At 33.8% G+C, this 71,549-nt stretch overlaps 8 protein-coding genes, 1 non-coding gene and 2 pseudogenes across 10 annotated transcripts; 5 read left to right on the forward strand and 6 right to left on the reverse strand.

The window, feature by feature from the left end:
• Positions 1-6,310: 6,310 nt before the first annotated feature.
• LOC120131611 (probable phospholipid-transporting ATPase 4) lies at positions 6,311-11,339 on the forward strand. Its single transcript, XM_039148566.1, is given in 15 exon segments — positions 6,311-6,572; positions 6,574-6,754; positions 6,757-6,858; positions 6,861-7,785; positions 7,787-8,200; positions 8,293-8,403; positions 8,539-8,727; positions 8,729-8,813; positions 8,896-8,984; positions 9,110-9,182; positions 9,275-9,484; positions 9,592-9,717; positions 9,926-10,024; positions 10,121-10,312; positions 10,394-11,339. Coding segments are annotated over 15 exon segments (3,609 nt in total). The 5' UTR covers positions 6,311-6,419; the 3' UTR covers positions 11,054-11,339.
• Positions 11,340-11,974: 635 nt separating this feature from the next.
• LOC120131869 lies at positions 11,975-12,283 on the reverse strand. Its single transcript, XM_039148749.1, has one exon. It carries the CDS (start codon positions 12,281-12,283, stop codon positions 11,975-11,977), a length of 309 nt encoding a protein of 102 aa, XP_039004680.1.
• Positions 12,284-15,423: 3,140 nt separating this feature from the next.
• Positions 15,424-18,887, reverse strand: LOC120131615 (eukaryotic initiation factor 4A-2-like). Its single transcript, XM_039148569.1, has 5 exons — positions 18,636-18,887; positions 17,113-17,182; positions 16,877-16,983; positions 16,351-16,781; positions 15,424-16,239 (listed from the first exon to the last, which is right to left on the reverse strand). The coding sequence occupies exons 2-5, from the start codon at positions 17,178-17,180 to the stop codon at positions 15,604-15,606; spliced, it is 1,242 nt and encodes a 413-aa protein (XP_039004500.1). The 5' UTR covers positions 17,181-17,182; positions 18,636-18,887; the 3' UTR covers positions 15,424-15,603.
• LOC120131909 lies at positions 17,417-17,518 on the reverse strand. Its single transcript, XR_005516962.1, has one exon. It is a non-coding gene; the product is annotated as a small nucleolar RNA snoR98 (small nucleolar RNA).
• Positions 18,888-21,854: 2,967 nt separating the features above from the next.
• LOC120131617 (telomere repeat-binding factor 4-like) lies at positions 21,855-25,011 on the reverse strand. Its single transcript, XM_039148571.1, has 6 exons — positions 24,713-25,011; positions 23,748-23,953; positions 23,140-23,224; positions 22,828-22,911; positions 22,104-22,377; positions 21,855-22,004 (listed from the first exon to the last, which is right to left on the reverse strand). The coding sequence occupies exons 1-6, from the start codon at positions 24,860-24,862 to the stop codon at positions 21,973-21,975; spliced, it is 831 nt and encodes a 276-aa protein (XP_039004502.1). The 5' UTR covers positions 24,863-25,011; the 3' UTR covers positions 21,855-21,972.
• Positions 25,012-25,885: 874 nt separating this feature from the next.
• Positions 25,886-31,257, forward strand: LOC120131612 (dihydrolipoyllysine-residue acetyltransferase component 2 of pyruvate dehydrogenase complex, mitochondrial-like). 2 transcript variants are annotated; one of them, XM_039148567.1, is made up of 20 exons: positions 25,888-25,994; positions 26,077-26,141; positions 26,357-26,450; positions 26,718-26,791; positions 26,951-27,045; positions 27,137-27,177; positions 27,871-27,926; positions 28,007-28,081; positions 28,199-28,291; positions 28,506-28,739; positions 28,865-28,937; positions 29,130-29,230; positions 29,516-29,601; positions 29,681-29,756; positions 30,177-30,244; positions 30,337-30,403; positions 30,487-30,582; positions 30,662-30,764; positions 30,848-30,943; positions 31,028-31,257. In XM_039148567.1, the coding sequence occupies exons 2-20, from the start codon at positions 26,103-26,105 to the stop codon at positions 31,096-31,098; spliced, it is 1,638 nt and encodes a 545-aa protein (XP_039004498.1). In that variant the 5' UTR covers positions 25,888-25,994; positions 26,077-26,102; the 3' UTR covers positions 31,099-31,257. The 2 variants fall into 2 exon arrangements, with proteins under 2 accessions (XP_039004499.1, XP_039004498.1); XM_039148568.1 differs by having other exon boundaries at positions 25,886-26,141; positions 26,748-26,791.
• Positions 31,258-32,804: 1,547 nt separating this feature from the next.
• LOC120131616 lies at positions 32,805-33,547 on the reverse strand (annotated as a pseudogene).
• Positions 33,548-38,262: 4,715 nt separating this feature from the next.
• Positions 38,263-41,005, forward strand: LOC120131614 (annotated as a pseudogene).
• Positions 41,006-45,385: 4,380 nt separating this feature from the next.
• Positions 45,386-46,586, forward strand: LOC120131387 (solute carrier family 25 member 44-like; the record flags this gene model as incomplete). The annotated part of the gene is made up of 1 exon (XM_039148392.1): positions 45,386-46,586. A coding segment is annotated over one exon (1,065 nt), but the record flags the coding sequence as incomplete, so codon positions are not given.
• Positions 46,587-49,279: 2,693 nt separating this feature from the next.
• On the reverse strand, positions 49,280-50,868 carry LOC120131870 (nuclear transcription factor Y subunit A-6-like). Its single transcript, XM_039148751.1, has 3 exons — positions 50,851-50,868; positions 49,820-49,999; positions 49,280-49,735 (listed from the first exon to the last, which is right to left on the reverse strand). Exons 1-3 carry the CDS (start codon positions 50,866-50,868, stop codon positions 49,280-49,282), a joined length of 654 nt encoding a protein of 217 aa, XP_039004682.1.
• Positions 50,869-57,737: 6,869 nt separating this feature from the next.
• Positions 57,738-59,276, forward strand: LOC120131588 (protein BIG GRAIN 1-like A). Its single transcript, XM_039148543.1, has one exon. The coding sequence runs from the start codon at positions 57,994-57,996 to the stop codon at positions 59,203-59,205; it is 1,212 nt and encodes a 403-aa protein (XP_039004474.1). The 5' UTR covers positions 57,738-57,993; the 3' UTR covers positions 59,206-59,276.
• Positions 59,277-71,549: the final 12,273 nt, after the last annotated feature.

Below are 71,549 nucleotides of genomic sequence, written 5' to 3' on the forward strand. Positions count from 1 at the left end.
TTTCTTTAAATTATATCTAATGTTACATTCTGATTTTATTTTGATAACTTTTCATTAAAAATCAATGATAATATTGGTATGTTATTTTTTAAATTATTTTTAATATTGACATGACATTATCTTATAGCGACAAATCAGTATCATCGTTATTTTTTTAAATTCGAGTAACCAAAATGTAATATTAAATATTATTGTATAAAATATAATAATTAAGTGATCGAAACAAAAATAAAGTAATATGTTGGTGAGTAAATAGATAGTTTGCCCAATGATTCATTTATTTATACATGATAGCATATATTTTTCTCAAGCAGGCTGTAGCCTGCATTTAAGACGACTGATTAAGAAAACGAATCATCGAGGGGATCTTGTTGCGGCGTCCCACGTCGTACCCTCTCCCCATCTCTCTTCAAAAATTATTAGATGAATTTTACCCATCCTGTTATTTATAATTTTAATTAATAATATTTATTTAATTATATATAATTAACAAGTAAATAGTTATTTTAAAATAATTTTAAAATTTGTAAAGGACTATAAACACTATGATGAATCAAATCCATCAAATAATTTATTCTATGTTGTATATAAATTCTCCTACTCAACAGTCGTGCCTTCACCAATCACAGCCGTCTGACTTGTGAATTATTGGTGGAAGGGATTTTCAAAATTCAATTTAATATTATTTTCCCAATGTTTCACATTTGACCGGTCACTAAATAAATATTTCTATTATCTATTTTGTCTTAAGGAAACAGATTGCAAACACGCTTATGATTTGTCCATCTACCAAAATTAGACCCCAATTATATTAGATATCACTACACCGTGTTGTACTACATTTTTTAAATCTTTTATTTTATCGTGATTTACTTATTTATTTATCATGATTGTTTTATTAAAATATTTATTTTATTTTATTTTGTAATAAAATAATTATAATTTCTTTTTCATTAAAAATAGTTTATTCCGACTAACAAAACTTAATGATTTAATTTTCATCCGGTAACGAAAAATATATTAATAGAATAATTAATAAATTAAATGATATATACTAAATATTTGAATATTTTATAACTACTACCAAATAATTATATTTTCTTACCAGTAATTTATGATGTCTTAACACACTATACAACAAAATTTGAAGGGTGTGGTTAACAAAAATTACGGTAATTTAACCACTTCAAGCGTCCGAAGTATAGTTTTAACAAACTGCTAAAAATCAAACATTGGTTTCATTTAAAAATTAACTTATTTTTTTAATTAAACTAAGGTGATTTCAATTTACAAATTAGTATTTGTTACAAATATTATCAACCTTTATCACTGATGCTTAAGCCCGTGACCTCTAAGAATAACAACGATTCCTTTATTTTCGTACAAAAATTAACTTAATTTTTGAGCAATACACTTAATTATTTAATGTTGAGCTCCTAGTAATTATGAAGTCAAGGTAAATCTGCTAATTGCCTAAAATCTTACTTACGAAGTTCAATTCAAATTTTATTTTATGTTTACTCAAATCAATCAAATTAGATAGCACAAAAATTATTAAATAATAAAAATTAAAATAAATAAATAAATATTAAATTAATCATAATACTTTTTAGAATTAAAATTTAGAAATTGTTAAATTGTTAAAAAATAATTTAGATTATCAAATTATTACAAAATAATAATTAAATTTATCAAATTATTGCAAAAAAAATCTTTAATATTAAAATTTATTATTATTTTATAAAATGAAATGATCATTTTATATCAATCTAATAAATTTAATTATAATTTTATAATATATAAAATTCCAGTGACTAAAAAATAAATTTTATTCAGTTCTCAACCGTGAGCAAAATGCGTGGATCTGAACAATTCAGAGCCCCGACATCCTCCTCACAATCCGATTTCAGGCTCAAATTCGAGATTTTCTCTTCGGACTTCTCGATCACGGTTTCGGTTATGGGATCGAGTGCAGCGGGAGTTGCCACATTACGCAAATCCTCACCGGTTTTAAGGATGGAGTCATCGTTTTTGAAAGTGGAATTCTCAGTTTGAGTGAAGAGTTTGGTTAACGCCGGAGCTGATTCCAGCCATGGATCTGGGGGTTGATAAGTGATGGCAATAACCGTAAATATCAGCACCAAAAACACACAAACTGAGAAACACAGATTGCTTATCGGTTTAATCAGATTCTGTTGGATTGACTCAGTGCTTAACTCCGATTCCTTCATGGGTTTTCACTAATCTTTGAAAACCCAACAGATTTCTCAATTTTCCCTTTCGGATTATAAAGATGTTAAACCAATAAAAGGAGGATCTTCATTTTGGTCTCTCATGGAACATCGTGGAGATGTGGAATTGGAGCGTCGGTTTTCACTGCCTTTGATTGAACTGAAAAAACAAAAAGGAAAATGGATAAAGATGGCAGGGGGCAGAGATTGGGGTACGGTGAAAATAGAAAAAGAGGGTGACAGGGAAAGGGAAGGGGTTTCGCAGTGGAGGTGGGTGAAAATAGGTATTTTAGGGATATTGTTTATTTTATTTTTTATCTGATTTTTATTTATTTAAATAAAAAATAAAAACTATAAAATAATATGATGTGTTTTGATTGATAATTAATTTTTAACGAAATTGACACGTAAATGTCATAAAAATTTATAATTAAAGGGTAAAACGTTTCAAAAATACTTTAAATGATATTTGATACAAATGGTATAATTTAAGGACCAACGAAACATTTAAGTCATATAAAAATGTACAGAGCACTGCCATGTCATTACTTGGAAAAAAAAAACCAAAGAAGTTTAAAAGCAAAAAAAAAGTGTTTTAATAGTATTTATTTATTTAAAGAAACGATGTTTTTACCAAAATATCACCATTTAGATCTAATAATTACTTATTAGTTATCATCCCTAATATTACCGATCTAACATCCTTTCTGATAAGGTGGTAATAAAGCGTGAAACATCAGTCACGCCTTCACAGGGTTCTGTCCGAGCTGTCGACACGTAAGGAAAGACGTGGATCGCTATCCACGCCTTCGCTAAACCTCTGACACGATCCGCGCCTTCCATTATGCATGTTGAATTATTGGTACTTCATTATTACCCGAGCTTGAAAACTCAAGTTTTAAATGTTTCCCCTCCCCTATAAATAACAACCCCTATAAATGCAAACATCACCACACCAAAATTACATGCTTATTCTCACCACAATGATCAAGTGATTCGCGATCGATTCTAATTCTATCAGCTTTTTTGTATTTACCCACAGTGCATTAATGATGTGAAATACTGTAAGCTCGTGGTCTAAATTGATGGGACATTCTTATATGGAAAATACAAACAAATTGTTGACAATTGTCCAGATGATAATCGCAACATTCTTCCAGTTGATTTTGCCCTTGTTAAAGGAGAAGATACATATTCTTGAGTTTTTTTTCCTCATAAACTTACGCTTACATGTTGTCATAAGAGGAAAAATCTATGTAATTTCAGATCGCGGAGCTAGGATTAAAGCAACAATGGATTATTTGGGTCCAATGTGACAACCACCCTATGTCCAACATCGGTATTGTATCTGACACATTGATACCAATTGTCATGGAAAGTTCAAGAAGAATGATAAGCGCCAATTACTTGTGTGCATGAGTATGTCAAAATACCTAATTTTATTTCTCAATCATTTTTATTTTTTATGGAAATATAACAGTAAGTTCTACATTTGACGCTAAGGTTACAAACTATTACCTAAAACGTTTGAGTCAATGCTTCAAGATTTACGAGGAAAGAACAAACAATTACAATTCATTAGTCTCATCAACAAAGAAATGTGGACAATGCATATGATGATATATTGATATGGACACATGACAACCAATTTGGCTGAGACTATTAATTTGACCTTAAAGGGTGCACACAATTTACCAGTAACGACTTTGGTTAAAACGACTATTTTGTTTCGGAGCGCTTTTTGCCAAGCTCTATGGACAAGCTCATACTTAGATGTAAACGATTATTTCTATCACTCAAGATAGTTGCAGGTCTACAAAAAAATATTACATCAAATAAATATTTGTAACAATATTATCTAGAACCCATGAATTACTTCGTGTCACAAATATATTACAACCTTTTAAAGAGATTCAAGCTCTAAAGTATTGATGCTTCCATGTCATAGCAACTTGCTCTCATACCCGTCAAGACTATAACCGCTTTGTGGATCCCATATATCGACTTTAAAAATATTTAAGGTATATGAATTCGAGTTCCCCCTAATTCAGAGCAATATGACCAGATTATGGGTTTTTCAAGCTCTAAAGTATTGATGCTTCCATGTCATAGCAACTTGCTCATACCCGTCAAGACTATAACCGCTTTGTGGATCCCATATACCGACTTTAAAAAATATTTAAGGTATATGAATTTGAGTTCCCCCATATGTAATGAGAATACCTTGATGAGGTTCAGATTTGGTTTCCGATTGTACCAGATTTGTCCTTATTAAGGGAGTTCAGTCATCCAAATCCACTCGAATTCATTGTGATGAATATTCAGGAGACGTTCAAAGAAAAAAAAATGTGTGTGCATTGTAAAAACCTATGACACAATAGAAAAAAAATGTTCATCTCTTTCTCATTAAGTAATAGTGCAGTTTCCACACGAAGATGAAATGAATGTCTCTGGTATCCTCTCTCAACCAGTGCAGAAATAAGGTCGGTGTCAATGTTACAATGCCCTTCATATTTACTACGTAACTAAATCCAGCCTCGACTAAATACGATCAGACACAAGTAGATATCTCTAACTTAACGTTACGATGAATAGATTTAATACGGTCTCTCTCCTAATTTAATAAATAATATACAAACTAAAATATAAAATACTAAAAATTAAATAATAAAATATTCACAATAATTAAAATAACAACACAATTTAAAGATGTTAATGCATCAATAAAATGTCTTAAGATATGATTTTCATCTAAGCGTAACAACTCATCTTCTATTTTTATAACTTAAAAAAGTAATATAATTAAATAATTATAATAATAAAAAATTTTACTTTCTTAATAAATATCGATAATAGGAAGAATGAGATAATTTAGATTTGTGTATGGTTTGAGGGTTGTGTGAAGTATATTATAGGAGAAGCGAGGCAGAAGACGAGTGATAATTAATGTGGGAGACAGACTGTTAGAGAATTGAAGGAAAGAAGCGGATCACAATTTGCATTTTTCATACGTGTCAGGGTTCAGCGAAGGAATGGATTGTCATCCGTTCTTTTTCTTACATGACGTCATATCGGATAGAACCTCGCGAAAATGTGACTGACTATCTATATTTTATTTTTACTGTATAAGAAAGTGGGTTAAATCTATAATATTAGGATAGAAGATGACTGAGAGGTAATTATTGAGTTTAAAGGTGGGATTACTGTCAGTGATTCAGAGAGAGAGAGAATGTTTGGCCTAAGCCTAAAACCCTGGCTTTTATCTCTCTCTAGATTATCTCCCTTAATCAATTTCTTTTTTCAAATAAACTCTCACTCTGCGTTTCTCATTCAATTGCTTGATCTACAAATCGCATTTTCTAATATTTTAAATGATTTTTGCCAATGCCTTTTTTTTAAAATTTGTTACAATTTGGAGTTGGTCTTGAAGATGATCCGGCCTCCAGATTCAAGGTACCTATTTTATTATTTAATAGTATTCTGGACTTCCCTTTTATCCTTGAGTTTCCTTTTCCCCTTGAAATTCTTGCTTTGCTAAAGTTTTACGAAACTTGGACCATCTGGGTTTTCTCTTTTGACTCAATATCAATGATCTGTTCACCTGCTTTCAAAGTTTAACTGGGGCATTGTCTCCTTTGTTTTTCACATTATGGTTAGCTGTTTGATTGGATATTTTAAGTGAAAAGTAGAGAACTGGATTTGAAATTTTTTTTTCTCATCTGCCAAATTTAATATTTTATGTTGAATTCGGGACTTGTTGTTTTCGTTTTGAATCGACATTAGGGGTTATTTTAGCCTCCCCCAAGTTTTTAGCTTCCACCAATGTAGATTTGTTCTCAGCTTTTCTCAATTCCTCTTTTTTCTCTAAACTATTGCAGCTCATAAGAATTTCAAATCTGTGTGATGTAGAATATTGAATGCAATTTAATTATGGCAAAAAAAATTCAGAATGCTTATACTTTTTATAATTGGATTTTTTACGTAACTTAAATTGTTTAAGCTACAATTTGTAAATATTAGTTGTGTACTCATGTTTGATTTCCATATTTTTTCTTGTGAATCAGTTCATAAAGCAAGGAAAATTGTGAGTGAGCTTCTGCGTTAAAATCCACCAGTGGAGGCTAGATCTTGGAATTCTCTTTATTTGACGGTTGTGCGCTTGTTTTCTTTAAAGTTTGATTCCGAGAGATGGCTCTGGGTAGGAGAAGAGCAAGGCTCAGGTGGAGTCATCTCTATACGTTCTCATGTTATAAGCCAAGTGCTACTGATGAAGGGCCGCATTCTATCGACGGGAAGGGATACTCAAGAGTTGTGCACTGCAACCAACCTCATATGCACAAGAAAAAAACCTTTTAAATATCGATCGAATTACATATCGACCACGAAGTACAATTTCATCACTTTCTTACCAAAGGCTTTGTATGAACAATTCCATCGAGTTGCCAATTTGTACTTTCTTGGAGCTGCAATTCTTTCGATTACTCCTCTTTCGCCATTTACTCCTGTGAGCATGATTGCTCCCTTGACATTGTTGTAGGGCTTAGCATGGCCAAGGAAGCTTTGGAGGATTGGCGCAGGTTTATGCAAGATATGAAGGTTAATAGTCGGAAAGTAAAAGTTCATAAGGGGGAGGTATTTTTGGAAATAAGTCATGGCAGAAGGTTCGGGTTGGTGATGTGGTGAAAGTGGAGAAGGATCAGTTTTTTCCAGCTGATTTATTACTCTTGTCATCGAGCTATGAGGACGGAATTTGCTATGTAGAGACTATGAATTTAGATGGTGAGACAAACTTGAAGGTAAAGCGAGCTTTGGAGGTAACCTTGCCTTTGGATGAGTATGAGGCTTTCAAGAAATTCACAGGAACAATTAAATGTGAAGATCCCAACCCAAACCTTTACACCTTTATTGGTAATTTTGAATATGATCGTCAAGTTTTTGCTCTTGACCCCAGCCAAATTCTCCTTCGAGATTCGAAGCTGCGTAATGCATCTTTTGTCTACGGTATTGTGATTTTCACTGGCCATGATAGCAAAGTGATGCAGAATGCCACAAAGTCTCCTTCAAAGAGGAGCAGAATAGAAAGGAAAATGGATTATATATATGTTCTTTTCAGCCTCCTTCTAGTGATCTCTTTGATCAGTTCTATTGCCTTTGCTGTGAGAACAAAGTACTACATGCCAGACTGGTGGTATCTGCAACCCAAGAATACTGATGATTATTATAATCCCAATAAGCCTGGAGTATCGGGGGTTTCCCATCTGGTGACTGCTCTCATACTTTATGGCTATTTAATACCTATTTCACTTTATGTATCGATTGAGGTGGTGAAGGTTTTGCAAGCATCCTTTATCAATCAAGACATACAAATGTATGACGAAGAAACTGGGAATCCCGCTCAAGCTCGGACATCAAATTTAAATGAGGAGTTGGGCCAGGTTGATACGATCCTGTCTGATAAAACAGGCACTTTGACCTGCAATCAGATGGATTTTCTCAAATGTTCTATTGCTGGTATCGCGTATGGTGTGTGCTCTAGTGAAGTTGAACTGGCTGCTGCAGATGGCTAATGACCTTGAGGATCGGGGTGCTGAAAGATCAGCCGGTTCCAGGCAAAAAGGCAAGCATCAAGAAATTGAACTTGAAACTATTGTTGCTTTGAAAGATGAAAAGGATCGTAAATCACCCATAAAAGGGTTTAGCTTTGAGGACTGCCGGATCATGAAAGGGAACTGGTTGAAAGAGCCTAGTGCAGACATCATTATGTTATTTTTCCGAATATTAGCAGTTTGTCACACTGCTATTCCTGAGCTGAATGAAGAGACTGGCAGTTGTACTTATGAAGCAGAATCACCTGATGAAGGAGCCTTTCTAGTTGCAGCAAGAGAATTTGGTTTTGAGTTTTTCAAAAGAACTCAATCAAGTGTGTTTGTCCATGAAAAATATTCTTATTCTGGAGAAGCAATTGAAAGGTGAGGATGCTAATCCCCAATGTTTATGCTCCCTGCTAATTATCCTGAATTGCTATTGTTTTAGCATCTTAATGGTCTTCTTGGCATCTTAGGGAGTTCAAAATTCTAAATATGTTGGAATTTACTAGCAAAAGAAAGCGGATGACAGTAATTGTAAGGGATGAAGACGGGCAGATTCTTCTCCTTTGTAAAGGTGCCGACAGGTTAGTCTCTATATCCTTTTAACCTCTTCAAGGTATTAACTGATTTACAGGGTAAGGTAGCATACTCCAACCAGTTCATTCAACGGTCTGGTGGTTTGTTTTTTGACTTATATATTGTTCCCCCTTTTGTTGCAGCATTATTTTTGATCGGTTATCAAAGAATGGAAGGTTGTATAAGGAAGATACCAGTAAGCATTTAAATGAGTACGGTGAAGCTGGATTGCGTACGTTGGCTCTGGCTTATAGAAAGCTCGAGGAGTCTGAGTATTCTACTTGGAACAATGAATTTCAGAAAGCAAAAACTTCTATTGGGACTGATAGAGACATTGCTTGAAAAGTTAGCAGATATGATGGAAAGGGATTTGATTCTCATTGGTGCTACTGCTGTGGAAGACAAATTGCAGAAGGGGGCATGTGTTACCTTGCTTGCTTGCTTTCTCTAAGAAACTTCTATTGGTTACATCAACCTGTTTTTACTTCTCTTGATTTCAGGTACCCCAATGTATTGATAAACTTGCACAAGCTGGTCTGAAGATCTGGGTCTTGACAGGGGACAAGATGGAAACTGCTATAAATATAGGGTCTATCTCTTGGCATTTAATATTAGGCTCTCCTTTTCACCTCTTTAGGGAACCTGAAATTGGCTTTCTCAGTGGAAAGTTGTTCATGAAAGTAATTTATTGAAAGTTTCTTTTTCTTCATGCAGATTTGCTTGCAGTCTTCTAAGGCAAGGCATGAAGCAGATATGTATTACATCAATTAGTTTGGAAGCCAAAAATGTATGTATTTCTTTGTGAAAGAGGACTGGAACTTTTTTCCCCTAAGGTATTTGATTTCATTTGATGCATAGTTGCTTTTTGTTTCTGATCAGGTGATCAAGGATAACATATTGTTGCAAATCGCCAATGCTTCACAAATGATCAAACTAGAAAAAGATCCACATGCTGCATTTGCATTGATCATAGATGGAAAGACCCTTGCATATGCCTTGGAAGATGATATGAAACAGCAATTCCTAGGGTTAGCAGTTGAGTGTGCATCTGTCATATGCTGTCGTGTGTCTCCCAAGCAGAAGGCACTTGTAAGATCTCTGTTTCGTTTCCTTTCATTTCCTCCTAGGCTTTTCTAAGTTTTCAAAGGATCAAATTGTGTGATATTCTATTTATTTAGTACTTTTTTTTGTATCAGGTGACAAGATTAGTGAAAGAAGGAATTGGGAAAACCACCTTAGCAATTGGTGATGGTGCAAATGATGTCGGAATGATTCAAGAAGCTGACATTGGAGTCGGCATCAGTGGTGTGGAAGGCATGCAGGTTGTTAACACACACTTCTGCTGTTTCAATATATTACTGTACTGATAGTAGCAAATGAATCTTTTATATAGTTTTACATTAGGGATGTTCCTTATTTATGAATTTAGAGGAGAGATTATCTCATTGGAAATGGGCTTTAAATGGGAATTTGCTCATTTGACCCTTTGCTGAGTTTTGTGAATATCCTATAAATGGTTCCCTTTTGCAGGCTGTAATGGCCAGTGACTTCTCCATTGCCCAATTTCGTTTCTTGGAAAGACTTCTTGTTGTCCATGGACACTGGTGTTATAAGAGGATTGCACAGATGGTAATATCAACAGATTGACTAAAATGTTCATTTTGTTGTACATTTTTTTATCATCTTCTATTTTTGTTCCAATTTGACTTGGTATTTTTTATTCAGGTTTGCTATTCCTTCTACAAAAACATAGCATTCGGCCTCACGCTTTTCTACTTTGAGGCATTCACAGGCTTTTCCGGACAATCAGTATATGATGACTGGTACATGTTATTATTCAATGTTGTTCTTACCTCATTGCCTGTGATATCATTAGGAGTGTTTGAGCAAGATGTTTCTTCCGAGGTCTGCTTACAGGTTAGTCTGCAGAGGATTCTTTATTAGCAATTCATCACCGTTGCTGGCGACTTTATAATGTTTTGCCTACTTCTGTTGCAGTTTCCAGCATTATATCAACAAGGACCTAGAAATTTGTTTTTCGACTGGTATAGGATACTCGGGTGGATGGGCAATGGTCTATATTCCTCCCTAATCATTTTCTTCCTCAATATTATCATCTTTTATGATCAAGCTTTCCGTGCTGGAGGCCAGACGGCTGATATGTCCGTTTTGGGAACAACAATGTTTACATGCATCATTTGGGCTCTTAATTGCCAGATTGCACTCACAATGAGCCACTTCACATGGATTCAACACTTCTTGATATGGGGCAGCATTTCAGCTTGGTATTTGTTTCTCCTTGTTTACGGCATGGTATCTCCCACTATCTCTGGTAATGGCTATCGAATTCTAGTGGAAGCTCTCGCTCCGGCACCCATCTATTGGTTGGCTGCCCTTTTAGTAACTGTTGCCTGCAATCTCCCATACATGGCTCATATATCTTTCCAAAGATGTTTCAACCCAATGGATCATCATATCATCCAAGAGATCAAGTTCTACAAGAAAGACGTTGAGGATCAACACATGTGGTCTCGGGAGCGATCAAAGGCAAGACAGGAAACCAAGATCGGGTTCACAGCACGTGTAGATGCAAAGATCAGACAATTAACAGGGAAGCTGCAAAGAAAGCATACATCTTCGGAACTGCATAGTGCATAGTCCAAATCGCCCATCATAGCTTTGCTCATACCTTTTTGGAGATTTTTAGGGTCTTTTTTTTCAGGCACTTTACTGTTCATCTTTTAAAATTATTATTGTTATTCATTTGCCTATCATTTTATAGGCTATAAGTCCCATTCATTATACAAAGGCCTTTGGCATGTATAATAGACATCCATAATAGTTTAGGGTTTCTCTGTATAATGTACAATGTTAAACTGTTGACGTAAAAAGAAAAAAAGGGGTTTGAACCGTCAATATCCCTTGTGTTCTGATCTTGTCTTGTTCATCGACTTGACTTTGAGTGCATATATATATATATATATATATATATATTGGTATTCTACAGTCCTCGACTCATACCTTGCATCATAAGTTTGGGCTTTGAGACCTAATCAACAGGATAATACAACTAGTTTACATTAATATCTCCCGAGTACTTTTAAAAAATCTTAATTCCATTACAGCTTAGGAAAGCTTGTGATTTTCAGATTGGTGTTCATATCTATTTCATCGGAATAGGTTATCAGTATTGAGCTCTAAGTTGTTAAAGTTGAATGCGTCAATAAGTAGGTATGTGAGGTTTTATCGATAATATTTCATGCACTTACTTTTTGTTTGTTTAATGATTAATATTGAATATTTTAAAAGTTCACAATTCTTATGGTAGAACCTTTAATGTTTGACAATTCTGCTGGTACAACTTTTTGTGTTCTACTGATTTACTGCATAAAATTTAAATCTATGTGCTTGTATTTTAAAAAAATCTTACTGGAACTGCAAGATACAAAAGCACAGTCACCTTGGAATTGGTAGGTTAACATGGAGAGTAATTGTGTAGTTGCATCATCCATAATTGAACGAACGAACTGTATTATATTTTGTAAAAGCTTACGAAATTTTCAGAAGAGAGAGAGAGAATCACCTCCGGGCATAGAGGAAAGTGTTTTTGAGCCACATAAAACTCTTGCTCATCTTGCCTTGAGCCGCATAAGCCTTGTAAGCAGCAACCCTCTTCTTCCTCTGCAGCTCGGGATGATTGAATGTCCATGTTTTTGAAGAAGAAGAGCTTTTGCTTTTCTTCATCTTATTGATCTGATTTGGTCGAACCGAGTTGGCGGCGTAATTGGCACTGTGACATTTGAGGTCTTGCATGTTGCTTGGACCTCCTCCTCCAATCTTCTGCTGCGTCTCTCCATCCCTGTATGACTTGCATCTAGACCCTTCCATCGAACATACACAAGGCTTGAGATATCAAGATGAGGCAGTTGAGAAATTAAAATACCAATGCTCTGTGGAAACACCTTAAGTGGAGAGGTGTACTTTTAGCCTTTAGTCTACCGGTTATTTCTATTTTCATAAATTACATCATTAGTCATTCTATTATTAATACGATTATAAATAACTCATCTAATTTCAAAAAGTTATAAATGAGTTATTCAATTAATTAATTATTACAAACAAGTTATTACACGGTTGTTTGACGTAAAATATTTTACTCATTAAAAATATTAGGATTTATAGAATTCCAATTAAATCATTTAATTAACTAAATTGAATAATTAAACAGTCCATTTATAGAGTTTCAATCAAACTATTTAATTAATTTTTAATAGTATGTGATAATTACAATGTAATATATGTTTACAATTTTTTTAATAGCATATGGTAATTATAATGTAATATATGTTTATAATTTTTTAATCAATTAATAACATACACATACATTACAGACATAATTATTTGAATTCAAAACTTTTAAAAAAAATAACATTTAATTTTATCACATAGACCACTTGATGACTTTACTTTATAATTTATTTGAATTAAATAACTCATTTGTAACTTTACTAATAATAAAGTGGGCTTAGTGTTACGTGATGTTATAATAAAAACCAAAAGGCGTATACACTAATCTAAAAAAATCCTAGCTGCTATACCCTTTATCTCTTCTTTTTTTTCTTATTTGAGTTTGTATCGTTTCTTTTTATAGATTACGTCAATTTTTTCGTTGATTTTATTTAGTTGGCGTGAGATTAATTTTGATGTTGGTTATCGACTTTCGATTCTCTTTTTTTTTCTTTTATTTTTAATAAGAATAATTATACATGTATTGTACGTTTATCTATTTTTTTGTGCTACGTTTTCTCTTTTTTTCCCCCGGTTATTTATCCGTTATTTTATTTATATTTTATCATGGTTGGATTTGACAATGCAACGACTAATCAAGATGATGCTTAATTGAAATCTTGTTGATTTTTTTTAATATGAACATTTGAATTGAATTTGGATGTGTGATTCTACATTTATGGATAGTTTCTCACGGAGCTCGGCTCTAATTTACAGTTCTCGGTGATCTTTCAATAGCTTAATTCTCTTTTGTGGATGCAATCAGATTTATTCGTATTTATTTTTGTTCGAGTCTTTTGATTGAGTTTTTAACATTTTTCATGTATAGTCCTTATATGATCTTAAATGACTAATTTCAATGTTATTAAAAAAATATAAATTATATATTTAATTTACGATAATAATTATAAACTCTTATTATAATTTTAATTATTTTTTTAATAATACTAACTGCTTTTATTAAAAATATAATAGAGTGGACTTGTATAATTTAGAGTTTAGACTTATTTTATGTGTAGCGTTGCCTTCGTGGGTGGGAGTGCGTGAAGAGGTGTGACAACTTTACTTTATATTCACTCGTCCACGCCCCGTGTCTCCAGGACAAGAGGCGGCTTATTTTGAAATGGTCATTGATGTGGAGCTGACACGTGTAATGGTTGCCAATTTTTGACTTGACAAATGACATCTAAAAGTAGGAAAAATAGAAATAAGGAGCGCAAGGATGGATGAGGAGATTCTCTGACGTTGAAACCCAAAGGCATATTGATTGTGGATCATGGTTTTTAGAATCGGATCGGTTAGCGAACCATCATACTATCGGTTTATTGGTTCAATTGGTTAAACCGGTTCGACCGATCAAAAGAATCGAATGATATCATAATTATTTAAAAAATTAAATAAAAATACCAAAAATATTTAATAAAAAATAATTTTTTATATCACAAGTCATATTCAAAGCAAGTCATAACATATATAAGTTAAAAACCATAAAATCAAGTGAAACAAAATGATTCAAATTAACTACAACATAATAATTAAGGTAAAATATATTAAATAATAAATATAATTATATAACTATAATTAAAAAATAAATTTGGGGATAAAAAAATCATAACAAAATAATATTGTTTGGTTTAATTTTTTTAAAAACAATCATACATGGCTAAGAAACATAAAAGAGCATTCCAACTAACTTCTATAAATAATAGAGGTAATTTGGCATTCAAAATCATGGAGCCTTTTGGTGAGCATTGAGTGAATTATTCTTTCACTTCAATCAAGCTCGAATTTTAGGCTTCAATCGAGCTTCTAATTTTTTTTTTGAGTTCAAACCTTTTCGAGTTAAAGTTTCAATATTATATTTCGAGTTCGAGTTGAACTTGATAATTTTTAGCTTGTGAGTTTGAGTCGAGTTGAGCTTACTTTTAAAGTTTTCAAGTTCGAGTCGAGCTCAGCAATACTCGAGTTCGACTTGACTAGTTTAACAAACGACGTCGTTTGGTTTAATTTTTTAAAAAAAAAATAAAATTGACGGTTTTTTCCGTTTTTTTCCAATTTTCAGCCGGTTCGGTTTGAACGGTTCAGTAGTTCCGACCGGTTCACTAATAACAGTTCAACCGGTGTATATTAAATCGGACTAGATAGCGATTTCCGGTTAAACCGGCCGGTCCGATTTTTGAAACAATGTTTTAGATCGATGCCTTGGCAAGTGGACCAAGTTTGAGTGCCCGCTCCTGATTTGACACTTGGTTAGTAAACATTATTCTATTAAATTCTCTTTGTACTGTAAACTTAATTATTCCATTAAATTCTCCTTGTACTGTAAATTTAAATCCAACAACGGTCTCTCACCAATAGCCATCTAGCTAGACAACTCCTTTGGTATTTCAAGAGATCCATATAAACAAGGATCGTATTGATTATTAATTCCTTGCTTCACCAACACAAAATCAGAGGAAATTACTCCTACTCTTTCCTACTCTCCAAGCACATTCACCATATAAATCATCAGTTTCCTTTGCAAGATTGGATTTTATACATTCCTGAAATCAAGGTGTAATCACCGACTCCATGAAAATAAAACCTATCGTTTAGTAGTGAGGCCATTGTCCCGTTATTTAATCACCTTCACACCGGCTGAAATAATAATACTAGATGGAAGTGAAGAGGGGTTACACTACAAGGGTCAACCAATCTAAATAATAATAATCAGCATTAGCTGGCTGGCTGCAATCAATTCATTATGTCGGCTAATGTGCATATCATTAAAACGGTCAAATATGTTCAGGAACATTAACTTAAGACGCTAGAAAGCACACACACCCAAAAAAAAAGGAAAAACAAGAAGAGTGCACGCTAAATACGACTTTGCAAAAACAACAAAACGCTTTGCCTAACAGTGGTTAAAAAACGAAACCTTATCAAAGGAGATCAGCAACGTTTGATGGCAGCTCCTCGATTATCACATTGTAGAACTTCTGGATGTCATACAGCATTCTTTCATCATCGTTCGTCACAAAGTTGATGGCCACACCTTTTCTTCCAAACCTTCCGCTTCGTCCGATACGGTGGAGGTAGTTTTCTGGTTGAGTAGGCAGATCATAGTTTATAACAAGGGAGACTTGCTGCACATCAATACCACGTGCAAGGAGATCAGTAGTGATGAGAACACGAGAAGAACCAGAGCGGAATTCTCGCATGATGATGTCACGAGTATTCTGGTCCATGTCTCCATGGGTTGCAGAAACTGTGTGGTCACGGCTACGCATCTTGTCAGTCAGCCAGTCAACCTTGCGTCTTGTGTTCACAAAGATGACACTCTGGGTGATGGCAAGGGTCTCATAGAGATCACAAAGAGTTTCAAGCTTCCAATCCTCCTTTTCAACATTCACATAAAACTGTTTGATACCCTCAAGGGTGAGCTCATCACGCTTAACCAAAATTCTCACAGGTTTGTTCATGAACTTCCTAGTGATCTCAAGGGCTTCAGGTGGCATTGTAGCAGAAAATACTCCAACCTGAATCTTAGCTGGCAGCAGTTGGAAGATATCATAGATCTGATAAACATGTCATTATCAGAGCACAAAATATATATATATATATAAAAGAAACAATTTTTTCCAATTTAAAAATCACTTAAAGGAAGCATAAAAAGATGAAATAACAACCTGATCCTTAAAACCACGGGAAAGCATTTCATCAGCCTCATCCAGGACAAACATCTTAATATAATCTGGGCGAAGTGACTGCCTCCTCAGCATATCAAAGACACGGCCGGGTGTGCCGACAACAACATGAACACCACTTTGAAGAATGCGCTGATCCTCACGAACACTTGTTCCACCAACACAAGCGTGGACCTTAACACCAAGATAATCGCCAAGTGCCCGCATTACCTTCTCAATCTGCTGGGCCAACTCCCTAGTGGGTGCCAAAACCAGAGCCTGACATTGGACAATACCATAATCAAGTTGCTGTAAAATTCCAGAGCAGAAAGTAGCTGTCTTCCCAGTTCCAGATTGTGCCTGCTGAATAACATCAAGACCCTTGCAAAATGGAACAATACCACGTTGCTGAATTGCAGAAGGCTTCTCAAAACCTTGGAAAATATTTTGGACAAGATAATAAGAATTCAGCAAGAATTCATCAAATACAACCTGTAGAAAGAGGACCTAAAAGTGGCAGACCACATACCATATGCATAGATACCCCTCAGAAGGTTCTCTTGAAGTCCCATTGCATCAAAACTGTCATAAACTTCATCATAACTTGTGAAAAAATCATCTCCATCAGTTTGAAGCCTGTTCCATTTGAATTTAACCAGAAACAAGAATCAGCAAGTTGTAAACAAGATAGCAATCCCCCCCCCAACTTCAAATGAAAAAATTGTGAAGGCTAGATCGTACGCAATCTATAAACCAAACACTTACAAATCAGTCATTTTCTGATCATATTGGCGACCGTCAAATAGGGATCCTTCCGGTGCCGAACCTGCCATGACTGTGCAGAGGGAAGAAAGAATAATCTTACAAGTTTATATGATCCTCTAAATTGGAATCATAGCTTTCGGATCAAAAGATACAGCAGGTTACTGTTAAAATTCATTAAGCAGGCAGGATTCGGATAAAATCTCTATGTTGCATAGTATACAACCACCAAAAGATATAATCTCCAAGAAGTAATATTGAAACTTTCGAATGACGGTAAAGGCCAGAGCTTTTTTCCATATTGAGAACATGTAACAGAAGAGCCAAACTTGCACACCATAGGGAAAGAAGCACAAGCATTATCTTCTGATTTAGTATTTGGAGAAGATATACAAAGAGACATATGGTCTGGTATTTGGATCCCAAAACTTTACCACCACACACCATATTGCCTATCTCTCCAAAATTCACTCAGGGTCAAGATCTTGGAAGAAAGTTTTAACGCTAGTATCACCAAACATCTAAATATTTATACATAAGAAACATACTGAAAGCACAGTCTCAGCCCTCAGGTGCACCAAATTATCAGTTATAAGTAGTTAAATAGATAATAAGTAAATATTCTTTGTTAACCATACATATGTTCTGATATATAAATGAGTAAATCATTTTTAGTTTATTATACATCCATTTATATATAGATAGGTTTATGGATGAACAACCCTCTATTACTATTGGCATAACTTAGTCGGTATGAAGGGCTTCATTAAGAAAGTGTTAGTTAATAAAAATGTTAGAACCGCTGTCTAACTCTAATCCATTCAAACAGTGCCAATAAATACACCTTTCAACTCTGATAAATAAATACCACAAGTTTAAACTCAGCCTCGGATTACACCAACCATTAGCATTAAAACTGAACTATCTTCGGGCATTTAGCATCATAAATTGATAATGTTTTTGTTTTTCCTTTACCACCAATCATCTTACTCAACTAATTGAAAGACATCAAACCCAAAGCTGGAAGTTGCAATGATATAGTTAGGATCTGTTCATAATAAGCACGCAACGCAAGGGCTATTTATAGAGAGAAGCTCCGATAACAAAAATCTTTCAAAATTTCTACTCTTTGGAATCTAAGATACAAATAAGAACTATTTTTTCCTTCTTCCCTATTATATATCCAACAGCTTTCTTCTTTTCAGGATCAAACTTAGCAGAAGAGTCTAAATTTGTTAATTTCTCAAATCTCGAAGAACAAAGAAAAATAACCAAATTTTCAAGGGAAAAGGAACCCAAAATCATTTAACAAGAACTAATCAATCTCAAAAACAAAAACCCAACAAATACACAAGTAAAACAGATCAAACCCATATCCCAAACAGTAAAGCTAAATACAATTAACATGAAAACATATTCAACAATAAAAGAAACTAAAACAGAAAACAGAAGGATATCAATCATTCAAAACTAGAACAACAGATGAAATAAAATAAAAAGGAATAAAAACAGGAAGAGAGGGCAACCTTGAAGCTGATGAAAAGAGCAAAGGAGAGAGAAATGAAAGAGTGTATTATGGGTGGGAAAGTGGGTTTGTTGAGGAGTGAGGAGAAAAGGGGTAGTTTTATTGGAGCCTTTTTCGGTTGATATTTAGGGGGAAGATAGGGTTTCCCAAACTCCTCGGATCTGCGCCGTGGAGTTTCGAGATAGAAACCTAAAGAAAGAAGAGAGCGTCGATAGTAAACGCAAAGCAAAGCAGCGAATCTGAAGCGTTTCTCTTTTAGGTTTTGATTAGTGTGATGGATGTCTCATATCCGTATTCTATTACTGATTTCCCCTCTTTGCCCTTCCTTTTCTTTCTTTGTTACAATTAAGACCACAGCTTCAGTTTAAGAATTAAGAAGTCAGATCCCTAGATTTGTTCGGTGTTTATAATTCGATACCGGTGGTTATATTAAAAAATATTTTTAATATAAATTGGTTATTTCATTTTTATTTATTTATTTATTCCACAGTTTTTGTACATAATTTGAAAGGAAATAATATTTAAAATTGATACAATATTAGTGATGACTTTATTTTATAACAGAATTTCAACTTAAAACACACTTTCATATTTTTAGATTTTTAGAATTATACGAAGGATGTTGCCAGCAACAATTTTTGTTGACTTGTTGTAAACAATAAATTTAATAATTGATTTATAATTGGATAGATTTCATATATATATTTTAAACTGTTGTCGATAGTTAAAACAAGATTAAAAGTAAAAATAAATGTAAGATTTTTAGGTTTATGCACGAACCAAGTGGATTCCGTAGTAAAAAAATTGTTGTTATTCTTTGAGGACCCGGATCCGAACACCATAGATGTCAGAAGTGTGAGCCTTCAATGTTAAAAGATTGAGAATATTATTTGAACAGATATTGGCATGTATTTACTTCGGATTAATAAAAAAATGAATTTTATATCTATAAATTAATTCTAATGTTTTTAGATTTATAATTCAATGAGCATATACATATATAATCAATTGGAATGAGCAATAAACTAGAAGTCTAGAACTGGGGTTTGAGTATATTTCTACTATTACTATTTTTGTTCACTCTTTTGTTTAGTTTTTTTTTATTGGGTCTATGTTCATTACGTAATTTTAAAGTTTGTGTTTTATAACCCACATCATTCCCTACTAGTGGAATTTGATTAGTCGGGTAGCAATGAACAGTTCTTCCAAGCCAATAAAGCAAATAAAGAGCCCAGATATGACTTGTCTTCTCCACTGACTATCTATGGCTATTTCATTTATTCTTGGCAGGGAGATTTGTTTAGTTTATCTCAATGATAGAGTTTTGGAGTTTCTAAACTTCTTTTGGACTTAAAATGGGCTAATTTGAGCCCAAATATCAGCAACTCGAAACCCAAAAGTTATCTTGAACACCGTGAAGCCTCCATTGTGTTGAGCTCTAGTGTGGTTGCTGAATCAGGTAGCTTGCAAAGCTTAACCGTCCGACTCATTGTCATCCTCGGACCAAGTCTAGAAAATCCAACTTCAATCAACTTCTTTGGATCCAAGGATCTATGCCAATATTGACAAGAAGTTATCGGTGTCGGAAATAATAATTCCAACAGCATACGCTGCTTGCCATATATCTCCAAGTGAACCCTCCTTGTAACCTCTTAAATCATGACAGGAGCAAGTCTTTTTGACCTGAGCTTCTTACGAACACATAAAAAAATTAACCTCTGCCATGGTAAAAATGTCATCATGGATTAGGTTTCTTGCCGGAACACGTGTAATTACAGCAACCAACTTCTTGGAACTTTTAACACAGACACCAATGTGCCAGCTCTTAAATTAACCAGGAGGACGGAGAGCCTAACGTAGAAACTCCTTTGAATAGTTAAACCTAAACATATTCTCATCATCCTCATCATAATTATTTTCCAGAAGTTTAGAAACCTCTGTGCACATCTCGTCAAAGTCAATATCACAAGTGATCCATTCATACATGGTTGGAAGATTGTATGGTTCCTACTTGACTTCAGATAAAGGTGTTGGAGCTTCAATAGGGACTCTTGAACCTCAGGCTAAGATTCCAAAAACGTGCCTCTTCTCAAGTCCAAGGGACTCTTGAACCTCTCGAGCTAGAGCATCAAGTGCTAGCTCTCTCTCAGGAGGTGCATTTCCATTGGGATTATGATTTGGGGTTTCTGTAGGTGGACATAAAATTTGTTGCTATCAACCATTATAAAGCAGCCTGAAAGGTACCAAAATTTACAAGTTCTCAAACAATTAAAATGTGTATATTTGTCTCTTATATGAAGAGAAAAAATATGAAAATTGATCGTTGAAACGACCATTGATTTTGATATAACATGAATTTTTAAATGTTTTAAGTTGTTAAAATTTATATTTTACGATTCTATAAATAATTTGTCATAAATTATTTTCTAAGTGTTTTTAAGTATAAAAAACAATAATAAGACATTTGAACATGATACTAATTCGATTTTTATCTGACATACTATGAGTGTATAAATCTGCATATTAATAACAATTATTGTGTTAATACGTCATTAAAAACTCCTAAAAGCAGGGGATAAAACAATTTTAGATCTTGAAAGTTTTTTATGGTCCCCAATAGCCCCTCAGTTTAAATTTTGACATTTTTAGTCCTTGTGATTACGGGACATTGATATTTTATAAAGCACACTCTCATAGTGTAAACAATTCAAAAGGCCAAATTGAAAAAAAAAATTACCAAATTCCAAGACTAAAATTACTTTATCCCTACAAACAGATATAAATAATTGAACTTTTTAATCTTTAATTAAAATTGTTGATAGGTAACAGCACATAACTCACCTAGTAAGAATTTATACACTGTCAGAACATTAAATATAAATCGATGTGTGACGCACTCTTATAAACTTGTATAATTTCAAAATAGCCCATATAAAATATGATCTCTTAAATATTTAAAAAATGAACTCGTACCATACACCTGCATACCTGATGTTCCATTCCAATCTAGATATCATAGGTCCATCCCTAGTATCCATTGAAATGTAGGTTCATTGCCAATGTCATGGGATAAGGCTAAAAGAGTATATTCATTATTATGATTCTAAAATGTACATTCATTCCCCCGAAATAAATGTTGCTTCCAAAAGTCAAAACTGATTGAGCGTGTACGATAAAACCTGTAACATACTAAACTACATGATTCATCATGGATCTTGAATGGTCACAAATGCATTGCTTCATTCAACAAGATCAATGGATTCACAATTCACATACATACAAAGATTCCAAAATTATAAAACGGAAGAAAGACAAATTACATCCTAGGAAGCTAAGACTCAAGCCAAAAGAACTGTTTCGCCTCGCGAACCTGCAAGAACATGAGAAAATAATTTATAATTAGGTACCAGGGTAGGGGGGGGGGGAACCATATGCCCACGAAATAGAAAGAAGGTGCAGCTTCTCATACATTGTTCATATATTTCTTTCACTAGCTGAAGCATAGAATCCGTATCCTCTGCCATTTTGGAGACTCTTTCTGCCTCCTTCATGGCCTCAGCGGCTAAAAATGATTTATTTTCAGCTTCAACAACTTTATAGGCAGCTGTAATTGCTGCTGCTTCTACTGTTTCACCAGAACTCCCTGCACCGAAATTCTGCCGTAAACGTATATTTTTTTGTTTAGGGATAGGCGTTTCTGTTCCTATCAAGGTATCTTCTTTGATCTTGTAACAATTTTGTGCCTGCATTGGATTGTTCAGACATGAGTAAGAATATGCAAGCTTTAAAAACATCCACCATAAAATCAAAATTTCCATTAAATCAGTCTATAATGAACATCCCCAGAATCGATATGCTAATGGTCATCTTTAAATGCATAAGCAGAGGGAGATCTTCAAGAATGGAGTCAAAAGTCTTCTTCATAAAGAGATTGGAGAATGCAATTCTGGACGTCAATCTAGAGACCCTTATGCAGTTCAACTAATGTGATTGTGCAGAAAAGAATTAAAAACTTGAACAACTTAACTATGTTCTGTTCCATTTCCTGCAATCTTTAAAGTTTAGATTAGCATGGGAAATTGCCAGCCGTTGAAAGGGGTTTTTCATCATGTTTAGCACACTCCAGATGACCCCACACACACACAAACATAAGGCAGTCAAAGGTATATTACTCATTTTAGAATCACAATTACCTTTTCCACTTTGCCTTGAGAAACAAGTCTTCTCAGCCTTGAACCTAGTAACCTTCTAAAATTTGGCGGAACCTCGTGCCTTTGCTGCAGCATTTAATCCACACAGTTAATATCCATATTTCTAAATATGCATAGATATATAGAAAGCAAAGACTAGATCAATACACACACACGAAAGGAAGAGAAAAGGCACCACAGGATATAACATATACAGTTTCGAAATTTTAAGGATAAAACGTATACAGTTTCAAAATTTTAAGGATAAAACATAGATATTACAGTTTCAAAAAGAATAAACAAATTCCATCTCACCTCAATGTAGCTTACAATTGCACTTATATCATGTCCATTTGTGTCTTTAATTGTTGAAAGGGCTTCAAAAATCATTGTGTTATACCTGGTAAAAAAAGAGAAATAGCATCAAGTAACTAGTGAAGAAGGGAACATAACATATTTATCAAGCAACTTTAACACAAAGCAACATGAGCTCTCTGCATCTAAAAAAAATTAATGGATTAGACTATAGTAATCATATAAAATGGTGTTCCCGTAAACTTGCAAAGCAGTGCAGCATCGATTTGGAAACCACAGAAAAACTATGAAATCAAAAGTAAAAATTCAACTTTAACTTATCAACGCTTGACATTCAAAATTATGAAACAAAAAAAATATACATATTATTGATAGAAAAGAAAAGTATGAAATGAAATGCAAACCATAATCAGAAACAAAATAAAAAAAACCTCATACATATATCATATTTCTAATTGACCATGGAAAACCAAATCTTCCCTATTACATATCCAAAAAGCTTTCGGGATGTCATCTGTTTTATTCCACTTATCGCAACTAGATATGAGAAGATTAGTAATCAACACAAATGTCTTTTAGACGGATAACAGAAAGAATAGAATACAAAACTAGGAGCATTCTTCCCATCTAAGCTGTTATTTGAAGAATCACCCACACCAGCATCGGTAGTCACACTGAGAGAATGTGAAGCAGCTGGAGCAAAAGAATTGGGTGTGTTGGGGAGGGAATCAACGATGCCTTTTACTTTGGGTGCTCTTGATTTGTCTCTGGCGGTTTGAGTATTAGTACTGACACTCAAATTCCGCCATTTATCCTGCAAATGAGAGCAATGTGAAGCAGCTGGAGCAAAAGATTGGGTGTGTTGGGGAGGGAATCAACGATGCCTTTTACTTTGGGTGCTCTTGATTTGTCTCTGGCGGTTTGAGTATTAGTACTGACACTCAAATTCCGCCATTTATCCTGCAAATGAGAGCAGAAATGAGAAAACTGTATTGTTTGACCACAACAGAACAGGAAGAAATTAATATTCACCAAAACCAAGCTTCAATCTTAAGGATATAGATAACTAGAATAAGATAAACATTTTCTCTTCAGTAGTGAGTTTTAACAGCCATGAAAATATAGGTTTCTTAATGACCATGATCCATTAAACCTTATATCACCTATCAATGCAATAAATCCACAACAAATTCTGAAATACTTCCAAGACTAGAGCAAGCTTAAATATTCGATATCATGAAGAGAAAAACTTTCATTATGCAATATCACTTAACATGAATATGAATTAGGGTTAAATGATTAATAGTTCAAGCTTTAAGCACGTGCATTGTACAAATATTCCAAAACTTCTTCTAACTTAACCTATCACCATTCAACTAATCTAACGTCACTCACAGCCAAGGTTTCTTGATGTCAAATATCGTCTCAAGTAAAACGATTAAAAAAAAACACTTATAACAAAAGAAACCCTATAACCAAAAAAGAAAACAGGGCAGATATAACATTTGATAAAAAAAACTAAAACGTCTTCAAATCCAGTAATCGACTCGAGACAGGCGAAAAGAGGAAGAACCTTGAGGTCAATATTGGAGCGGTGAGTGAGGAAAGGGGCAAATTCGGGATCTTTAAGGATGTTCTTCCACTTTCCAGGACCGTGTTTGGTGATTCCTGCCAGAAGAGCCTCTTCTTCCTCCGCCGTCCATTTTTGTTTCTGGTTCCCCATTATACCCCTTCTCGATTTGTGTGTCTCTCCCAAGCTATAAACCCTAGAACACCAAGAAGAAGCTAATGTTTGTTACGTAGCTGCTGGCCCCTTTTTTTTATGATTTTTTGGTTTTTTTTTAAAAGGGTTAATAGTTAATACAAATAATGAAATGGGTAATCAATATCCTTCTAAATAATAATATTACCTAAATATTAATTTTTAATAATTAAAAATTTTGTATTTCGCGTTTAACATTTTGAATAATTTGATTTCTTATCAATATAAAAAAAATTGCTATTGATTTTTTCACTTTGATATATTTTTGGCTTAATACAAAAGTAAATGTTTGAACTATGCCTCGAAAAATGTTTTAATGTCTAAAGATTTTTTGTGTGCTAAAAATATGTACCTAATGTTTCAAACGTTATACTTTTAGGTGTTCTAATGTTAACTGCCATTAAATATATCAGTTAAATGACACGTATCATATTATGAGAATTTATTTTAAAAAATAAAAAACAGAAGACCCCCCTAAACAAACAATTCTAATCAAAACTCAAATATTCGACGACGACGATGATGGCCGTCGATTGTTTTAGTAAAAAGTTGGGATTTTGTAAATAAATTAATTTTTTAAATTAAAAATAATATTTTTATTATTAAAATTTTAAAAGTAAACGGTAGACATCTAAAAATATAAGCGAGAAAACGCTATATACATATTTTTAACTAAAAATTCTTTTAAGTATTAAAACATTTTTTAAACATAATTTATGCATTTATTTTTATTTTTATATTAAGCCTAAATTTTTAATCACTATATCACTCTCTTCGTGCTTAAAACAATACTAATATAGTTAGTAAGGTTGCACAGGGAACAAAAATTGCTGGTCAAATCTACGAAAGTGGGCGCCCGCCTAACAATCAAGCCCAAAACATGTAGAGCCAGCTTTCTTTCCACTTGAATCATCCTCTATAACGTAACTCACGGAACTTCGCTTAGATCCCCTAACCAGACCGTTTATTTCTCCCATCACACAAGTCCTCTGGCGATCACAAAAGCATAAAACCAAAGTAAAGGCAGCGATCGTTTTCCCTTCTATCTCTCTTTTACTTTCTTTTTTTAGATTCTTCTAAAAAAACTAGACAGGTATGTGAGATCTACTTTGTTTGATCTTTCTTCCCGAACGGTCTTAACCCTAACCTTCACATATTTATTCCACTTTTTTTAGTAGTTTGATTGGGAGCCAAGAGAATCATGGCTTATGCATCTCACATCATCAATCACTCTAGAAAGGTAACGCTCGAATTTTCTCAGTTCTCTTTACTCGATTCGTTTCTTTGTTTTAATGCTTACATCAGTTTTGGATTGAAATTTATGAATTTAATTGCTGATTCATCTTGAATATATAATTTTATTGATTATGGTTGAAATGATTTGTCTCTGTAATCTGTTATATCCTTTAATTATTTAATTTTTTGAACTTAACTTTTGAATTTTTGCTATTACAGTTAAGAAATGTTCCCAAATTAACGCGGCATGATCACGCCGTTTTGGTTCGTTGGTTTTCAAATGGAGCACAATCCTCTGTTTGCAAAAGAGAAGGTACTTATAAAGATGCAATGAGATAAAGAATGTTCTGTTTTCTGATTCCTCGTTTTCCACAATCCTTAAGCATAATTTCTGTTCTTAGGATTTTTGTTTAGTCTACTATGTTGACGTGCAAAAAGTGCTTCCAAAGCCTGCCGGCTAGCTTTTTCCTAATTAAGATAATATAATTACAATCTATAGGTTCTTTTCTGGTTTTAAAATCATAACAGAGTGGATGTTGTTTTGTTTATGTTATGTTAAGTGAAGTTGGTTATTATTTAGATGTTGCAAAGATCTGCCCAGTTGGTGCACCTGCAGAAAGAGAGATTGTATCCAAGTTTGTTGCTCGTAACCCTGTAAGTTCATCTTTCTATTACCCATTGGTGGAACAGTAAATTCGCAGTCTTGCATTTTTATTATTTTTCTTTCTTCAGCTGATTCCTCATTGTGCATGATTTTCTTAATTCAAGTTAAGATTCAGTTGGCCAACTGTCTGTTTAACATCATATCTGTAGGTATCATTTGGTTTATCTACAAACAATATTTCTAGGAAAACAATGAGATTGGGAATTCCAATGGGTGGTGTGGTATATAGCACAGAACTTCTATGGTATTCTTTTCAGCAGTTCATTGGAAGTTTCCTATTAATGTTTTCCTAATCGTTACAAGAACTTAAACCCCTTCCCTATGTCCGTTATCAGTTCGCAGGTGCTTTCAAGGAGAGGATTTGCATCCGATGCAGGTATGGGTTATTGTTTTAATTATAATGTATTGTTCTCTTAGGGATCCATTACTTGTCAAATGGTAATAAGTTTTGCACTTACCTGTGACTACCATGAGAATGTGTTTTAACTAATGAAACTGCAAGGGTCATTTTGAATTCCAAACTATGACTCTATTGATGTGTTTTCCATGGAAACTTCTATATTGAGACCAGAATTATCTGTGAGATTTTTTCATTCATTCTTGCTATCTCTTGCTCAGTACCCTTCTGACAAGAACCTCAGATAATAGGAATTTACCTGTTGGGTAATATATTTTGTATTACAAAACATCTTTATCTGGTATCCAAGTTGTGAAATGCGATTTATCTGCTTTTATGATTTGAGACACCCCATAACTACAGTTTATTATTCATTTCTACTTTACAAGGTAGTGCTATATGTTTTCTTATTTTTATTTTTGTTTTGCCAGTGCTCTTTCTTAGATAATGCTGAATTTAGTTAGCATGAATGGTTTTTCCAGTGTTTTTTGCTAGTCTAGAGGTTAGTATATTTATGGGTGGGCTCATGGTAGTTGTAATGATGATTGAAGGTTTTCTAAGTTGAACCCTGCTGCATTAATGATAGCCATAGGTGTTACTTGTTTGTTAAATGTTCCATTTTGTTATTGCATGACCTACTAAATATTGCTAAAATTCTTAAGTTGCTTTCAGGCCTTCCTCCTCACCAAGAGATTGGAATGCCTTCGCTCTCACCCACGATGACAGAGGTGTGAATCATTCTGAATCTTTCCAAAATATTGTAAAATATCGGCAGTATCCTTCTTAGCATGCCGTTTCCTAAATGCAGGGAAATATTGCAAGGTGGTTGAAGAAAGAGGGTGATAAGGTGACTCCTGGAGAAGTGTTGTGTGAAGTTGAAACAGTAAGGCATTCTCCTGTTTGTTGGCTACCTAGTAGCACCTGATGGGAGTTATCCTTTTTTTGCTGTCTTTGTATTAGAAATAGGATTTTGTTTATAACTTTATTTATTATTTGAAAGGATAAAGCAACTGTTGAGATGGAATGCATGGAAGAAGGCTATCTTGCTAAGATTATAAAGGGAGATGGGTCAAAAGAGATCAAAGTTGGTGAGGTATTGATATTGAGGATTATTGTGTATACGTTTATCTTTATTCATTTCTCATGGATTTGGGAATCGATTTGACTTAATAGTGGAGATGCATCTTGGCTCTGCATCTCTTAGATCTTCGTCTATTGCTTTTTTGCTCTCTGAATAATGCACAATTCATCTGTATATTTATGCAGCTAATGCTTGTTTTTTTTTTCCTTTTTTTGATTATATGTAGATAATTGCCATCACTGTTGAAGAGGAGGAAGATGTTGCAAAGTTCAAGGACTACAGTCCTCCAGCATCAGGTTCAGGGGCTCCTGCAGCAAAAGACTCAGCAGCACCTCCGCCACCGCCAAAGGAGACTGTTGAGCAACCAGTTCATTTACCGGAGCCCAAGCCTACCTCCTCTGCTTCAGAAGATCGTATTTTTGCAAGTCCTCTTGCTCGAAAATTGGCTGAAGATCACAAGGTTAGTGATATATGTGTTGTGACTGCAATTGTCTTGTTCTGTATCAAGATAAAACCTTAAGCTCGTAATCATTTCTATCCCAAATCTTTTAATAATTTTCTTTTTCTTCTTGGATGCAAATATAGGTACCACTATCAAGCATCAAAGGAACAGGTCCCGATGGACACATTGTAAAGGCTGATATTGAAGATTACTTGGGTATCATATTTATGTTCTACACTGTTTGATGCTGTTGCTATTTTGCTCAGCTGATAATTAATGCTACATAGTAAAGAATGTCTGTCTCCACCCCCACAATCCTTTTCTCTTTCAGAGATTCTTTAATAGTATTCTTTTTTATGTACTATTGTCACTTCTGTTGCTTACTGGAATGCTTTCCTTGTCATGTAGCTTCACGCGGAAAGGAAGTTCCTGCCCTGACTCCTAAGACAAAGGATGCAAAAATTGCATCTTTAGATTATGTGGACATCCCTCATTCTCAGATAAGAAAGGTATTTTACTCATGTATATTATTTTTATAAGTTTCATGAGAGTACAAGGCTGTCAAATAGAATTAAGCATTTCATCTATTTCTGAAAGGAGCATTCGATTGTAGCTAATGAAATTTCAAATTCTAGCTACCTTTTGGATTTCTTCACTCCTTTCATAAGAGTGCAAAGAAGTTGGTCTCCCCTCTCCATATCTTCTGTCCGGCTTCTTTTGTTGTTTCCCCATTTTGGATGTCTGTTACATAACCAATGTGCTTTATGAGCAACTTGTTCTACAAATTTTGACAGGTCACAGCATCACGCTTACTATTCTCGAAGCAGACTATCCCGCATTACTATTTAACAGTGGATACATGTGTTGACAAACTTATGCAGTAAGTGATATTGCGTCAATCTTGGGAAAAGGAAATTGATGATAGATTTGATAATGATAAACTGTTTCATTACATTCAGTTTGCGGAGCCAACTCAACTCATTACAGGAAGCATCAGGTGGAAAGCGTATATCTGTGAATGATCTTGTAATTAAGGTAGACAACTTCTATGCATTAGCTTTGAAATATACCTAGTTGTCCAGCATTTGATACTTTTGTTATGGTCTAAAGGTTTTTGTCAATATAAAGTGGATCTAACATGGCATTTCTTGATTAAGCTTCCAAGTACATAGTAAAACCATATTATGTCAAGTTCGCATCTCATGATGTTTTCTTGCTTTTCATCCTTGTAAGTTTTAACCCTTTTCCTGAAATTCTGTAATTCTTTTTTAAATAACAATTTTTTTTGGAAATATTCTGAAATTGCTGCTTTATGTATATGCTAGTCTAGCATTTTTGCAAGTAAAAAATTAGTGTGTATTCTTCTTTTCCCTATTGAACTGCCATTAGAATACCTCAACAAAAACATTTCAGATTTAATACACTTGGAAGGTAAAAATCGTTTGTCAATTACAGGCTGCTGCATTAGCTCTCCGAAAGGTTCCTCAGTGCAATAGTTCATGGACAGATGACTATATTCGTCAGTGAGTATAAATTACTTGCAAACTTTTTAAGTCTTGAGTGCATAATGGATTTGAAATATTGTTATGACATGCTTCTTTTGCTTCCATCACAGGTATAACAATGTGAATATTAATGTAGCTGTGCAGACAGACAATGGACTTTACGTCCCGGTTATCAGGGTGAGTTGCTTGCACTTCATGCTGTTCCATTCCTGTAATAATTTTCCAGTTAGCATTACCATAATTTGTTGTACATGTTGCAGGATGCTGATAAGAAAGGTTTGTCCTCAATTGCTGATGAGGTCAAGAAGGTGGCCCAAAAAGCCAAAGAGAACAGCTTAAAACCAGAAGATTATGAGGTAGAAATTGGTTTCATGTTACAATAATTGATGTTATGATCATCATCTGGATTATACACACGCTGGGTTTTCTTTGCAGGGAGGCACATTTACAGTGTCTAACTTGGGAGGGCCCTTTGGTATTAAGCAATTCTGTGCCATCATTAATCCTCCTCAGGCAGGAATTCTAGCTGTTGGGTCTGGTAAGAGTTGTCCTTGATTTTGCCCTATTTCAAGTCATAATCATTTCTGCTTCTTCATAATAGCTGGACTGTTCGGTTTGCAGCTGAGAAGAGGGTTATCCCTGGCTCAGGTCCTGACCAATTCAACTTTGCTTCATACATGTCTGTGACTCTAAGCTGTGATCATCGAGTTATTGATGGTAAGTGGTTTGGTTAGAATCCTAATAGATTATTACTGACCTGACTCAAAAATTTTACAATCGACTTGACTTGCTGTACTTTAGGTGCAATTGGTGCTGAATGGCTTAAAGCTTTCAAAGGCTACATTGAGAATCCAGAGTCGATGTTGCTTTAAATCAAATGTTTCTTTTTTTTTTTACACATTTTCTTTCTGTAATCAGTTTGCATGATGGAATGCAACACCGTTACATATATTCACGACCGATTTCATTCAGATTGTTGCTTAACCACATTAAAATTTTGTGGGAATAAGGGGGTTGAGAATTGAGGAACTAAACTGCGAGCTGTAATTTAACTTTTGCAGATACTTGGAATGATTTTTGGGTTAGGCTATTGTTATGCTGTACTGTTAAGAAATGTTCACCGAAGATGATGGTTTTGCATCAAAGATCCTTTAATCGTAGTAGCAACTCGGGCTCGATACATGATACAATGGTCGCAAGCCTTTAAGCCCCTTTTCATAGGGAAGATGCAACTTGTTTAAATAATACAACCCACAGATCTTTGATTTTCTTTTTATTTATATTTGGCTAAATACAAAAATAAGTGTTCGAATTATGTCTCAAAAAATGTTTGTGTTTAAAGAATTTTTTGCTAAAAATATGTGTATAATGTTTTAAACGTTATATTTTAAGGTGTTCGAACATTGACAGTTGTTAAATGTCTCTATTAAGTGATACGTGTCACATTCTGATAATTTTAAAATTTTATTTAAAGTAAACAAATTGTAAAAAGAAAAAAAACAGTAGCTTCAGCTCGTGCGCTCCCTAACCTCGTGCTCCCTCACTCCCCCCTTTCCCCTACACCCTTCCCTTTCCCATAACAGTCAGCAAGCTGATGGTGACCGTCACCGGTGTCAACATCGACATCAATTAAACCCTTATTGATATTTTATCGTAATATATCACCGTTTATCATGAATAAACATTCAAAGGTTCATTGGATATAATCATTGTTTTTAATTAATTATAGTCGATTTCGATTTTCACGAGCCACATTGTCGCCACAATTCTAACCACTATGTAATTCTAATCAAAATCTAACCGTTCAACGATGATGAAAGTCGAAGATGGCCGACGACCGTTTGGGTTAGGAAATTGAATTTGGAAATTTGAGATTTGAACTTTTGGGATTTTAGATTTAGAGATTTTTGGTCACTGTAAAGATGATAATTGATCGATAGGTGAATGGCAATGGGTGGGTGATCGTTCGACGATGACAATAGTGGTCGGAGATGGTCAAAGATTGTTGATAATGAGATTAAAATGAGAGATTTTAGTTTTTAGAGTTTTTTATAATTTCAATAAAAAAAATGGTTTATTTAAGAAAAAAACAATTTAGAATAATATTTTTATTATTAAAAATTTTTAAAAAATAAATATAAACACTTAAAAGTATAACTAAGAAAGCGTCATACATTTATTTTTAACTAAAATTTATTTAAACACTATAACATTTTTCGAGACATAATTCTAACGCTTCTATATTAAACCCCCTATATTTTGTGCTTCGGTTAACAAATCTCTCGAGTGAACACCAATTTCCCTGAAATAACGAATACAACCATGAAACATTTATCCTCCATTTCATCGTTTAAGTAAGCCGGTCAGCAACTGCCAAAACCAAGACAATGAGAAATTACAGATAACAATGCTGAAAATCTCTAATAATCCTAATATAGCATAGCAAGCCAGTTAAGATTGAGAGAGGTGGGGTAGGGGGGTGTAGTTACAACTTACAAGGATCATTCACAACGTGAACTTCACATATTAAAAATAAATTAGATTTCTCGGAAACCCATTGTTAAAGCAATTTCCCCCCATCAAGTTTAACCTACAGCTACAAGCAACCACCATAAATCAATTTAAAGAAATAACGAGAGTAAAAGTCTCTTTTTTTCTTTTCTTTTACCCCTTCTTTTAAATGGGCACGAATCTCTTCAACACGTGCTTCCCGGCGACCAGCACCCCTGCCGCCAACCCACCTAAAGCACCCACGACCGCAGCAGACCTCACCCCTCCCGCCGCAGGGCAAACAGCCCCGGTAGTGAGTCCTGCTGCCGCCACGCTACTCCATATATCGTCACGATCAATCACGGCGACAATTCCACTCTCCATGCCCGCGTAATCCAGGCCCACTACCCTGAATCTATTCCCTCACGACCGACCGGTATGACTGGCACCGTTTAAGATGCGGTTGATTTTCAACTTATAAGTATCTCCCTGCTCGAAATTTCTCATAGCCGAGAAGAATCCAACGCCTGCGCCGGATACCGAACCGCCTAAATAAGCGGAACCGGCGTAAAAGGTTAGGTTTTCTCCCCAAGAGCGGCGTTGGTGGAGGGATTCCTTGGCGAAGAGGAACTCTGGGGAAGTTGGGAGCTTGTACAGGTTTATGGGAACTTGAAGGTTTTGATCTTGGTATAGGTTATAAAGACGGCTGTTTGGATCGGTTTCAGGATCGGAGCCACAATGATGAGCCATTATTAAATGGTGAGGTGGGGGCACGAGACTTCCGAGTTAGGGTTTGGTTTTTTGGAAGAAAAAACTAAGCGAAGGGTTTAAGTTCTATATTTAGTTCCGGCGTTGGAAGTTCGACCAAGACCAAGATTCCACGTGTACGTTGGGTTTTTTTTACTTTTCATTGGCCGGTTTGGTCGCAAAGCCAGTCTATCAACATTTGCCCCTTTTAAAGAGGTTTTTTTAGCCCATTAGGTGAGACGGGCTAATTGTTTAACCCACTAGACTGAACAGATTTTTACTTCGGAATCTACGACAAAAACTTCGGTGCAAGGTAAACTCGTCATGTTGATGTGATAAATTTATTCGAAAAATATATTTAAATGGTCATAGGTAAGTGGGTCTCATGCGGATCAATATTATAATATATTTTTACGAATTCGTCATATTGACGTGACTAGTATGGTGAAAAGTAATTATTTTAATTCAATAATTAATTAAAAATTATAATAAATTAAAAAATGGAGTCGAGGTGACGAGTTCCCTTAGTATTTAAAATAAACTAGTCATTGGTCAACTTGCAATTTTTGAAATTTAGAATATAAAACCGTTGAAACTCGTCAAATCGATATGATAAGTTTTATCGAATTTTCTTTTTAAAAAATTAAAATAATTTATTATAATTTTTAAACTCATCCTTGATAGAATCATCAGTCACCTGAAATTCAGACTCCAACCATAGCAAATCGATGGTGGCATTTTTTCTAAAACTTCCTTAACTATAGCGAATCGGTTGTAATTGTTCTGTCTCACTAGTGTCACACCAATAATTGGAATGCCAAGTTGGTAAGCAACATCTTCCAACGTAATTTGTCGCTTCATCATTCGAAAAATGGAAAGCATGTCTTTCGGACCTCCAATGTTCAATAAACGCTTAAATCATTGTCAGATTCACCTTAAAATCATGAATAAATGTGGTTAGATACAATTTAGATTATTGCATATATATAATAATATGTTGATGAGGATCTCTAAGTGTCATTCATCGTTGTCGAATGCCCTGCTCTTCTTTCGAGGTGAGTTTGAACAAAGAAATATAAATATAATCAAGGCGTAACATTTTCAGGAATTTTTTTAAAAATACAAAATTTTCTCAATTTTCTCTTAACAATACACAATAAAAAACCTAACCCCAATCTCCTACTTATAACCTCAAACCCAACAACTATAATCAAGGCGAGATGAAGGACTGGTTTTCGGAATAATAACACGCCCAGGTGATGCTTTTGCAGATAATAGAATCCGAGGAGGACTCGGTGTTGTTGAAAACCACTGCATTCCCATTTTTCCATATTTGCCATAAAGTTGAGGCAAATAACGTAGGCCAAGGCATGTTCCAGGTGGAGTGCAATTCATGACATTGCAAATTTAACTGGATCCATTCAAAAATATTGTCATGAGTAAAGAAATGAGTGAGATTTGTGGGTAAAACCTGGCACCAGGCGTCGCGAGAAGATTGGGCAGTCCCTTAAGGTGTGAAGGATTGTTTCCATGGCTGCATTACAACAAGGACAGTATGGGGAATGAGCTACGGATCGACGACATCTTTCAACATTCGTCATTAGTGCTTTGTTATAAAATAGTACATTAACCAATTGACAATAAATAATAATTTTAAATATATTATTAAAAAGCATAACAAAAAAAAAAAAATTTGATTAAACTAGTAATAAATATTATGGTAGAATATACAAATGATTCCATTTATAGGATATTGCTTTGTTAAGTCCCTTAACTATTAAAAGTTATAAAATGGTCTCCGACTATAGTGCGTTGTTTTGTCGAGTCCCTCGACTATTAAAAGGTAAAAAATAGTCACCCGACTATTCATTATGTTCCAAACTTGTCATTTTCTATTAAAAAATTGATGATAATCTGAGCTACATGTTGACCTATTAACTTGGATATGATAAGATATGATCTCATAATCTCAAACGACTATCATATCTCAGTCAGCATGTTAACGTCCAGCTTAGACAACCGTTAAATTTTTAACGGAAAATGACGAATTTAGAATATAATGAATAGTCGGGTGACCATTTTATAACTTTCATTAGTTGATGGCCTCAACAAAACAATGTTCTATAGTCGAATGATCATTTTGTAACTTTTAATATTCAAATCTTTCAACAAAACAATATCCTATAGTCGAGAGACCATTTGTGCATTTTACCATAAATATTAAATCAATTTTAAAGTTTATCATTCGGTTCATTTAAATTATCATTTAAAAAGTTAATAAGACATGCATGAACCAAACAACTTAATAGTCAATAAATTGTTGTTATATGTTGAGGTTTTTGATTTAAGATCTACACATGCATGGATGCATGAACATCTATTGTAAAATGATTAAGTTTATTTTAAATAATACTAATATCTTATATTAATAAAAAAAATTAACAAAATATATCAAATGAGTTTACATCCAAATTCACCTCTAAGCGAACATCCAAATCTTTAAATAAGTTATTATTATATATATTATGTCTGTCTATTAGTAAGTGTAGCTTGTAATACACCGTATGGTCTCAAAATCAAAGGATCCCGCGTTTGGAAAAGTCTGCTAACCCAAAAATTATTTTTCCTGTTGTATGCACGCTTAAAGAAAATTCAGTGAAAAAAAATGATTTTATATACTTAAAGTTTTCTTTTTTTAAGAAATAATTGTAATATAATAATTTTTTATATTTTCTAATTGTGTTATAATAAAGTATTTTAGGGGTTTTTATTTTAAAAAGTAGCACGAGACATCTATATCTTTTGGGACGAGTTTCACATAAATATAAAATTATACTTAATGTTTAACAGTGTAGACACAAAAATGAATTAATTGTTTTCATTTTCTTTCTTTATATATTACAACATCATTTAATTTAGAGTAAACTATGTATTTAATATCTAAATTATCATATTTGACCTTAGTATTTAAATTTTTAATTTTTCAAAATCATACATAACATTTAGTCTTTGTTTCATTTTAGTACCCGCCATTAAAAGCTTCAGGCATTTAGTACCTAAACTATCAATTTTGATCTATTTTAATACCTAAACTATTATTATTTTTTTTAAAAACTCAACGTTAAATTTTAAACGAGATACTAAAATAAAATAAAAACTAGATTTTAAATATGATTTTGAAAAAATTAAAAATTAAATTACTAAAACGAAGATCAATGGGTAATTTACCCTTTCATTTAATACACTAAAATTATAGATCACAGTTTTTATCGTACTTACAGACCTAATGAAATGGATATTAAGGGGCTGTTTGTTTGTCTCTTAATGGAATCATTCAACGTTGAATGTTGAACCGTTCAGTATTCAGCGCGTTTGTTTCGCACCTCTGAATGATTCAGTGCTGACTGATTCAGCAAAACAGTGTTGAATGATTCAGCACAAAAGTATATTCTGAATGATTCAGAGCCATTATCAAACAGTATACCACATTCAGAGCTAATTCATACAGAGCTTTTGAATCATTTAGCATTTGAATCATTCAACGCTTAATCATTCTGAAATAAACAAACAACCCCTAAATCTTAACAACACATAACGAAAGACATCATTATATAACATCATCATCAGTCATCATATCACAAATATAAACAAAAAAAACATTTAAAAACTCACCTATACTAAAATATTAAAAAATCATCTAAAATCACATAAGTTCATAAATCATTTACTTATTATATTATCATTAACCAATGGAGCCATAAAACACCATATTGTCACATATCATGAAATCAAACATTATGGTTAAGAATCAAATATTATTTTACACAAAAAATATAAAATCAAATAGTTATATTTATAGATGCATGTATTAGTGATTCAGGGAAAAAATACTATTACCTAATTATTTTAGATTATTCGAAGAAGTATCATTTAATTTTGAATAGGCCAATTTAATATATCCACTTTCTTTTTAATTTATATAAGAAAATGCTATAGGAAGGAACGAGGAAGAAGGACAAGAACTTTGAAAAGAAGAAGATTGAAAAATGGCCAAAAAATAAGAAAAGAAACAGAGATGGATTGGATGGGGTACAAATATATTAATGGGTATGGGTCTGACTTTTCAGAGGAGACGTGTCCCACCTCAAAGTTTGCCCCATCAAAAATCATGGGGTAAGATGTCTTTATGTAAGCACTGTCCTAAGCACTACCTGTCTTAAAAGCATTCAATGATGTAAGATAATTACATGTATACGTGTCCCCCTAAAGGAGTTTATGGTAAAAAAAAAAATCCATTCCCCCAACACATTATTCCTTTCCTTTTCCTCTCCTCCCCCTGATCCTAAGCCTCAGCCTCCCCCAAGCCCAGAACATAGCAAACAATCTAGGGGAATAACAAAAGGAGGCTTCTTGTGTTTAGGTGCCCTTCATTTTCTACTGGTAAGCATCCTTTTAATAAATTTCTTCAAATACCTTCGAGATATATATATGTATATGTATTCCTTTGGTTTAAGGGCTAAAGGTCAACCTTTTAGTACATCTCCAGGATCTTTTTTAGAAGCTTCTTCCTAAAGATACATAATTCTGGTAGGTCTTGTTGTATGGGGTGGTTGTGTTTGTTGGAAGGAGGGGGAGAAAGAGAGTGAAAGAGACCCTTGGCTGAGATGGGTTTGCCTTAGATCCAGGAAACTCAACTTGTATGTACCAAAAAGATAACCTTTTTAGGGCTTCCCCAGTGGTTAACTGTGCTTGTTTTTGCTTTTCATAGGTTCTTTCACATGACAACTTTTGCTTTTTGTGGTTTTATTACAGATAAAGCTTTGAACTTGGTGTTTCCATTTTTTGTTTTATAATTTGTTAAAAAAGGGTAGGTGGTGTGGACAGGTTTTAATTACCTTCTTTCTCAAAAGGTGAAGAATCATGATAATTTGTGATTATGGTTTGAATTTTCATTCAATATAAGGGTTGATCCGTTGTGCTTATTTGCCAGATCTGGTTAGTCCTATATTCATTTCTGCCTGCATTTAACTCGTGCCCCTTCTAAAAGCTTTAATCTTGGTGGTTTACTGTTTCTTTAGTACTCTGAACATTTATTATGAACATATTGTAGGGTCTTTGAAATTCATTGTAACGGAGGAAGTATTGATAGAACCCAATGACTTGTTCCCAAGTTTGTTGCCGTAAGGTGGTAGTTGAAGATGAATGGTAAATCGTGGTTCACTCTTTAGAGATTTTAAGTCGTAATTGTGGAGTAGAGGCAGGAATTGATGGAAGAGATGTCTCTGGCAGTTGCCGAAACGCTTAGTTTAGGTAACTCTGTGTGTGAGAACTCTGGACTCACAGCTCATGTGGAAATCGCAACGATCAAGCTCGTAACCGATGCTGCAAACTTGCTGTCTGATACTGCAAAGGTCGTTTCTCAAGAATTTATTTCTAGCAGCTATGGAAATTGTGAAGACGATAAGGATAAGGTTAACTTGGTGGTGATGTCGGAGGGTGATGGGGAAAAAGCTGATTTGTATAAGATGTTACGAGAGAACAGAAATAGATCGGTCGCTACTAGTGAATCGATGGCTCAGGAAAGTGAGGAAGATGAAAATTTGTCAGTGGACAATAATGGAATTATAAATGAAGGGTTGCTAGTTTTAAATGCAGGTTCTGATATAAGCTTGCAAAATGCGGAAATTGAAAGTGGTCGAATTCTCGCTAAGGCTATTATATTGGGAGAGTCAAGCATCGAGCAGGTGCCTACAGCTGAAGTTCTTATTACAGCAGTGGATCCGGATGCAAAGATTTCTGAGGGGTTTAATTTAAAGGCTTCTGAAGTGGTAATTCAACTGCCAAATGAAAAGAATCTCAATAGAGGTTGCCGGAGTGTTTTTTGAGTTGGATTGTATACCCCTTTGGGGTTCAGTGTCTATTATCGGAAAAAGACCGGAAATGGAAGATGCTGTTGCTGTTATACCTCGGTTTATAAAGATTCCGATCAAAATGCTTATTGGTGATCGTGTTTTTAATGGAATCAGTCAAAGTCTGACTGACCTTACTGGACACTTTTTCGGTGTTTATGATGGCCATGGTGGCTCACAGGTACAACATTCTTCCAAAATCCCGGTTTTGCATTTTAGCTCTATTTTTTAAGAAGTTTCGAACATTCTTGAATTAAATGGTGGATGCTATCTATATGTTTTTTATGGCAATTTGAATGACTGCATAGTGCAGCATTTTTGTTCTTCTGATTGTAGCGACTTCTTGATCAATTCATCATTTTCTTGCTTGTTCACCTTATCGGAATCTCATGCAGGTGGCAAACTATTGTCGTGATCGTATCCATGTGGCTTTGGCAGAAGAGATTGGGAGCATTAAAGACAATTTAATTGACGACACTAGTAAGGAAAATCGACAAGCACTGTGGGAGAAGACATTTACTAGTTGCTTTTTAAAGGTTGATGACGAGATCGGAGGAAAAGTTAGCAGAGACAATGAAGATCCTTCTGGTGCTAGTTTTGAACCCATTGCCCCCGAAACTGTTGGATCAACTGCTGTGGTTGCCTTGGTTTGTTCGTCGCATATCGTTGTTGCTAACTGCGGTGATTCAAGAGCAGTCTTGTGTCATGGCAAAGAAGCCATGGTATTGTCTAGTGATCACAAAGTAAGACAATTTAAAGTCTTCGTGTTTTCTGCTAATAAATAAAACAAGTTTTTCGTTCCCTGAAACCATCACGTTGCTTTATTGATTTGCAGCCGAACAGAGAGGATGAGTATGCAAGGATCGAGGCATCAGGAGGCAAAGTTATACAGTGGAACGGACATCGTGTATTCGGCGTTCTTGCGATGTCAAGGTCCATTGGTATGTTTATTTCTCTCATACTTTGACCTAATCCGCCGCCTCTCCCGGGGATAGAAGAAGTAATAGTGCAAATGCGAAGTATTCCATTTCATTTCGAGATGCGAATGCTTGATCTTTATCGTACTTGTTTGATACATGGAACTTTGAGTATAGTGTTGCATTTACAATTTTCCCTCATGTTAATTCACACAGGTGACAGATATTTGAAACGGTGGATTATTCCGGAACCGGAAGTTATGTTTATTCCTCGAGCTAGAGAAGATGAATGTTTGATTTTAGCCAGCGATGGGTTGTGGGATGTGATATCAAATGACGAAGCTTGTGAGGTGGCTCGACGGCGAATCCTGCTCTGGCACAAAAGGAACGGTGTTCCGTCTCTGGTCGAAAGAGGCAAAGGAGTCGACCCTGCCGCGCAGGCCGCAGCCGAATACCTTTCGATGCTGGCCATCCAAAAAGGTAGCAGGGACAACATCTCTGTAATCGTTGTAGACTTGAAAGCGCAGAGGAAGTTCAAGAGCAAATCATAATCGATGTCTGTCTCCAACCATCTAAAATCAAGGCTCCATAATAGCCGACAAATTAGACGGAGAGTACTAATGAAATACATAGCTCCGGTCCATTACTTTTTCTTATGGGCTTAATGTGTGTACAAGAACAGAAAATGCGTCTCGTAGAAGTGTTGTTGACTGCCATATTGCCTGTGTTTTGGTATAAATGGTACCAAGCTTTTATGCTTTACACACACACACACGCATTGAGATAACAGTTGAAGTTATCATCCCTTACAAGCTAATTGGTTGGGTAGGTTTTGAAGAGGTTGCTGCTCTTGCTTTATGCTTTCAACCAACCTTGCTTTGATCCGAGCCTGCTCAATGCTTTGCTTCAAACTCACGGCAAAGGCAGATGTGACGCCGCTCTCGAACAATGCTTCGGCTTTTTACCGGTATCTGATATTCACTTCAAGTCTATTTGTAAATAATGTATCACTGATTATTTTTGGGGTCAGGGACGGAAGCAAAATTTATAGGGAAAGTTATATTAGAAAAAGTAAAATTATTCAATAGGGTTATAATTTCAAAATATTTTCTTTTAAAAAAAATCATATTCTAATAGTAATGTGTTTAATATTTGTAAAAAAATATATTAACCGAGTATTAATTTTGGTTGGTTAAATTTTAATTAATTTAATTAAAAAATATTTAAAACGAGTATTAATAGTTAAAAAATACTTTATATTCTTAAATAATTATTTTCCTTTTTCTTATTTTCTTATCATTTCCATTAAAAGTCTTATTTTAAAATTTTAAATCACTTTTTAAATTAATAATTGATCGGCATATGCTAACAAATGATCTGATCGATTTTGATCATTAGTTAAAATATTAATTGTATTTGATCTCTTAGGTTATCAATTTATTTGGGTTTAATCACTCGACTTTTAACTTTCGTTATCGCCTTAACAAAAGTGTTACATGATAATTAGAAAAAAATCCCATAATTTTTTTAAAATATCCACGTTGCACGTGTTCTTCTTCATCATCATTTTTAGTAGTAAAACACATTATAACACACATACATTTCATACGAACAAATACAGGGACGGGTTAGGATTAGATATAGATAGAGATCGAAATATTAAAGAAAAATAAAATGATTTATTAGGTATTTAAATTTATAATTCAGAAAATAATATCTAATTTGTCTAATAATTAAATTTAAAATGACTTAAATTATTATTAGACAAAAAAAACTAAGAACATTAGATTATCATTCATTTTTTTTGTAACCACCGGTTTTTAATCTATTGGTCAATTAATTCGGATCAGATATTATAGAGGTGAGGACGAACAAAATAATTGATCGGTTTCCAATCTTAAATCACTTTTTAAATTAATAATTGATCGGCATATATTAACAAATGACGGTTAGAATGCGCCTACATACAGAGAACAAAGTAATTGGGGTAAACTGTATGAATACTGTTTATGTATTCGATCTGATGAATCTTGATCATCGGTTAAAAAATTAATTACATTTCATCTCTTATATTATCAATTTATTTAAGTTTAGTCCCTCAACTTTTAACTTTAGTTGTCACCTTAACAAAAGTGTTACATGATAATTAGAAATAAAAAAAAGGAATCCCATAAAAAATTAAAAAGAAATCCACGTTGCATCATTTTTAGTAGTAAAACACACTATAACACACGCACATTTCATGCGCACATATATAGGGATAGTGTTAGGATTAGATATAGACAGAGATCGAAATATTAAAGAAAAAATATAATGATTTATTGTGTATTTAAATTTATAATTCAGAAAATAATGTATAATTTATCTAATAATTAAATTTATAATGACCTAAAATTTTATTTGACAAAAAATTCAGAACATTGAATTATCATTCTTTTTTTTTTGTATAATCACTGGTTTTCAATATATTGTTCAACTAATTTGGAACGGGTACTGCAGAGTTGAGGGTGACCCTCTCAACCCAATCGAACCACTAACTTTGCTTAAGGGATTTAATGCCTCATCTCGCTAGACTAACCGATTGTTGGTATTGGATTATCATTATTTAGTTCGCCCCTACTTGATTAAAAATCTAATAAATTCGTATATTTCTTAATTTAAATACTTATTTTTACATTAACTAAAATACTATTAGATCAAAATCTATCAAATATAAAATAATTTTACAGGGTCAGACCCCTTTAAGCCGTAAAGGATTCCACCCTGGATAGAGAGAATGTTGTTTTTATTATTTGATCAATGCCAGAATCAAAGTTAATCATTAGGTCCCAGTCGCCAAGACTAGTAGAGGTCGCAAATCCTTAAAAATTTAAAAAATTATAATTTAGAACTCTAAAATTTTTAGAAATTCATATTAATTTTTAAATTTTTTATATATTCTTAATTAAATCCCTCTCATTGTTTTTAAAAATTCTTATTAAGGCTTTTAATTTTTTTAAAAATTGAGTTATACCCCTATTTTTTTTAAAAAAATGTAAATTGAACCCTTAATTTTTTTTTAAAATTTCAAATTAAACTCACAAATTCTATCACCAACTTCCGCGACCACTAACTGCAAAGTCGATCACAAAACAATATACAAAATCATAGACGCATTCCAATCCAAAAGCAAGTCCCGAACAATCATAAAGTGGCACCTAATATTTACAAGCAACCCGTTTTCATTTCCAAAGACAAGCAACTCATCACCATTGTAGGTGTCCAAGTTGAGCATACTATTCTTACATGGAACGACACCGCTACCAAAATCGATCATCACCTGAAAAATAATAGACCCTTACTTTTATAATTTTCTTATCTGGGTGTCTTCTTCAATCACACTACTGGAATTAACAAGAGATCCAAACTACATTAACTAAAGTAATAATGATAATTTGGGATCTGCCATATTTTTCACTTTTTTTTATAAAGTCAGGTTATATGTTCCCTCTCTTTTTCTCACATCCCACTTCATAAATATCACTCTCACACTCTCCATTCATCTTTGAGCTTTCTACCCTCTGTTTCTTTAGTCAAATACGACAATTTGGTGTATTACCTGCTTGCTTTCTTTGCTTCTCATTTTTCGAGCTGTTGAAGCTAAAATCCTTGGTGTTTACTCCGGTGACACTCGGGAAAGTACTCATGCCACTTTCTATGGTGACAGTGTGCCCCTGAAACAATGGATAATTCAAAAAAAATTCTCCTTTTTTATTATTTAAACCAAGAAAATGCTTTAAACCTTGTTTTAATGATTTTTAGGTGGAGCTTGTGGCTATAGAAACCTTTACAGCCAAGGGTATGGAGTCAACACAACAGCTTTGAGCACTGCTCTTTTCAACAATAGGTTCAGTTGTGGTGAATGTTTTGAGATCAAATGCGCCAGTGATCCATAATGGTAATCCTTTCATTTTCATCACCGCAATCAATTTTTACCCTCCCAATTATACTTTTTCCAGAGACAATGGCAACTGGCGCAATCATCCTCACCCGCAATTCGATTTCGCCATGCCCATGTTCCTTAAGATTGTCGACATTGTCCCAGTCTCTTACCACTGGTAAATAAGAATACTTTTTTAATCGGTTGAGTTTCCAGCGATATCTAAGAATTTCCGAGAAGCAAACAGAAAAAGTAATTTTCTCTTTCCCCCCCGAAGGTGTCATGCCGAGGAAGAGAGGAACAAGATAAAAAGAAGAAGAAGAATGATATTTTTAATTGTCAACTCAAAATTTTAAATCTGTTAATGATTGAGCCAATAACATAAAAAATTAAGTATATTGTATATCAAAATCGATCAGACCAAATATATGAAAATTATCCGTATAATTTACCCAAATAACTATCATGCTCTAATGGATATGGATTACACGTCATGTTACATTGTCTCCCTTCGTAAAACAACCGGCTTAAATTCTCTGCATCACAGCCTACACTGCACGAATAAACAGAACTCTTATTTTGTTGACACCATCAAAACCCCAGCTTTACCAGCCATCCAAACGCTCTAAATTTAGTTCATACAAACAAAACAATCGTAGAGAATCATAACCCTACGGATAAACAAATAACCATTTGAATTAAAAGATAGCCAATCCATAACCGACAATTGTCATTTCCTCCTTCTTTAATTGTACGTCCTATTCTCTTTCCTCCCCTTTTTTCTACCTCTAATCTCCGGTCACCCACTTCTCTTATCTTATTCTCTAAATCTCTCCGCTATATCAAGAAGTTCTCTCTCACCGGTTAAAAGTTCCGTCGCCGGGGATTACAGTGGTTGAATCTCCGGTAAACGAAGTAATTATGCTTTGATAGATCTTTTTTATTTCTTTTTTTCTTCTGTGTACCCAAAGAAATGATTGATCCGTTTATTGTGATTCACGTTCGATTCAGAATTTGGTTCCACAAGAGGAAAAAAGTTCCTTCATCGTTGCTTTTGTTTTGCTCTTAATCTCATCCGAAACGGTTATTATCGACTCCGGCGGTGGTGTTGGCTCTTTTCTTTTTCTTTTTCTTTTTTGGGGGAGGTGATTGTACGGCTTCGGTGTCAAACTGTTGATTAGGAATTTTGGGGGTTCTATCTTTAAAACTGGGAAAAACGAATATAAGGGTGGCCGAGGAAGAATCGGCTCAAGAGATTCATATCCCGGCCGATATAGATTGGGAAATGCTCGATAAATCCAAGTTTTTCTTCTTAGGTGCAGCTCTGTTCTCAGGTGTTTCAGCCACCCTTTACCCTGTAGTTTTGGTTAAAACGAAGCAACAAGTGGTTCAATCTCAACTTTCTGGTATCCGAACCGCCTTTTCCATCGTTAAACACGAAGGTTTGAGGGCTTTATACCGCGGATTCGGTACTTCTTTAATGGGGACAATCCCGGCTCGAGCTCTTTACATGGCAGCTCTTGAGGTTACCAAAAGTAATGTAGGCAGTGCCACGGTTAACTTGGGTGTTCCCGAACCAACCGCGGCGGCAATTGCTAACGCTGCTGCCGGATTAAGCGCTGCAATGGCTGCACAGCTTGTTTGGACCCCGGTCGATGTGGTCAGCCAGAGGTTAATGGTTCAAGGAACCCACCCGTGCTGCAGTTCACCTAGTAGATATGTGAATGGGATCGATGCGTTTAGGAAAATAGTTAGAACGGATGGTCCGAAGGGGTTGTACAGAGGCTTTGGGATATCGATTTTAACGTATGCTCCATCGAATGCAGTGTGGTGGGCATCTTATTCGGTCGCTCAGAGGCTCGTTTGGGGAGGCATCGGACGCTACATTTGGAAGAAAGATGATGAGAGTAATAATAGTAACAAGATTAAGCCGGATACGAAGACGGTAATGGCTGTTCAGGGAATAAGTGCGGCCATGGCCGGAGGGGTATCAGCTTTGATTACAATGCCACTGGACACGATCAAGACTAGACTGCAAGTCCTGGATGGGGAAGAGAATGGGAGGCGTGGACCCACAGTTGGCCAAACTGTTCGGAATCTGATTAAAGAAGGTGGATGGTCGGCTTGTTATAGAGGGCTAGGGCCCAGGTGGGCGTCTATGTCCATGTCTGCAACAACGATTATCACTACTTATGAGTTCTTGAAACGGCTCTCAGCTAAGAACCAGGATAGCTTGATGTAATCGTTTCTTTCTTCTTTCTGGGTTCTCTTTCATCTTTGCCTAAATCACGTTCCTTCTTTCTCAGTTAGCCTGCTGGTGAATGTAAATCTGGGTGCAACTTCTTTTTAATCTGAAATATGAATCTTTATTTCTTTTCCACCATGCTTAATCATGGATTAACATCTTTGATAATGAAATCGAGGATGAATATCTCTAAATATTAAAGGATTTTCTTAAATAAATTTATGGTGTCGTGTTTATCTGACTTTTTCTTGCTTCCTTCCATTTGTCACCAAATTTCTTACTTCAGAACAAATCTCCTTCGATATAATAAAAATTACAGTGTTATCTTTTCAGGGGTTGGAATAATGGGGGAGTTGATGTGGATGGAATCTAGGGCTTCTTTTTTTGTTGATTTTACTGCAAGTCTTGCAAAAGCATGAAGTTACCATATTTTTTTGTTTATAATTTAACCAGCAGCTGATAGTAACGTTTCTTGTGGTGGGTCTATCTCAATACCTAACTCAGCTGATCAGATTTGGATAGACATGGAAATAGGGAATTTTGGAGCATTTAACTAATGGATTTATTCTTAATTTAGCTTCTAAACTTCAATCATTTTTTTTTTCTATTTCACATCTTAAATAAATTTGTGTAGAAATTTATTACAAGACCATTCTTTCAATCTAGTTTATTTCATTTATAACATGAGAGTTTTAAGTTTTTAACTCTTGATTTTACTTAAAACATTTAATGTTTCATCTTACCAAATCAACTTATTATTGAATTGATAATTATTTTTTAATTTATCTTTTACCATTTAAATCACTATTCTTTTCAATGTATTTTTCAAAATATCATTTTTGATCTAATTTTGTTAATATATATAGTGCATGCTTTTATTGGTATTTTCATTTTGAATAAATTGAGTAAATATATTAATCTAAAAGTAAATTGAAAAAAAAAGTTAAGTATTAAATACAAATAAGATCAAACCATAATTATTAATCATAAATTTGAATAAGAATAGAATTATAAATATTTATATGGATGGGGAGAATCACATGTTTTTTTTAAATAAATCATTGATATATGATTTATTGACTGACTAATCCATATATAATATTGCACAGATAAGGGCGATCTTCTCAACCCAAAATTCAGCATTCAAACATCTAACTTTACTTAAAGAGATCTAGTGCCTCATCTTATTAGACCATCATATTGTTGGTAGAATCAGATGTTCTTAATTAATTAGTTGTGGACTTTACTACATCTCGTATTTTTACAACTGGCTCAGTTGAGACCTTGTAACTTAACAGCCAGTAATCCATGCTTACTTTATATTATCTTTTAGAAGCAATCCATAATTCTGGGCAAACACACTGGAAACTGCAAATAATACTAATATGGTCCATTTTGTACTACACTGTTACTTCCCCACGGGCTAATAGATGCATTTAACCTAGTAATGGTTTAGGTGAACTTCTACTCTATATTCTTTAAAAAATGTATGTGAAAAGTTTCAATCTTTATCAACATTTTAAATACTGTAGCATAATTTCTAAAAAAATGTTATTATAAATTTTGATCCGTTGCTAATTGTTATAAACTTTAGTAAAATATATAAATTATGATATAAATTATATATTTCAACAAAATATTAAATATCACGAATGTAGTGATTTTAGTGGTTAAAAACATGATTGTTATCTTTAGAAGTCTGAGGTTTGAAATTCAACAATTATAGGATATTGGAGCGTTCATTGTTAAGTAGTTGAAAATTTTTAGAACATATACTACCACTGGTAATTGCCCTAAATTAATAAAAAAAATTACAAAGCATTAAATATTTTAATATTTACATATTTAAAAATTGGATTTATGAAATATTTTGCTATAGTAAAATATTCAAGCATTAGTCAGAAATATTAATTGGTATCGATCGATCTCGTTAAGATCATAAATCATAGTATAATATTAAACTTCTAATAATACTTTTAATAAAATTAAGGTACAAACCGAGTGGCTTTTGTGGTAAAGAAACATTTATTGTTTTTTAAGATTCGGGTTCGAGCACCGAAAACGTCAGAACGTTTAATATTAAGAGGTTGAAAGCCATCTTAGAATAGATGTTGTCTTGTAATTACTACAGAATAATCATTTAAAAATTTAAATATCATAATATGAATCAAGCGTGATTAAGAGATTATTATTATCTATTAAAATCTTATAATTGAATATCACACAAATATATAAACATTTATCGTCCAATAGTTATCATTCATTCAGTTTTATAAAATATTTCATGATATATTTAAAAATAATAATGTTTTATGATTTTTTTAATACTTGAAGGAGTGCTGGAAAGATTTCTGTAAATTATTCATTTTCCCGATGGTTGAAGAAAAGCGCCCAGGAAGACTTGGAATTTTTCATGGCGAAGGTGTTTTCTTTCGCTGCTGGCGGCCGAAGAGAAGAGAGAGCGGTGATTTTCAAATTCGATGGCGGACTTAAAGGGGAGCTAGAAAGCGGATGTAGAACTGGGTTCAGTAATCGGGTCAAGTATAATTGTGAGAAGGGAACTGAATTCGATTATCCAAAACCAATCAATTTGTGGATTCCACTTTGTTCTTCGGAGCCGTCATTTTTTGGTAGTCGAGTTGAAATTGAAGATGCCCAGTTACAGCATAATCCAAACAATCATTGCTTCGAAATCAGGTAGAGAACCTTCTCTAATTCGTGTTTTCATATCAAACTGGAAATGTTAATGTTACCGACAGTACATGCAATTGAATCTCAAATGTATGGCAAGGCATGCATTATGTTAAAATAATGTGGCCACAATGTTCACGGTTTATTAAGAGTCTGTGCTGACAGGACAAGTAAAACTAAACAGAGCCAAGGATGACATCCCATGGGAGCAAAGCAGCCGTATTTTTCATCGGCTCCGGACTGCTCAAACAAGAATCGATCTTGTCTATCAGCCGAGACCAGAAAGATGAATGTTCCCATCACCCTGGATATTGCCGGCATGACCTGATCAGGAGGATAGCTAGAGAACCTCAAATCTGCCTGCTGAAACATTTCATCACTGTTGGAGCCACTTGTGACATCAGAGCAAGGGGTAGCCGAAGCAGCAACCTTGAAATTTGCCCGCTGATAAACTTCTGTTTTGGAGATTTTTGCAGACAAATGTAGTTGAGGTGACCTGGATTGTTGGAATTTCTTTGTGTTGAGAAATTGACCAACGCTCCCTCTAGCTCCTTTTAACGCATTTAGATGACAAGACTCGTGCAGATACGGCTGCGAAACATTCGTAAAATAGCTTCTTATACAGTTCTTGTGCATTGACCAGCAACGAGGAAAACCTCAAAGAGACATACATACCTTTCGAACTTTTTTGAGTTTGTTCTGAGCCTCGAGCTTTGCACGATATTGTCTCCGCCTGAGAATAGCATGATACTGCTTTGCACTAACATATATCGGTTCATCTTCTTTAACGTCCAGTGGCAGCGGAACACGAGTAGGAAGCATTGCCATCACATGAGCATGATGAATCTGCTGGGACTGCAACGACAAATTTCGCACAAACGGATAACAAATAAGATTTTCAAGGCATTTGTTTTAGAAACACAAAATGGGAATCTATACCAAATCCACTCTAATGCAGAATCATTAAGTCAGGAGACAGAATAAATAAAAGAAGATTTAGTCACCTCATTTTTTTGCTACTTTTGCAACTTTCATGCTTCATATAGTAAAAACACTTCACAAAACAAGATCATGGAAGAAAAGCTTTTCTGATAAAGAATCAATTTTGATAAGAAAAGGAAAGAAGAATAAGAGTAAAGGAAGATGCATATAACGAAATAGAATGACAGAAATTAATATGCAACGGAATAGTCCGAGAACGTGCTTAATGAACATGAAAGAATTAGACCTGTCCTGGGCCGGCTAATTAGATTCTTTATGTGAAACAAAGAACAAATGAACACAGGAAGGTGCTAATCAGCTAATGGATTTAAATAATGGTCTACAACATCTACATTATATCAAAAGAAACAACTTTCCTTTCCGAGATTCCTCGAAGGGTGTGTGTTTACGTTATTGATTTGTTCGGTTTAAGTACCTCGGTTGTTAACTTCTGTTAACTGGTTAACAGCATTCTGAGTTGATAATGAAAAAAAAACTAAAATGTCGAATGGCTTAAATCAAATGAACCGATAACGTAAGAGACCAAACACATTCAATTAAAAAAATCAATGACCAAAATCGGTCAAACTGAAAATTAAAGGGACTATTGCCATAGTTTACCCTTGCAGTAAATTCTTCTTTAAGAAATACTGCCGTAGACTCTCTCTCTCTCTCTTCAATCACCTAGCCGGCTAGCCGCCCCGTTAATTTTCGCCTGCACTTACTCTCACGCTCCATCGCATCGCGCGTCTTTCTTCTTCGATTTTCATTTTAATTTTTTCTTGTCTTTTATTCAGATATTTGTATCGATAATAGTAATTATTTCATCTTATTAAAAATATATATTTTTTAAAAATAAACCATTGGCCGTGAAATGTAGTCTACTCTCATTATAAAAGACAAATCTTTTCTGAATGAATAAAAATCAAATCTTTAACAACCAGGCCATACCTTATAACCATCTTAAACAAAACGATTTTTATTTTTTAATGTATAATTAATAATAAAAATAAAAAATGAAAATGAAAATAAATTAAAAATTTAAATTGACAAATGATGATAAAGACGTCCCTCTTTAAATTAATCCAAAGGCTCCAGTTCGCAGCTACAGGCGGTGGTGTCATGTTTCCTAGTATAGTTTATTTACATATGTCCCAGAATAAAAGTCAACCATCCATTAATTACTATACAGATATGAGAATATGTTAACGAAGACTTTGGGTAAATAACAATTACACACCGGGACATCTTAAATGCATTTTAGTAATTATAAGTTATATTTATTTAAAAAAAAATTAATCATTGATAATTCATATATATATATCTTGTAGAAATAATTATTTAAATTTGATAACTCTAAAAAAACTTCCTCTCAATAAATTAATCTTAAATATTTTTTATCAAGTGAAAGTGATTACAAAGTATTATATGCTCTAAATACTCTCAATCATTTGAAAATTGATGTTCAATCACCTGCAGTAGTCGTTGGTGCTCGAACTCGTGACTTTTAGGAACAACGACGATTTCTTTAACCACTAAATTGATTGATCTTATATGGATTATAAAAACCCATTCTATCAAAATATTTAATTTAATAAGGAAAGAAACTATATACCATACAATAATATCTAGATACGATCTCAATAATTATATGATTTCTCAATATGTTAGAACTGCAGCCAAAAAAAATTGAATTAAAAGAGAAAGGCAAGGGCCTTATCTAGCTACTGGATTTTTAAAAACAAAATGAATTAAAAAAGAACACGATTGTTCAACTCTCTTTCGTACTTTTATCACTCATACGGAGTCTTCTCAAAACCACTTATCTATAATAGAATAACAAATCCATTATATATGAATATATTTAAGATTCATGAATTAACTTTAATTAATATATCCATCAAACATGTGATTTATCTTTCTGATGTTCAATTGAGGAGGGATACATCTAACAGAGACCGACCAAATCAAGGCGAAAGGGAGCATTGAAGAAAATGATGAATGATACAATAGCATTAGCGGCCAATTTTTTTTTAAAAAAACCCAACAAACCAACAAACTTTTCAGACGGACAACAACAATTATATGATCAAATGCCAAGAGATGAAACTGCATGAACAAGCTCAGTGTTTTCTTCATTTGAAACTCAATATGGATGTCAGGCCCAACATTTTAGTTTGAATTGAACTTTCAACCCAAACAGGTGATATGTTTATCTCATTTTCTTTTATATATAATAATAATAAATTTTAATTGAAAAATAGGTTTTATGTTTGATCAAGTTTGTTTGAAAACGCTAGGTAACAAATACGAACGAAACCCTCAACTCTAAGGCAAATTTGTTCTTTACGCAAAAGCAGAAAGTGAAAAATCCTTGTTTAAAAAACACCTCGGAACTCTGCAGCTTTTTCCAGCATCTAAAGGCTTCCCAAAAGTAAAAACATATGAACAAACAGTGATCTGATGCTTTACTGCCCTTTTGTACGAGTGTTGGAGCATGCATTAATTATATATTAGTAAATAAACATGTTGGATAAGGTGGAAAAAACTAAAAGGATCAATTTATTTCAAGAAAAATAAATTTTATTTTTTGTAAATTATTTTACAGTGGTAAGATGGTGTTGTATAATTCATTTTTTTATTTATTTGAATTTTTTTTAAAAATCTTTATTATAAGCATCAAATATAATAAATAATATTATTTATTAACAAAATAATAATATTATTTTTAAAATATTAAATTATTTATTTATTATTATTTATGTCAATATTATTATTGAAATATTATATATACAATTTCATACATAAAAATATTATATTTTATTAAAATAAAATTATTGTAAATTATATTAATTATTTATTAAAAAAAGAATAATATATTATTAATTATATTAGTTACTTATTAAAATAATAATATTTTAAAATATTAAAATAAGAATGTTATATTATACTTTAAGGAGTATATTTTAAATATTAAACAATTCAGTAATATTTATTTTATGAAATTAATAAATAATATTAATTTTATTAATAATTTATTATATAATATTAAAATAAAAATGTAATATTATATATTATAATAATATAATTATAACAATAAAAATATATTATTATATTAAGGAATACGACTCGCCCGGGAAATCACTAAAGCCAAAATAGCAGTCAAATCTCACGACAACAGAATCCTGAAGAGTAGGACAACGAATTGGATTCCACCGGACTTAGCGTGGTGCAAAGTAAACTCAGATTGAGGAAGACATCAGAGGACATGAGTGGGCACATGTGGATTAGTAATTCGGGATAACGAAGGACAATGGAAACCGACATATGCAAGAGATATTAGAATTTGTTCAACGTTGGAAGCAAAACTGTATGAGGGACTTCAAACTGCATGGGGAGAGAGACAAGTAATCGTCGAGACAGACAGCACGGCAACTCTTGAAGAGATAGAAGGAGACAACCACTCGGGTGGACAGCTAAGCTTGGTGCAAAGAATACATGAATTACTGAAACGAAATTGGAGAGTAATCCTAACTCAAATTCCCAGGGAAAGAAACAAGATAGCAGATGCCCTTGCTAAATATGATCTTATGAATAAATGCCACTTGCAATGGAATGTTATGATGTCATGTTTCATAGCAGGCGTATGATCCCCAAGCTGGATATGATTTTCAATATTTTTGGACCTACAAAAGAGGACACTGCAAGAGGACAAGGTCTACCATCCCATCAGGGGGGTAGTGCTAGTAACATGATTTAGAATGCTGTATTCATTTCAGAAAAAGGTTGTAATCTTTTTAATGTTAATTTGATGCCAATTCTAAACTATAATTAGCCCTTAAACACGCATGCTGCATACAACAATACCACCGGTGCAGCAGCAGCAGCAACTGCCTGTACTGCAGCTAAATAAATTTTATTCACTCTGGTAGCTAGTAGAGTATGAGCCTCAGATAAACTAGATTTTTGGCTTTAATAACTGTAACTTGAGGGTTCTTGAATTTCTGATGTACTTGGTTTTGGGTGTCTTATTCACCTTTAGCCACTTACTCACTGTTCATTCATTTGGAGTCCACAATCGATGACTGCGCCCCACTCCACTCCTACGGACTATATTAAAGAATGTATTGAACTGGAAAGTATTGAACAAAATTCACGGTGAGTATGCTGTTTGATTTTTACATTTATCTGAGCATTGACTTTTTCTTATTTGTTATGAAAAATGACGCCCGTAGAATTTCTAGAAAGAAATTTGGAAAATATGAGTTCATTCCTCAAACTTCATCTGCAAAAATGGGTTTGATTTAGTTTTGTGATATTTGTATGGGTGCTTAACTGACTAAACATATCAAACTAGAACCTGGAACTTATCACCAAAGCTTTTGTTTCATAGCAGCAATGGATACACGCATGTGCCTTTGTTGATTTAGAAAAGTCATCGGATGATCTTTGGGGATCTTCCTTTTTGATGTTTGGATGGGATTTGTCATGTAGAGAGGAGTGCAAGGTGATTTCTTCCTCGGGATCTCCAACACATTTCACTTTATTTTTCTTTTTCCATTAGCCTGGTTGGGTTGCTGGCCTTACATGGCTTGTTCCATCCATTTAAACGCTAAGAACGAAGCCAATAAAGCCCAAACCCCACGCCCCCTTTTCACTTTCTTCTTTTTCTTTTAGTTTCTCCTGGATGAATAATCTTTCCTTTATGCTTTATCTACTACCAATGTTCTCATTGATTGCCTTGCTCACCATAACGTATGTTTCATATTCTTTTAACTTCTTATATATATAATTACCGATATACAATTCATCGATATATTTATCTGAATTCGGTTATTGTAAAGGTTCATTGTGAGGACGTCTATCTCACTATAATTTTTTTCATACTCAACGGTATAATTCAAATATCCAACCTCACTTAACTCAATCAAATCACTCTTAAAAGGTGGATTCGTAAACACAAATTACTACCGATCAAGTTTTAAGATTGCTAGTTAATGGAATGATTCAGGCACTTCGCAGCTTGGTTCATCATGGTTGGTTTAGACCATCTATAACCCTAGGCCTTATATCACTCATGACAATTAGGGTTTAGCATGTTAATTAAGAGCTATATAGTTTGATTGATTTTGTAATATCTACAAACAGTTGGTGAACTTGATGGAAACCAAATAGTAAAGGTAAATCAATATGATTACGTGCATCGCCATATAATAATTAACATTATCAACTTTGATCCAATTCTAATCATTTGTAAATTCTGTAACTACATATTTACAAATAGCTGGGGGACCGAAGATAAGGCCAATCGATACGTCAAATCCGAGGGGATGGTGGAAGCTGGACTCTACATCCACCGGCTTTTAATTCTTCAGTGGGATGATGGCAGTGGGAAGAAACTTTTTCAATTTCAGGCAAATATAGTTGAATTTTCTTTGATCTAAATGGAATCTCTCGTTTTTCATCATACATCCCAAATCAAATCGGACCCAAAGGAATCTCTCCACCTTTTCCTTTTTCATACACAAACCCTAGTTTATCTGTCAAACTAAGCCTTCCTTAATCTGCTTTGTCCCTTCTCTTATCCCGTATAAAGCCTTCATTATAGCTCTTTCATTCGTTACTTTTTTAACATAGAAAAGAGAGCATTATCATTAATTAAATAGTTCAAACCCTATTAAATTTACTAACATTTATATCTTTGCACGCAAGAAATCGAATTCATTATTTAGGTTTATTTAATCGAAACTTTCATGAGTGGCAAAGATGCGTTCGGATACCATAATAATGAAAGATGAAATTTCGTGAGTTTGAAGGGAAGGCGTACTGTACTTGGGAAAAACTCATCATGAGAACCTTGCTCGCACGCACGTTTGCTTTCTTTCCATCCTTCCCTCTTTATTTATTTATTTTTAGTTATATCATTACATTAATTTAATCTTGATTGTTTTTTTTATTTTCTCTACCTCCATTATTTTAAAATTATAGGTGTTAAGGATTAGTCCAAGATTTTCCTGTGTCGTTTTTAAAAGAAAGTTGAGATACAAAATGATTAAAATATGTAGATGGGTCCTTTATGAAATTCAGATTGGGTTTGCCCTATGTTTAAGCTTAGCATCCCAATATCGCATAAAGGTTAGGAGCCACGACTGTAATGATAGTAGAAATAAGCACCATCCCCACCCAACATGCTCACCTCTTAATTTAATATTTACCCTAAACCTTCTTGTTGAAACATCTTTGGTTCCAATACACCTAGAGCAAATTGAATCAAATCCCTTGCTCGTTTGCTTCGCTAACTATATGCCAAACTTCCCATTATCTTTACGGGGTATATTGTACTTTTAATACGTTACAGCTACATTACTGATAAAAAGAGGTCTCGGAAGTTGAATCTATTTATCCCATCAACCTATGACTATCATATACTTAATAATAATAATAATAATAATTTATATATAAATCAACACGTAATGTCGAAGAAACGTGCACATTCGGAACTTTCTCTTTCTCGTTCTCTTTCAATTCCACTAAATAATCATCTGCAACTCTCAGTCTAAAATTAAAAATATAAATTGTCAAGAATCACCACAGCTCCATATCTTCCCTCAACAAACATAAAACAAAAAGCAAAGCAACGCTATATGATTTTGCTAATGCAATTGACTGTGTTTTCGTGAATTATTGTTAAACCCTATAATTGTGATCCATGTTCACTGCTTAATGATGATTATGATAAACTAATTAATTATGGTTTTGTGTTAATTATGATAAACCAATTGCCGTAATCATCTTTTGGAAAAGGCTTAGTAGTAAATTCGGTCCTTAAATTATCTATATACTAAATTTGTATTTTCTTAAATTTTTAAGATTTTTTAAATAAAATAAAAATAATTTAAATACTATTCTAAATTTTAATAAAAGAAATTTTAAGTATCTAGATGAAGGAAGAAATGTACAAGCTAAAATTTGAGTTATGAATATAAATTATATTCACCAACGGGGTTAGTTCAAGTGGTAATCAGTTTGATATCATTTAAGTAAAGTTTCAGGTTTGAGTATTTATATATGTAAAAAATCTCCACTGAAAGATCCATCTACTAAATCCAGATATGTAATCCGGATCAAAGGAAAAAAAACTTAAATTATATTATAGATATATGCATTAAACAATGTTTGTACTAAATTTGCCACATCATTATTCCACGTGGCAAGCATTGGTCCCAACTAAAACCCACTTGTCCAAGTGTGCGTAGGGCTTTTTAAAGGCTTCCTCGCCCAACATGAGCGTTGGAAAAAAAAATCATATAGAGTTTTATTTAATTTATTTTTTGAATTAAGGTGTTTGTTACAGTGACCTCATTAATCGTTAAGTGTTTCATAGGTCGTTAAGATAAAGTTTCCTCTGTTACATCAATTCTTCCTTCTTCCCTCGCTGTTATAACTTCATAGATCATCGTATAATCTTAGAGACAATCATCTTATTTAAATAAATAATTATTCAATTATATTATATGAATAATTTTTTTTCATTACATTATTCAATACTTTTACGGCTTTTTAAATGTTTGTAAATACTCTCCCCCCCTCTCTCTCTCTCTATCTCTCATATAATCATCGTCTCGGTTAACACTCTCATGGGTTGAGGCGCCGCTTTCAGTACACTTTCTTTCCTCTTCCTCTCTCTGGCTTCAATATGTCTCTCCACATGATTAACCATTCTCATTAATAATCTCTTTCCCTTTCACCTTCCTTCCAGCTTTTCACATCCTTTGAAGCAGACAATATCATTCAAATCCCACTGACCCATTCCCTTGTTTCTTCCTTCCTTTTCTCCAATTCTCTATATTTTCAGTCTATAAAGTCATATGGATCTGTGGGTTAAATTGCCAGAACAACATCGGCACAGGAGAGAAAACCCATCTTTCTCTTCAACTCTTCTCGATTCTATCTACCGTTCGATTGATGAACCCAACGGAGGCGGAGCAAAAGAAGACCTGATTTTCTACAGAAAGGCTAACATGGCGAAGAAGCACAGCAACAGCCGTTCGTTGAAGGATGAAGAAATGACGAGCCTCCAACGTGCTTGCATAATCGAGAGATGGATGGAAAAGAAGGGTGATGATAATAAAGTTGTCATTAGACGAAAACCCATGGCGGATTCCGAGAGAATTTCTCGAATCGACTTTGTTCCGGTTCTGTTGAACTCCAGTTCCAGCTCATCCGATTCTAGTTCCGGTGGTGGGTTTTCATCCTCCGAGTCAGATTCCTTTCACGATGCAAAATCAAGGTCATCGTCTTCATCGTCAAGCCATTACACCTCCCATAGGCCTAAGCCTATTCGGACCGGCGTCACGGCTCAACAGCCTGAAGTCGAAAGCAGTTTCCATGACAGTACCCAGCAAAAGCCGAAGCATGAAGGTGGTTTCGTGAGAACAAAATCCAAGGCCTTAAAGATTTACAGTGACCTCAAAAAGGTTAAGCAGCCCATATCTCCGGGTGGTAAACTTGCAAGCTTCCTGAACGCGCTTTTCACGGCAGGGAATATAAAGAATACAAAGATTTCATCCTCAAAATCCGACCAGGCAACACCGGCATGTTCTTCGGCTTCCTCGTTTTCAAGATCTTGTCTGAGCAAGACTCCGTCTTCGAGAGGGAATGGGACCAAAAGGTCGGTCAGGTTTTGTCCCGTCAATGACGTCATTCTTGACGACGAGAACATCGGCCACGAAAATGATCATCAAACTCAAACGTCTATTGCTTCCAAACCGACAAGCAAAGAGCTCGAGTTCCGAATCATGGAAGAAAATCGCCGAGTTGTGGAAGCTGCAAAGGAGCTTTTAAATAGTTACCATAAGAAGAAGGAAGAGTACCATATGAGAGATATCTGCAATGTCAACGAAGTGTCCGCCGATGATGAAGACGATGATGACGACACCGCCAGCTATGCAAGCTCCGATCTCTTTGAATTGAATAATCTTTCAGCTATTGGTATCGACAGGTATCGAGAAGAGTTGCCCGTGTACGAAACAACACGTCTCGATACTAATCGAGCCATTGCTAATGGTTTGATAGTGTAATATTAGCAGTAATTAACCGGTTGTATTAGTTAATCTGTTTGTGGGTTACATAAAAAAAATATAATTTTCTCTTTAGGTCCAAATTTTGGCGTTTGTTTGCTTTTAGTTTGATTAAACGATTTGAACATGAACGAATGATGATCATTGTCCAGAAATTAAATAAAGTGATTGATAAATAAAATAAATAGAGAGGTGAAAAAAGATTGAAGATGAGGTGAAAAGTGAAGGCACATTTTCTACATTGATGACTTATCATCGTCCAAATAAAGCTTTTTGTTCCCTACTTTTTTGCTGTCAAAATTGTGGGTCTTTTCTAATTGCTTCAAAATGACAATACACCCAAATCATAACGGGATAAAAATGTTAATTTTTAAAAATATAATGTTTGAATTTGAAAATTATAAATAAACTAAGTTAATAAAGTTTTTGATTATTGGTACATTTTTCAAAGACAAATTGGCATATATAGTTTTGTTGTAGGGCTAAAAATGGAGGGGTGATGGAAAAGAAACGGGAGGGGAAGATATATACGCGTGCATGGTCTCAAAGGCAGTGGACAAAAGGGCTCTAATCTTTCATCCTCTTAAGCGCTTACTTTGGATATCAAATTTGGCTGGCTTCACTCCAAAGTTTTACTTTATTTTTATATACAAAAACCATTTCCCTCTCCTAAAATATTGCTCTCGTTTTCAAACTAAGATATCCGTGTCTATTTGTTCCGGCTAATTAAATCTTCCGGTCTTTTCACTTTTACTAATTAATTAATTTTATCTACTGCGTTATGCACCTAACAAAAACGTATAATTGTCACGTATTAGATTTTTCCCCTCCTCCGCGTTCTTAAGATTTCGCATTGATTAGTCTAGACTTATCCAAATCGCACCTACGATAATTTTTTGCATACAAAAATACTCGAATTTAAGATTTGTTTAAGTGATATCAAACTGCTTATCATATGAACCAACTCTCGTTGGTCACGTATTAGAATTTCATTTGATAATATATATGATTTCAAACGACAAGATTTGAATCAAATTAATATATTAAATAAATATATCAACGGGTTGATTTAAGTGATAAACGACTTAATATTACTTAAGCATATCTCGCAGTTTGAGTTCTTATGTATAAAGAAAATCTTCGCAAGGAAACTCGCCTACCAAAAAATAAGTGTGTGACGTGATTGATTCCGATTAGTCAAGATAAATCACTGCATCAAAGAGAGTAATAAAAAATATATTAAATAAATATGAAAATCTGGAATAATTTTCAAGACACTGAAAAGCATAGACTTAGAAAAAAGAAAATAAAATTAAAGAAAAAGAGAATAAAAAGAAGAGTCAAATGACTTTTTAAGTAAATGTTGCGATTTCTTAAAAAGACGATGATACAAGTGAAATAAGGAAGATTTTTATTTATATATATTTTTTTAATTTAAGGTGATTATAAGCGGTAGTATATATTTTAAAAAAAATTCAATCATTTGATAATGAACGTTTAAATACTTTATAATTAATGATACTTGAACTTGAAACCTATAAGAATAACAATAATCTCTTTAACCACTAACATCACTTATTTATAATTAAATTCTCTTACTATAAACTATATAAATTAACTACGTCATCAGTTAATGAATCGCCTATTATCACAACCTAAATAACTAAGAAAATTAAATCATCTCCTTATCGTTTTTATTAGTATCATGTTCACTTAATAAAAAAAATGATATCATGTTTATATAAAAGACTCGAAACTCTATATGTAAAAAAACCTCGAAACTTTATTTTTCTCTTAATTGAAAGTTTTTTTTTAAAAAATTAAAGTCATTTATCTCTTAATTTATTCTTGGTTGATAGGTGATGACACCCATATTAGTGCTAGTCGCCGCAGCCAATATATCTTGTTCCCCCCCCCCAAGTTTCTTATATCATATCTTTATTTTTCTTTTGTTTTTTTTAATTTTTAATAATTATATCTTAATGATCGTTTATGACATATTTTTCGGTTGTTTAGTCATTGTTTTCGTTTATTTTTTTCCTTGGAGTTTGATTTGATATTGTCACGACTGATTAAGATGGCGTTTATTTATTATCATGACAATCTTTCTTACTTTGGACCCTCATATTAGATTTAGATACATGATATACGTTTAATCAAACGCGCCATAAAGATACATAGTCCAACAATATGCTAATTTTTCGATACAATTAGATATGTTCATGTCAATATTTTGTTCAATTTTTTTTGTGGTTCATTTTTCATTATAATTAGATATGTTTGTGTCTATATTTTGTTCATGAACTCTGATTTACGATTTGTCGATGATCTTTTAATAGTTTGATCTCCTTTTTGTGGTTCATTTTTTTATACAATTAGATATGTTCGTATCTATATTTTGTTCAAGTTTTTTATTAGGTTTTTAACATTTTCCTTATATGATCATTTAATGATCTTAAGTGACTAGTTTTTGTATCAGTAGTTATAAGAAAATGTTCTTATTATGCATTTGAGATACATTTATATTTTTAAACAGTCATTATAATTCTAGATATTTTCTCTCTTTAATAAAACTTACAACTTCTACGCAAAAATATCATGATCACATTATTAAATATATTTATTATTCTAAAAATTTAGAAATATGTCATCAAGTCTTTTACCAAGTTCCAAATGAATGATATTCTATGGGACTATAAACGAATTGAGCGTTCAGTGAATCGTTCGATATAAAGTTTGTTTATGTTTGTTTATTTATTAAATAAACAAATATGAACAATATAAATAAACAAACATAAACAAATTTTATGCCCGTTTAATTAAATAAACGAACACAAACAAATGACTCATTCGTTCATTTACATTTGTGAACATTCAATAATTCGTTCGTTTATATTCGACTCAATCTCTAGACATGTTTAAAATATTAAAACCTAATAAATTTTAACCTTAAATCCATTAATATTTTAAAACTCAATTAATTATAAACCTATATAAAATACTCAAACCAATTAAATAAAATATAAATCCTAAAATTATTTGGAAAGGAAAAAACTCTTCTCAAATATAAACTCAATTAATTCTATGTTCATTATTTTGCGTTCATTCGCTTGTGTTCGGTTATAATTTTAACAAACAAACATGAACAACCTACATTTTTTAATAAACGAACATAAACAAGAAATTTAGTTTGTTTAGTTGTTTATGTTCGTTCGTTCACTTAAAGTTAAACAAATGAACATTAAGATACATTTCGTGTTTGTTCAATTCATTTATAGGCATAATATTCTAGGAGTATTATTTTTCAAGAATCATGTCAAATCATAAAATCTATTTTTTTCAATTGTCTTTAATAATTATAACTCGGTATATGTTCATAATTTTTTTAATTTATTTATTGACAACGCACATGTACCCTATTAATACATTTGTTCGAATATATATCATTGAGATCACTTGATGGGTTTAAATCCTAAAATCTGCTTAAATCCAATATGTTGCAAAGAACCTCATTAGTTGCCGACTATAATTAAAAGAAAAATATAATTGGAAATAACAATGTAAAGAGAAAACTAAGAAGAAGAAAAAATACTTGTTTGTTTAGGGTCTAAAACTTCAAATCCAGAGGAGTATGAAATTTGGCAGATCCATAACCATTCATTGGCTCCCCTGACTATGAAAGGACATCAACTAATAAATAAAAGGAATGGTAACTATCATCAGCTTAATTGCGCCTCTAGACGATGCGTCTATAAATATACATGTTACTCAACAACCCTGCAAATCCTAGCTCATAAAACCAGCAACAGATAATTAAGACCAGACCGGTTATGCGATTAAGGGGTGAGCTCAGCTCACCACAAATGCCTTTCGTATTGGCTCGACAGTCTTTATGTAGATGTCCATGCCAAAGGGTACACGTTTAGGACACAACTTTTTACCCTGTCCGTAGAAAGTTTTTAAGTCTAATTAATAGTGAAATGTAGAATAATTTTTACATTAATCGGTGTGAATATACTTATATTAAACAACGAGATGTATTACTTTGAATGATTGGGAAGCTTTTACTTCCACTCTTTTAAGGCCATGTACAATATTAGTATGTTCATCTTTTACTTTCATCTTATGAGTTTTGCTATAAGAAATTCATATTCATTTAAGTTTTTTTTTATTAAAAAATTGAATAGTATTTATATAATTGTGTTCGAGTTTATAATTAATTATAAAATATTATAAGAAAATATAAGGAGAGTAGGGAAAGTAAAGACAGGAAAGAGGAAAAAGAAAAGATGAAAGTGGGTCCAACACATGCACTGGCAAGTGCACCAACAAAAGCATGCAATGCAATTGCATGCCACTGAAGGAACTGCCATTCCACTGTTTACAAGTGTGCGAATGTGATGAGTGGAAACAGGAAAATAAATAAAATGAATGAAACTGAAGAGGAAGATGAGCTTTTAGGCGCACGTTAAGTGGTGTGTAACATGTCCAGAACCTGTCAGCTGCATGCACACGTGTGAGTGTGACCCCAATCCATCATCACCACTCATTTCTTGCCACGTGTAGGTACCCACTTTTTTGTTTTGCCTAGATACTTGCACCCTGCTGAATTGCAGCGGAACCGAAAACACTCTTTCGACATCAGATGGGGGAAAAAGAAAAAGGGCTGAGAGACACTGCCAGCAGCTTTTAGCTAAAGAAGGTTTTATCTTCGTTGGAGGTATAAAAATTGATAGAGAATCTCTGGTGATCCAAAAAGATATTACAGTGGAAATTTTGGCTTCGAACAGCTTGTGTTTCCATTTTTTAATCACTCGGTAAGCTTTTAAGGCGCACGTGAAACTATAGCTGCCATTACGGGCACTCCTATCTCTTTTCATTTAGAAGGAACCAATCACAGCTCTTTCTCGATCAGTTTCAGCGATCTTCAACATACATTTAAAACAAATTGTATCTAGCGACTGCCAAATTTCATGGCAATTTTATTAAAAAAATCATATAAAATTAATTTATTAGGAAAATAACTCCACCAAGAATTATTTGAAAAAATTCCCTTCAAACTGCCCACATAAGACTCCCTCTCGTTCTGCAAAGCAAAATGCATATAGGGACATCGTGTTTTATGGGGCACGAGACTCGTACGTCGTGTAAGCATTTTTCAAATAACAATTTTAATATTAGGATAAATGACATCGCAATATGCAGAACGCGAGGGTCCACGAGAAATTGAATTTATCATGGGTAATAGTTAAAAGATTAGAGCCGTAATATTGGAACTAAACTTTCAATTGAGGTTAATATCGACACATACTATATATTGTAAGCTTGGTTTGTGCTTGAAGAAAAAACCTAAAAGTATTTGATAGGCATATTCGAGGGGTATTTTTGGGTAGTGAACATGAAATTTTTTGTAATTTATAAGACTAGAGCCTTAGTATTAATACTTATGTTTCAATTGCGACTAGAATCGACACATACGATATATTGTAAGCATTATAAAAATCGTGTTGAAAATAGTTCAAAACCAAAAGAAAATGAAAAGTAATGAATATATTTTGTTAATTACAAAAGTAGTGAAATGAAAAGACACAATTAATTGATACAAGGGCATGATCGATTAGGATATTTGCTCTTCACGTATTTGAGATTCCTACAGATAATGCATACTTTAGGATGTTCGATTCTTTCTCGATGTTCAATCAAATCATGATCACAGTAAATCGATATTGATCGTGGACGACCCTTTTTTACGCATCATAGTGCAAAATTTTACTGTATTATAGGTTCGTCAACAACTTCATCTAGATCTCATTTATTTTTAGTGGTCAAACTCTTTATTTTTAGTGATTGATAAATACCTTTTTGAAAGAGTTTATTATGCAAAAATAAGCTGAAAATAAAAACCCTGGAAAATCTAGTGGTTTTGGAGAGCTTATTGCAAAATAAGATATTAAATAATATATTTGACCTTATTATTTTCATAATTATATATGTCGTAACCATTTTCTCGGTGGGGACAATCGTTTGATTGTTTAAAATACAGTTACGACTTTTAGTTTTGAAAAATGGGTGATTTTGAATTAAATTAAATTGAAAAAGAGTCGCCATCGACTTTTTAGGTTAGGTAAGTCGAATACCTAAAAATGTCTTTTAAAAATAATTTTAAGAAAAATCATTTTTTAAGACAAAAATTGGTATTCGTTTACCAAAGATTCAATTAAAATGGGTTCGGGAGTCGGTTACGCGCGGGGAAGGATTAGCACCCCCACAGCGTCCAAAATTAGTACTGTGTCGCTTATACATTGTCATAAATGGTGTTAAATTCTGAATCAAATATCAAGTTAAAATATGATTCGTTTATTGAATATTAATTTGCTTCAAATTAATTGTTTAAAATAAAATCCTTATAATCGATAAGAGATATAGCAAAAATATGAATTTAAAGAATTAAAAATAGTATAAACATAAAGTTAAGAGGCTAAAACAGCAAAAATAGAAAATTCAAGGACATATACCTATACTTATTCAAGACATAAAATTTATAAAATATTTGTTGACTATAATATAAAGAAATACATGTAACTGAAATACTTATATCATACAAAGAACTTATAAAATTTTAATATATAATGATGCACTTGTATACATATAATAAAGTACATACATGTAGATTTGAAAAAGTTTAACATTCATATTCGAGAATTTCATAAATAAACAACAATATAACATATGCTTATCTATTATACCAATGAAAATAAAGCATTAAAAAATGATAGTAACACATTCAGGGACCAAAAACTAAAACGACGAAGCAGCAAGGATTAAATGGGTAATATACCTCAAATATTAAATTCCAAATCAGAGAAATAGTGACTAACATAAATACTACGCTATACATAAGGACCAAAGCATAAAATTCACAACTTAAGGAGTTAGAAAACATGGAATTTAAATCATGCGTACATATATATATATATATATATATATATATATATATATATATATCTCGTGAGTTATAAAACATGGAATTTAAATCCTGCATTACATATATGATTATTTCCATAATAAAGGCTATAATACCAATATATATATATATATATATATATATATTAGACACATATTAAATCACCAAATACACCAATTATAGCATATTCTACCCATAACTCAAGGAAAACAATAAATGTATCACACGGCCATATATATATTATACAAGGAAAAAATGAGAAATAGCATAATGTCTAAAATGAAATAACAGTAAAATACAGTAGATTAATTCGAAATCAATAAATAACGAAATTGAAATAAAATAAAGATATCATGTTAAATTCAAATAAAAGAAAAGATTTGAACTAGTGACCAAAATACAAGAATGCAATAAACTTATGAGGACTCAAACCGTGATTTACTAACACATGCAATATGTAAAATTATATAATCAAGACATGGCAACTAAAATTAATACAAAAAAATTAATACAAAATACGGGACTACATTATAAAAACAGGAAAAATGAAAGGTTTGTACCACAATTAACCCTAAAGGTTTTAAGTATATATACTATGTTTTATTTGAGTTTAGTAAATCTTAATCCTAAACCTAAAGTGCACAGCCGCCTTAAGTTTTGCTCTCTTCTTCTACTTTCCTTCACGGCCGAGAGCCTCCTTCACATGAAAAACCAACGCTTCCTCGGTCGTCAGCAGCCTTCTCAGTGACTACTCCTCGTTTACGTGACAGCAAGGTAAGCTATACTAAACCTAGGACTTGTTAAACTCTCACCATAACCTCCTAAACCAACATGCAAACTCCATAGACTCTAAAGCTTCTAACGATGACATACAATCGACGAACAACCATTGTCCTACGAGATCACCAACAACACCAGGTAATAAAACCGACCATTCGCTTTACAACTCCGGTGATAGTAACATGATTGAAGAACGAAAACGACTCCTAAGGTATGACACTAGACCCTTCTATATTTTAGTTTACTCTATTTTAGTTTTCACCAACACAAAAAAAAAAAACAATAAGGTTCCTAAAAATGAAAGTGATGGTAAAGAAAACTTACACTGATATTCTCTATGGATATTTAGACTTTTAAATCGGAAAATCACTCTGAGTTATACAGGAAGAATATTTTTGTGTATTTCTTTTAGATCTCTCTGCTTACAAGAACGAAGAGGAAACCCCTGTTTTTTTTACTGTATTTCTCTCGTTACAATCCAGTAGCAGAAGACCCCCTACAAACTGTTTCCCCCCTTTGTTGATAAAGTTCTCTGCTCGAATCTTTTCTGTTCTTTTTCCATTTTTTTCTCTGATTCGAATAGATTCCCCTCCGTTTTTTTGTTCCTATTTCTCCTTGATTTATCAATGACCTCTTTACCTAATCTCCATGGCTGTATCTAAAATTTCTTTGTGTTTGGTATGAAAATGAAAGGTTTAGGTATGATTTATGGATTTGCCTTTGACTTTGGAGATGTTTAATTTTTCCTTGATTTGGTGCATTATTGGTGACTATGATGATTCTGGATGGCTCTGCAACGATGGCTCGGCTCGGCTGCTCTTCGGTGGCTCATGCGTCGGTGAAGGCTCGGGTCTCATACATCTCCTGTGGCTGCTGAAAATTGGAAAGTCAAACAGTGGCTGACTAGGGTTTTGAAACCCTAATAAAGTCAGGTCGGGTCTTCTTTTTGGGCCAGTTTGCTAGGTTGATTCGGATCTGGGCCTGAATCGGGTCTGGGCTCCAAGTTTCTGGGTTGTATTGGGCTGTTGGATTAAGTGTGGAATTTTGGCCTGCAAATGTAATAAATAATATTAATAAAATAATAATAATAATATATAATAATAATATTTTTTAAAAGCCCGGACAAAAATGGGTGCTACAACTGCCCCTCTTTGCATATTCTTGTGTTAACAAGAATAGGGCAAAGACGAAAAAGACATCCCGTTTTTGTCCAGTTCTCTCCTTTTTTTTGGTTTTGAGATTTGTTGTTTGATTTGGGAGACGACACGGCTCATATGTGTTGAAGAGTGCTGATCGTCTAAAGGTGACAAGACTCCTACATAAGGAGAAGATCTAGTCAAGGGATAACACTGCTCATACGTGATGAAGATTTCTTGGCCATCTTTAGGAAGGGTGATAACTCGGTTCCTACGTGATGAGGACGACTGGTTATCTAGGTTGACGTAGCTCCTACATAAAGAGCAAATCTAGTCAGGTGATGACACGACTCATACGTGATGAAGAGTTCTGGCCATCTAAAGGTGATAACACAACTCATACGTGATGAAGAGTTTTGGTTATCAAGGATTGACATTGCTCCTACATAATGAGGAGATTAGATCGGGTGATGATACGGTTCCTACGTGATGAGGACGGCAGGCCATCTATAGGCGATAACACGGTTCCTACATGATGAGGACGGCTGTTTATCTGGGTTTGACACGGCTCCTACATGATGAGGAGATCAGGTCGAGTGATGACAAATTGCTGTGACACTAAGTCGATCCATTGGGCACAATATTCTTCTTCGTGAAGTTGAAATCGTGAGTGGCTCTTTCATTGTGAAGTTGAGCTTTGAGTTGGATAACTTTCATTTTGAAGTGTTGAATTGAACAAGTTATTCTCATTATGAGCTTCTTGTCTCTTTTGGATGAGTTCTTCTCATTATGAACTCTCAACTGGAAATCTTGAACTAAGGTTGAACAAGTTCTTCTCATTATGAACTTATTCTCCCTCATTGGTTGAATTCTTCTCATTATGAACTCTCCACTGAAAATGTTGATCCACCTCTTTCTTTGATGGACTTGAAAGGAACAAGTTCTTCTCATTATGAACTTTCTCCTTTAGGACGAGTTCTTCTCATTATGAACTCTTTTGGAAATATTAATCCCTCAAGCGAGGCGTCACTGATTCGAAATGTCGTGAATCGAGTGATAGGTCAAACAAGCTATTCTCATTATGAACTTCTTCTCCCTCTGTCGGATGAGTTCTTTACATTATGAACTCTCAATTGGAAATATTGATATGTTTTTCTTCTTTTTGAAAATTTTCAGACCTGCAAATGATTATCATGTGTCAGTAATAATTGTGTTTGAAGTACCCAAAGGTATTGGCCCAAAGGTTTTATCATCTTGCTCGAAAGGCTTACAGATGACCCGAAGGATTTAAAAATCAAGAAACCCCAGAAGACTTAGTTTCTTAAAATCTCATTTGAAAATATCCTGCACTGAAGGTCTTATGGATGGCCCGAAGGACTTAGAAATCAAGAAACCCCCGAAGGCTCAGTTTCTTAAATCTTATTTGAAAACATCCTGCACTGAAGGTCTTATGGATGACGCGAAGGACTTAAAAATTAAGAAACCCCCGAAGGCTCAGTTTCTTAGATCTCATTTGAAAACATCATGCACTGAAGGTCTTATGGATGGCCCGAAGGACTTAAAAAATCAAGAAACCCCCGAAGGCTCAGTTTCTTAGATTTAATTTGAAAGTATCCTGCACTGAAGGTCTTATGGATGGCCCAAATGACTTAAAAAATCAAGAAACCCCCGAAGGCTCAGTTTCTTAGATTTTATTTGAAAACATCCTGCACTGAAGGTCTTATGGATGGCCCGAATGACTTAAAAAATCAAGAAACCCCCGAAGGCTCAGTTTTTTAGATTTAATTTGAAAGCATCATGCACTGAAGGTCTTATGGATGGCCCGAATGACTTAAAAAATCTAGAAACCCCCGAAGGCTCAGTTTCTTAGATTTTATTTGAAAACATCCTGCACTGAAGGTCTTATGGATGGCCCGAAGGACTTAGAAATCAAGAAACCCCCGAAGGCTCAGTTTCTTAGATTTCATTTGAAAACATCCTGCACTGAAGGTCTTATGGATGACCCGAAGGACTTAGAAATCAAGAAACTCCCAAAAGCTCAGTTTCTTAATTGTCACCAAGGAACCCCTACATATCACGATGATCCCTCAAGTGTTCATCAAGTTTGTCATCAAGGAACCCCTACATATCACGATGGTCCTTCAAACTTGTCCTCAAGAAACCCCTGCATATCACGATGGTCTCTCAAGCTTTTCATCAAATAACCCCTACATATCACGTTGGTTTCTAAAAATATTGTGTTTCGAGCGAAACTATCTCAAGCGAGATAAAATCTTCTGTTTCAAGGAAAAACAATCTTGAACGAAATAAAATCTTTTGTTTCAAGGAAAATCCATCTTGATTGAGATAAAATCTTCTGTTTCGAGTGAAAAAAAAAATGTCTCAAGCTAAACAAATGTTGTAACAACATGTAGTGAAATGAAATGTCTTGTTTTGAATAAAACCTATCTCAAGCGAGACAAATCTTGTTTTGAGAAAAACAATCTTGAGTCAAATGAAATGTCTTCTTTCAAGTAAAACAGTCTCAAGTGAGATAAATTCTGTTTTAAGAAAAACAATCTCCAGTGAGATGAATCCTCTGTATGAGACTGTCTCAAGCGAGACAAAATTTGTCTGGAAATGTTGAATCTGAAGATGATTGTTCCCTCTTACAGAGGATGTCTTGTTGTCTTTTACTCTCATTTTTTCCTGAAAGATCTGAAAAATGTAGCTGAATGCAACTATTGTGAATGAATGTTTGATGCAAAGATGCAAATTCATATATGCGTAATACATGACTTTTTTATATGCAAATGATGTTCTTATGAATGCAAAAAATGTTGATGCAATCTTCATTTAACTTCAAAGTGGCCATCTCGGTCTTCTTCTACTTGATCACTTCTTCCCAAAGTCTACTCAAATATTCATGTAGCAACTCATAATTTCCAACTTGCATTTTTGAAGATCCATCTAATCTTCTTCTCTCTTATTGTCATCTTCGTTTTCTGTCTTCATTTCGGAGAAAACATTTTCTTTCTCAACTTCTTGCTACGATCAGAAATATGAATGTGTTGCCCTATTTTCAAAGACTATGCGTATGACTATGCCAAACTCCGTAAAGATCAAAGGGAGAGTTACGTCAATTACGATTTGACTCTTCAAACTCGACATCAGGAGGACTTATCCAAATTTCATGTCACCACATCTAGTCACACATCAAATGAGGCTCATTTTTAACAACAACCCATCTTTCAGCCTTAGTTGATACCACTAGTCTCTTTAAGATTTTATCACCTCTTTTGTTGAAAGAAATCTTCATCATATCTCACTTCTAACCTTGGGGTTGAAGAAGACAAACTTCATCTTGAGTCCACAAATAAAAACACCATATGATTGCAACATTGGTTCAACACCATACTCACTGGTTCATAAAGCATTTGACAATAAATTCATCATTTCCTGTAGCTTCTACTCAGATTTCTCAA

This window comes from Hibiscus syriacus, unplaced genomic scaffold (assembly GCF_006381635.1).
Source record: "Hibiscus syriacus cultivar Baekdansim isolate YM2019G1 unplaced genomic scaffold, ASM638163v2 tig00110556_pilon, whole genome shotgun sequence".
In the NCBI taxonomy this organism is placed as follows: domain Eukaryota; kingdom Viridiplantae; phylum Streptophyta; class Magnoliopsida; order Malvales; family Malvaceae; genus Hibiscus; species Hibiscus syriacus.

Excerpts from the sequence above, each read along its gene's own strand:
- LOC120131869 (XM_039148749.1), bottom strand. The coding sequence starts at position 12,283 with ATGGAAGGGTCTAGATGCAAGTCATACAGGGATGGAGAGACGCAGCAG.
- LOC120131615 (XM_039148569.1), bottom strand. The coding sequence starts at position 17,180 with ATGGCAGGTTCGGCACCGGAAGGATCCCTATTTGACGGTCGCCAATAT. Across the intron at positions 16,984-17,112 it reads GATCAGAAAATGACTGATTT|GCTTCAAACTGATGGAGATG; the intron begins GTAAGTGTTTGG and ends CAAATGGAACAG. Across the intron at positions 16,782-16,876 it reads GAGGGGTATCTATGCATATG|GTTTTGAGAAGCCTTCTGCA; the intron begins GTATGTGGTCTG and ends ATATTTTCCAAG.
- LOC120131617 (XM_039148571.1), bottom strand. The coding sequence starts at position 24,862 with ATGGGGAACCAGAAACAAAAATGGACGGCGGAGGAAGAAGAGGCTCTT. Across the intron at positions 22,912-23,139 it reads CAATTGTAAGCTACATTGAG|CAAAGGCACGAGGTTCCGCC; the intron begins GTGAGATGGAAT and ends TAAATGCTGCAG. Across the intron at positions 22,005-22,103 it reads GAAAGAAATATATGAACAAT|GTTCGCGAGGCGAAACAGTT; the intron begins GTATGAGAAGCT and ends ATGTTCTTGCAG.
- LOC120131612 (XM_039148567.1), top strand. The coding sequence starts at position 26,103 with ATGGCTTATGCATCTCACATCATCAATCACTCTAGAAAG. Across the intron at positions 26,142-26,356 it reads TCATCAATCACTCTAGAAAG|TTAAGAAATGTTCCCAAATT; the intron begins GTAACGCTCGAA and ends TTGCTATTACAG. Across the intron at positions 29,602-29,680 it reads TGTGTTGACAAACTTATGCA|TTTGCGGAGCCAACTCAACT; the intron begins GTAAGTGATATT and ends CATTACATTCAG.
- LOC120131870 (XM_039148751.1), bottom strand. Across the intron at positions 49,736-49,819 it reads AACTCAAAAAAGTTCGAAAG|CCGTATCTGCACGAGTCTTG; the intron begins GTATGTATGTCT and ends AATGTTTCGCAG.
- LOC120131588 (XM_039148543.1), top strand. The coding sequence starts at position 57,994 with ATGGATCTGTGGGTTAAATTGCCAGAACAACATCGGCACAGGAGAGAA.